The sequence below is a fragment of the Mesocricetus auratus genome, unplaced genomic scaffold (genome assembly GCF_017639785.1).
Source record: "Mesocricetus auratus isolate SY011 unplaced genomic scaffold, BCM_Maur_2.0 Super-Scaffold_100018, whole genome shotgun sequence".
Taxonomy (NCBI): Eukaryota; Metazoa; Chordata; class Mammalia; order Rodentia; family Cricetidae; genus Mesocricetus; species Mesocricetus auratus.
In genome coordinates, this window is record NW_024429199.1 from 24,831,112 (window position 1) to 24,903,200 (window position 72,089).

Genomic DNA, 72,089 nt, shown 5'->3' on the forward strand with positions numbered 1-72,089 from the left:
TCTATCCTGTCAGTAGGATAGAATGATGCATTTTTTAAAATGCACATCCATCTCCACATAAAAACCCAGGCTATGACATTTACGATACGGGGTGGTTCACCTCTAGGTGGTTCTGGGGGACTAATCCATGTTCATATATGAGATGATGAGAATTTATACTTATGCATGCATGTCACTTCACTAAGACATGAATATGAGTGCAGTAGAAGGAGCAGAGAACTGAGACAGATGGATATTCAGGAAGAAGAGGAAACAGAACAATGGCTTCCTTCATAACGTCTGTTAGCCTCAGGTCAACAACTTACTGCTTACAGACTTTTGGCCCATTTGTTTTTTTGTTTGTTTGTTTGTTTGTTTGTTTTGTTTTGTTTTTACGAGACAGGGTTTCTCTGTATTGTTTTGGAGGCTTTCGGTCCAGCCTGGCCTCGAACTCACAGAGATCCGCCTGCCTCTGCCTTCCGAGTGCTGGGATTAAAGGCGTGTGCCACCACCGCCCGGCCTTTTAGCCCATTTTTTAAAATTCCTTTTCCTCTGGCAGATATTGCCTAAAAAGGCATCCCGGTGCCCCCCAGGAGACCAACACTCACCATTTAACAGTCACTCGTGGTGATAGTGAGCATCGGAGGAAATGAGTGGGAATGGTCCTCTACCTCTGTGGTCTTCCTCCATAGACCATGCCCCACTCATTCTCAATTTAAGCAGAAAAGTTGATGTTGGGGTATATTCTTCGAGAAGAAAACTTGTCTAACAAGTACTCCTTAAGTATTCCTTTTAACCTAGGCTGTAAAACAAGAAAAGTCTGAGAACCCATCACTGTCATGAGCAGCCTGAGGAGACAACTAACTATACACACGATGTTTGGATGGATACAACTCTGAAGGAGGGGCCATCGATTTAAACATAAGGAAGTACACGTAAGGAATATACTTCTATCGATAATAAGTCATACATTTTGTGTTGTTCATTGAAACAAATATAACTATATTAAGGTATGGTGTTAATACATTAGGGGATGGAGGATATAGGGCATACAAAAACTATATTATCTTCTTACTTTTTCTGTAAATCATTACCTACTCAAAAACTAATTGCATTTAAAATCATTATGTGCTAGAGATAATTGGAAAAGGCCTTTTGTTTGTTGTTTCCCCAGGAACTTGGGATGTGGTGTTACACTGAGCTCTGGAGGCTTTCCTAGAAATCCTTGGAGTGTCTGAAGCCCTGATGTTTCTGTGAATCATCTACCTGGAGGCTCCAGGGCGAAAGCACAAAGCAGAATGGGGAGTGGGTGCTGCTCAAGGACCTTGCCATTTTATCAAGTGTGCAAAGGACCTTGCCATTTTATCAAGTGTGCAGCATTAACTGTAACAAATAAAACACTTAGTGACAAAGACCGTGAAAACTAGACTCCACTTAAAAAATAACGTGTGTACATGAAAACAAGTAGCATAAGGAGATGAAAATGGGAACTCACAACCATCTTCAGTCTCTCATCCCTTCCCTTTTATCCTGTCTTCCTTCTCACTGGCTACAGGTACGGCGCTGGAGACATTAGCCATTCTGATTTCTATATTAAAATTTTATCGCAGAAATTTCCAGGTTGCTTCCTACCATCAACTTTTCACTTGAGAAGTGGGGATAACCATACAATGAGTTGATATGCTGTAATTTAGTTGAATCCTCTAAGCTGACACCTCACTGTACCCGTTCCTCCCACAGGGGAGCCAGCTCCCTCTACCTCTTCCTGTGTTGTCCAGCTGAATGCTCACATGATGGCTCGGGTATATTTATTCCTTGGGAAAACATTCAGTGTCTGAACTGCTGACCGGAGCCTCCAGCCAGGGCTCAGGGAGGGTACACAGAGTCCATGCTCAGCAGCTCTGGGGACTGCAAAGCAGAGGCCCCACAACTCTGCAGTAACCCGGCCTCATCTTCTCCTTTCTGCTTTTCAAGATGCCTCACTCTGAGATCAAACTCGCCTGGCTTCAGGCATTCAAGACGCCTCTCATTTACTCATAAAGGGCTTGATGCTAGACCATAAACCATCCCACTATGCTGTCTTGGAAGATGGAGGAGATGTGTTGTTAGATGTCCTCACCCCAAGATCATCTCTGATGCCCTTCAACTCCTCTAAGGAGAAATTACTAGAAGCACCTACTCTCTCTCTCCTCCTCTGTCCTTGGCTCTACCCTCGTTCTCTCCGGAAAGTCCTGGATTATTAAAACAAAATCTGCTCTTCCTACCTTCACTACAAAATCATAATTTTCAGGCCTGGGTTTGGCCCAAGTAAGACACAGAAAAGAATGTAGATTTACAACTGAAGTAAATAAATAACATAAAATAAAGGGTTCTGCAATAAAAAGTACAGGAGACTGGAGGGCTTGGACTAAAATAGGAGGGAGTGCTTGGTACCAACTCATAAAATGGTCACTACACTGGCAGAGTTTATGTCAGGGGATGAAAAGCATGAGTAATGTTCTTGCCAAAAAGGACATTCTGGACCAGCCCATGCAAACAAGCAATAGGAGGCTGGAGTCTTGCCGAGCCCCATGAGTAAACAGCTGTGAGGTCAGTCCCAGAACAACAACACAAGCAGTTGGCTTTCTTCCTGGACTAGAGTCAAGGCAGAGAACCATGGCCCACCCAAACAGGGGATGGAAGGGCCTAGAATGCTGAACGATGCAGACATCACTACTTGGCTTTCCTCTGAACCGTGTCGGTGCTATGAGCCAAGGCGCCCACAATGACAAATGTGATGTGGAAGCCATCTACTGATTGTACTTTTGCTGCCTTTGGTCTGTCTGGCTTACTGACCTTGTGAAACATTTCAAGGCAAGGGGGTGTCTTAGTCCACTTTGTGTTGCTACATCAGGATACTTTGTGAGAGAAGAGGTTCCACTCAGTTCTGGAGTCACAGTGTCCAGATAGGACAATAATGTTCCTAGGGAGGGACCCTGTCCCTAACTGTGTTACAACAGAGAAAAGAAAACAAAATGTGTCTGTGCATATAAGAGATCAAGTGGTCCCATCAGCAACTCACTCTCAGCAGAGCTGCCTCAATCCTTTTCCACAGCACTGCTCCTAGACCTAGTCACCTTCCACTGAGCCCTGCCTCTTAAAGAGGCAGACTCTTACAATGGGGATTATAGGGACAAATTACTACATGACTCTTTGGGGGACACACTCAAACATATCTAAAGCATACCAGGGACCTACCTGACGGGAGGGCTTTTTATAGCTAGACAGGAAAATGTTTTGTTGTGTCTTTAAGTTAGACTAGTTTACTCTCAGTAAGGCTCCTTCACATGTCAATAGACCTTCTCTTTCTTTCGAGAAGTTAAAGTTATGGAAAACTCCATGTTTTCCTTCTCTGAATATTTTTGTTCCTGACATATTTTTCTGTAATTTCTTTAATTCATGTAGGATTTTCTACGTTTAAATGAATCAAAACCAAACAACTTCTAATTTGTTTTGTGCAGCTTAGCTGACCTTACAATGCCAAATTTTCTCTGTCTTTATGGGAAATCAATCTGGGAACTGAAGAACCTGTGTGGTTTATAGTCTACCTCAAACTCCAGGATAATCTAATAAATCAAGCTATAAATCAAAATTGCCAATGGGGGAGAGAGTAATTTCCATTCTATTTCAATTTTTAGAAGACAAACAAGCAGAACACAGTCTGGTAGTTTCCAAGGCATTAGTCTACCTTACCAGGCTTCACCATAAACCCTGGCTAAGAGCTTGGCCCTAAAAGTGGCTCATTATTAACTGTGTGTAAAAGAAACAGAGTTGGGGTCCAAATATAGATTAAAAACAGAGAAATTCAAATATTGGTTAAAAATACAAACCTAGTATGAGATTCCTGAAGGTGGATCCTCACACCGCCCCTTCTGTAGTGCTGGGCAGAAACTAGATGGGACATGGGGGGCTTGGGAACCTAGTTCTCCTAGTCCAGGCTCAATACTGACTGACTCCCTTTTCTGGATGCACGGGATGAGGGAGGGGACTGGTAAGGAGGGAAAGGCTTAGGAGGTCAGACAAGTCAAGGAGAAAACTTGTGTGACTAGATGAAGAACCCTTTGGCACAAAGCCACAAGAGTCTCAGGACATCAGCTTTTGAAAGGTGGCATGACATTGCCAGATGGGAGCAACCTTGCCCCAGGAAATGCACCTTTACTGGGAGGCTGGGGCAGGATTTCAGCCTGTCCAGTTGTCTCTGACGGTCCTTTTCACACAGAGAGCAAGGGCACAATTACACATGCAATTGATTGGTACCAGCATGTATAAGAAGGCAGGTTTCAGGCAGTGAGGGAACCAGGCTAGCAGACCTTCCGAGATTCTCATCCTGGGAACATTGCCAGTTTACCAGGTTGTTTTGGGTGTCACGTGACGAACCAGTCTATGCCAAGAGCATCTCCTAGGGAGCTGCTCCCAAAGCCTGCTAGACAGGCTTTCTAAACTACACAATGGTCCTAGGTTCAAAAGCTGGAAGCAAGTATACCAGACTCTCAGTTCTTTCTTCTGCGATGCAGATGCCTCACCTCATGTGAGCCAGGAAAGAGAATCACCAGTGTGTGTGATGTCGAATGGGAGGTCTTCCGTCTCTCCTGAAGGGCTGGGTGACTTTGTATCAGCATCTGTCACCTCTCTGAGCAGGGAGCTCTCGTTTCCCTGGGGAACTTCTCACTCTGTGAACTTTAAGTGGGAAGGCAATAGGGTTGCTCAATTACTAAGGCAGTTACTGAGTTTGTCTCAGGAGAGTGGCCATTTCTATGTCCTACTTAGTTTCTCACCCATGTCATTAGCCTCATACGTAGGTCAGTTTGTTGGGAAGTCCAAGGGCTTCTGATCATCATTCATCTTGCAGTACTATCAAGAAGCTTCATCTGAGCGAGGACTCAATGCTGAGGGAGAATCAGCTCCAAGACACACTAACACACAGCTACCAGCAGCCGCTACACCACAGGCCTCCTATCCATCATTGGTTCTCAGGCCTCGGTACTTCTGAGTTGTTTAGCAGGATCCCTTCACTGATGCATCTGTAAAAGGTCTAGACTGACACATGGATTCCTCGCTGGCTATTCAACAAGTTAGAGAAAAAAGACAGCACACAGAAATGGAAACATTGTCAGATCAAACCCCAACTCTCCTGAGTAGGTGCCACTGCTTTGGGGCTGGAGACATTGTGATTCTTTGACGTTTAACTGATTAAAAGTGAAGTGAGAAACCACCACAACATACCACCCCAGCTCCACCTTGATTTTCGTGCTATCTGCATACACATGCTGTGTGTTCCCATTGGCCAATGCACCGAAACTTATCTGTATCTGCTAAGCTTGGAACTCAAATTACCAGGCCAAAGTGGACACACTCCATCACCTGTGCAAGGTAGAGCACGTCCTTCAACACAGACCCATAATCTTTTAATCTGAAATCCAGATCTTAACTATGAAGCAGTCTTGGATTAAGACAAAGCTGCTTCACCATTTCATACCATGGACATGGTTTGCCTTTGCCTAAGGGTAGAACACTACATGTTTCAAGTGGGTGTTCATTTCTTTCACTTAGATTCTAGGTGGGCTCAGCGGCAGCACACAGTAGGTACTTCAATCTGGGGTCCTATGAAAGCAAACGGAAGCTGTCAGTCAGTCAGTGTTTGGTGGGTGCTGCTCATGCGCTTCTACTGGCTTCTCAGCAACAGAGGGCTTCTTGCTAATCTCGTCTCATCTCCTTTAACTTCCAGACCAACACTGAAAGGATAACAACAGGGGATGCTTAAATGGAGCTATTCTAAGCAACTCACAGATAATCAGTGGGTAGTGAGCGCCAGTAATATTTTTAGTACATTATTTCATAAGTGAAAAAGCTGAAGCGTCTCAGCCATTAAACAGCACGGTTGGCCAATCCTGTGAGTCTTTCTGTTTGCCATGAAGAAGCTAACTGCCTCTTTGACTCATGGGACAGCGTATTATTTCCAAGAAAAAAACTGAGGTACGGTGAACTAGATATGCTCTTTGTGGTTGCTGTGTGTGTGTATGATGTGTTTTCATGTTCTCACATGCGTATGTGCTTACCTGTGTGTGGAGGCCAGAGGTGCCTTCCTCTTCCTCCGCTGCTCCCCACTTTGGTTTTTGTTTGTTTAGAGAGATTTAACTGACATGTGCAAAGAAAGTGATCTTTAGAAAAGAAATGACTGGGTGGGTGAAAGGAGCCGGAATAAGGCCCCGTACTCTTAAGTCTGAAGACATCTTTCTATCCACCTTATTTTTTTTTGAAAGAAGGCCTCTTAACTAAACTCAGATCATATATACTCAGCTTGAATGTCTGGCCAGAAGCTTTTAGAATCATTCTGTTTCGACCTTCCCAGCACTGAGATTTTAGACACATACCACCCTGTCCAGTTGATCCAAACTCAGGCCTTCACGTAAACACTTTAGTGACTGAACCATCTCCACAGCCCTGTGGCCAAAGGCTTTATATCACCTACTCTTAGTCCTTGTAGTTTGAGGGAGCCTATAGTTTGTGTCACATCTTCCTGTCCCTCCTTTGCCTCCTTCATTTAGTCATGGATGATTAGACTAAGAATGGATAAAATGAAAATCACTTATAGGTTGGTTTCCTGGATATTTTAGGTCAGCTTGTCACAAACTAAAGTCATCTGAGAGGCGGAACTTCAATTAAGAACATGCTTCCACAGTATCCATTTTCTTGTCATTTTTTGGTATGCATTGGTATTTTGCCCGCATGTATGTCTGCGTGAGGGTACCAGATCTTGGAGTTAGACAGTTGTGTGCTGCCATGTGGGAGCTGGGAATTGAACCTGGGTCCTTTGGAAGAGCAACCAGTGCTCTTAATCTCTGAGCCATCTCTCCAGCCCTCACAGTATCCATTTTCTTAATTAGTTATTGATGTGGGAGGACCTGGGCCATTGTGGGTGGTGCTATCCCTAGGATGGTGGTCCTGGGTTCTATAAGAAAGCATACTGAGCAAGCCATGGAAAGCAAGCCAATAAGCAGCTCCCCTCCACAGCCTCTACATAAACGCTTGCCTCTATTTCCAGTCCTGTTTGAGTTCCTGTCCTGACTCCCTTTAGTGATAGATGAGGATGTGTAACTTTAAACCAAATAAACCCTTTATTCTCCAACTTGCTTTTGGTCATGGTGTTTCATCATAGCAATAGAAACTCTAAGATAGCTGGCTAGCAACTTCTGACTTAGGGAGTGGTCACAAATAAAATGACCCGAGGATGATATTAATCAACAAGAAAGTAATCAACCAGAGAAGTAATCAGAATTGGCATGGAAAATGAATAAGATTCTAGGTCCACAAACTCAATGAGTATCTAGAGTTGGCCCTAACCCAACAGAGCTCCAGAGCTAGTCTCCTCTGTGCTCAGTATCACTGTGATCCCTGCTCCTTGTTTCCCTCTAGGTTCATCTCCACATGACTCTCTACTGTTAGCTGTCTTGACTCGAGCCGGCTGCATCTTATCACCAAGAACCAGATGGTTCCACTTGTCTGAATCTGAAGTCCACAGGGTTCCATAGTCTTCAGCTGAGACTCTGCAGAGCAGAGTATCCTGGCTGGCACTGGGTATCTATATTTGACAAATACTAGGTGGAGACCTTATGCTATCTGGAACAGGAGAAATCCTCAGAGTGAAGAGTCTACTGGAAGACAACAGAATCCCTTTTGTTCTGGCTGGATGGGGTCTGATGAAGGAGTACCTGCAGGATACCTCAAGTCCTGAAAAGGGTGCAGCCAGCAAGACATCGAAGTAATGGAGATACAGTAAGCACGCAGCCTTGTCCATGGCTCTAATGCAGTAAAAACAATCTAGCATTTCTCCCTAACCTCCTATGGTTCCTGAAAATAGCATGCAGGGTTTGTACTTGCAGCGACAATGTGTGCTTGCTGAATTCTTAAATTGATCATTTTCTTTCTTGTTGGTTATTTTATTTTCCTAGATTAAAAAAAATCATTTTATATTTATAGATCACATATAATTTTACCCTACTCTTTAAGTAGGTCTTCACAGTTGCTTTTTTCTTCCAGTTTTCTTTTTGATTATTTTCTGATCATCTCCAGTTTGCTATGTTTTTCTTAACTTATGAAATGACAGGAAGGAAACATGAGTGGAAAGAGGACAGCTGTTAACACATACCTTGTCAAGTCCCATGAAGGGATCTGTCCTACCCAAATGACCCATTCCCTACTGGTCTGCTACGATTAGTCTTTAGATGAAGGGTACAGTATAACAAGATACAGGATTTGTAACCAGATGTATGAAGTGTAGCCTTCAATCCTTCTGCCTTTGTCTTGCCTGATTAGCCAGAATAGTTATAGGAAAATTACTCAAGTCACTAAAGCATTCTCAAGTTCAGAATTTCTTACCCTTTCCATACAAACCAGCACTGACCCAGGACTAATAAAAAACCATTTTTGTGCATGAGTAAACACATACATACATACACAGAGAGAGAGAGAGAGAGAGAGAGAGAGAGAGAGAGAGAGAGCAGCAGTAGCAACAACTCTCTGCTTGAAACTAGAAATAACCCATACATTCTTTATTTAGTGAATGTCACCATACTCTGACACACAGCACAATGGACTGCTGCTGAGCACGGGAAAGAAAGAATTGCTGATGTACACTATGCTGTGGGCGAAGCTCCCGGACACTCTATAGAACTGAAATAAGGCAGACTCCAGACATCCTTTATGATTTCTGTGTCATATTTGGGCCAAGAAAACTGAGCAGTGGTTGCCAGGGGCTGAGCGCCAAGGACTATGAGAACCCTTTTGGGTCTCAGAACCACCCCACATCTGGACTGTCGTGGTGAATACCCTACTGTAGCACTATCCAGAACTCACAGAGCTCTGTGTGAAGACGGTGAGTCACACGGCATGCAAATTGCACCTTGGTAGAAAGACATGTTCAGAGTGAAGGCTTGGGAATCAGGTTACATTCAAACCTTGGCTCTTTGACATTTTGGCCACAACCCCAAGATACACATTGTTTCTGAGACTTGTTTTCTTGGCTTGGAAAACAGAGCTAATAATGGTAGAGGCTGCTGGGGAAAGTGAATAAAATAATGTACCCAATTGTTTACTGTAATGCCAGGCCATTCCGGAACTCCATAAATAGTGGTTATTACTACTTCCATTCCTCATTAAAGAGTAAGGAGATGGTTAGGGGAAGAGATTTCTAAAGGTTTCTCCTTTAAATGGGAAATAAGAGTTTTATTGCAGAACTTATGAAGAATACTGGAGCCTTATAAAAATGAAGACACATCTTTTACTTCCTCAACAAAATTTATGAATTCTTCTCAGTTCTTTCTCTAAATATTGATGAATGACTCCACAGTCATTTGATTATCTTTCTGGAGTGAGTTAAGGCCATGACGAATGAACGTGAGTTCCTGAAACAGAGAGGAAAACATGAACAATGAGATAAATAGCAAACAGACACTAGGCTCCGGTTCCTACAGTAGCTTTTATTCATCTTGCCATTGAACAGCTGTTTGTACCCAGTACTGATGGTCCAAGGAGCTGGAGACTCGACTGTCACCTACAGAGGCAGGAAGATATCATCCTCGGGACTTGGGTCCCACATTCTGTGCAGATCACTGAGTCAGCTTCCTGAGCCTCCCTCCCGCAGAAATTTGAATGGATCTCTGTCTGCTCATCATATAGGAAAAATCGCTCCCACTTAGCCCCATCACATGCGCTCCCCGCCCCTGACATAGCATTTTATATCTTCTTTGCTAATAGCTATTGATTGATTGGTGTTGGTAGTACTGAGGGTTGGACCTAAGGCCTTGCATATACAAGTCAAGCCATATCCCTAGTTGCTAAATTTTTATTGTGAAATGAAGCCAGCTCCCAGGCCGGCACTCCCACTATCACGCTGTTTGTTATTGTCAAAGTCCTAATACTTAGCCAAACATGGTGGTGCATGCCCACAATCCCAACATGCAGCTGAGGTAGGAGCATGTTAGCCTAGGCTACACAGTGACACCTAGTCTGAAAAATATAAATTAAATTTCAACTTGGCATCACACCCAAATTCTGCACTTTGATTCTATATCTGGGATGTTTAGAGATCTTTAGCTGACCCCTGGTGTCATTTAACAGGTCTTTCGGCTTACAGGTCAATCAATTGCTTCTTTCCCTCATCATTCTCTATAACAGTGTCATACCTTCACATTCTTAATCTCTCTATCCAAACTGTGAACTGTACCCTGTAGACTGAGGTCTCTGTACCACCAGGTCCTGTAGCTGTTCAGTCCCAAATAAACGCACAGAGGATTATATTAATTATAAACTGTTTGGCCTATTGCTCAGGCTTATTATTAACAAGCTCTTGCCACTTAAATTAACCCATAATTTTTATCTGTGTTTAGCCACATGGTTTAGTATGTTTTCTCAGTAAGGCATTCTCATCTTGTTTCCTCTGCTCTGCATCTGGCTGGCTATTGCATCTCTGCTTTTCTCTTCCCAGAATTCTCCTAGTCTGGTAGCCCTGCCTATACTTCCTGCCTGGCCACTGGCCAATCAACATTTTATTAAACCAATATGAGTGACAACTTTTTACAGTGAACAAGAACATTATCCCACATCAGTACCCTTTTAAATAGTCAGGTCAATGCATGAGTGACCAAGCTAATACAGTAAAGGACAGTGTTTGTCTTCTACTATTCATGCCTTATGTAGCACTCTCTCTTCAACAGACTGTATAATCAACCTAGTACTCTCTAGGTACTAACAAGTGCCTCTCAAAATTAGGATATAAAAGAAATTGCAGCCTCTGCCTTGGCAAGATTACTGTCTTGGTAGGAATTAAGCTACTGGGCCATGAGATCACATAAGCCCATTTTGTATCACAACTTTGTTTATTTTAGTATTGTTTGGGGAGGGGAGTGGGGAGACAGGGTCTCACTGTGTAACTCTTGCTGACCTGGAACTCATTATGTATACCAGAGTGACTTCAAACTCACAGAAATGTGCCTGACTGACTCCTACCTGTTGAGATTAAAGGTGTTTGCCACCATGACTGGTTTCATATAAGCCACTCTGTAGAAAAGACCATCAGGGAAGAATGGGGACCTCTGTGCATGAGTACACACAAGCATACAAGCCAAGTGATGGAATCCTTGAAAGTGGAACTCAAGCAAATCCCTTTGACCTAAGCAATTTCACAAGACTCTATGATACAAACATAAACAAGTGTTCTGTGCATCCCTGTCCCAAAGGAAAAGGAAGCAGTTATAATCACTTATTATTGCTTTACTTTGCATTATTTCAAGATCACTTATAATGCAGTCACAGATATTCAATATATATTGATTGAGTAGAAGAGGACCAGAGGTCAGGTGACCAGTTGGGAGGTCACAGATAGTCAGGCAAGTGTTGACAAGGACCTGAATAGCTGTGAGGTACAGATGGATGGCAAAGAAGGCTCTAGAGATATTTAAGAGCAGAAATCTGCATGAAGTTGAGAGAATGTGGGTGTTCTAGCTTTGCTGGCTGGATGCCAAAAATTAAAATAGGAAAAGCAGGGGGATGAATACCTTGAGAGAGGATGGTGCACAGAATTATGACTCTGAACTGGAGGCACACTGAGGTTTTTAGTGTATGTACTGCTAAAGACCATCTCTGTCACCACTGGTTTTTAGTGTATGTACTGCTAAAGACCATCTCTGTCACCACTGGCACCCAGTGCCCACTTCAAGGACCTCTTACCATCCAGCTCCATGGACTATTCTTCCATATATGATGCAGCTAACTCTGTCTTACATCTGCAGAGTTTCCAGCTTCCTTCAATCAAGATTTTTCTGGTTGTCCTGGAGATCTCACATTTTCTTCTCATTATTTCAGCCTTTGCATAGCCAGTGTAGGCTCTACAGGACTCCACTTCCAACCTGCTCTGCAGCAAGGCTCCGGAGTCTAAGATTTATCTCCTCATAGTGGATGGAATGAGGCTTGATTATATTATATATTATGTTTTAACTGACATGCTGTCTTTTACAGCTATCAATTCAAATTTCCAGTTGAGAGAACTGCGCTCTAATTAATATACTTCTCATTTTCTGTGGTTGCTGTAATGCCATATGTTTGCATATAAACACAGACACACAGGCACATACAATATATACATATCTGAAACGTGGACAACTATGGGGTGTTAGGTTCTCAGGAGCCTATGGCTGCCAAGTCTTGAGTTAGTCATCAGAAATATTTGCAAATAAATATTCTCAGGACACAGCATGGAACTCAGTTTCCACACCTCTTTACTTATAAAGTGAAGTGTGGTCGATTTTCTTGCTTTTAACAACAAAATAGATGCGAAGAGACAGAACATGTGCAACTTAAGCCTGGCAGTGCTGAAAGCTAGCACAACCTTTCCAAGTTTCCTCTTCCTCCCTTTTGACTCTAGGGCCCTGAGAAACTGTGCAGAGCTGCCAATGTGCATGGGGCATGAACACAGGGGAAGAATGAGTGTTCCCCACATAAGGTCAATGAACTTGGAAAACGCATACCTCTACCAGCTTCTCCTGCTGGATACTGCTACAATAACACAATAATAATACTGCAGTTAATTAAGAGTACCTCCCCTTAAGCTTTGAGGGACGTGGTATCAAGTAAGCAATATCTGAGAGAGAATGATTTTATATACCGAGTTAAACAAGCACCCCTGGTGCTTGTGTCTTCCTGGGTTATAAATTGCAACTTGAGGAGAAGTAGCTGAGGATGTCTGTTTCTGATTTTCATTGTTTAAACGGGAGACCAACAGCTGGCTTAGAACTACATCTTCATTTTCAGTTTGAAGACTTGGACCAGATTTAGAGTAAACTTTAAACCTCTACTGGACATCCTTTAGACTGCCAGTGGGCTGTGAAATGTTCAGAGTACTATCTAACTATGAATGTTCAGGATTGCTTGAAAGATATGGTAAAGGATAGGTTTTCTTGGTGGTGGTGGTAGAATCAAAGTATGAAAAGTATACAAGAAGTGAACTTTATTTTTTATCATTCATGTTAATCATAGAATGAAGCCATAGCAGGACCTCAGGGCAGGAGCCTAAAGCAGAAACCACAGAGGAACACTTACTTACCTGCTTGTTCTCCACGGCTTCCTCACCATGCGTTTTTATACAAACCAGAACCGTCTACCCCAGCATTCCAGGGCCCACAATGGACTGGGTACTCCAATCACTGAGAAGATGTTCTATAGACATGCTTACAGGCCAGTTTGATAGAGATAGTTTGTCAACTGAGATGCCATCTTCCCAGACGACGCTAGTTGATAAAAATTTACCAGTATACTGTTGCAACAAAATAATGGCACTTAAGCAAAAGATATGCATTTCTCAAAGTTCTGTGGCTGGAAATCCAAGACCAGCATGATGGCATGGCCAGGTTCTGGTGACAGATCCCTTTCTAGCCTCTAAACAGTCTTTCTTTGATGGCTGTGTGGGGATAGAAAACCCCCTTTCTCTTTGAACCAATGGATCCAATTATGAACACAGCATCCGATGACCTAATCTAAGCCTGAGCACCTCCTAAAGGTTCCATTTCCACACACCATCACAGTGATGGCAGTGAGGCTCAAACGTATACATATGGAAGGGAACACAAATATTTAGCCTCTAACTACGGGATAACTTTTTGAAAGTCATAAATCAACAGTACTGTTAGGCAAAGAATTTAACATGTCCATAAACCAGGTTTCAATTTTTTTTTCTTGAAGGAAATAAAGTGACTAGTTTTTGACCCACGTTGTTGGTTTGCTTATAATGACACATTCTGATCAGGAACTTGGACATCTCTGTCCCGAACTTGTTAAGTATGGTGGTAAAAGGGGGCCTGGAACAATAACTTTCCAACACCAGAGATTAGATCAAATGAACTATACATGAAGGGGCCTGGGTAGGGCAATCTTACCATATACATGCCTTAATCCCAATCTCTTTTCTCACTGCATAATAAAACGTTGCCTAAAATTGTATATAACACAGATGTTGTCATCAAGTATTGTGGTGAAATGACTGGTTTTAATCTAAACAATGCACACAATTACTTGCATACTCATATATTGCTGATGTCGTGGTAATGTATCACTTTTATACCTTTTTTTTGGTGCACTATATGAGTTTCTTGATCTTCAGGTTAAGCAAGTCACTTGTTCAACAGAGAATAAAGTGATGAACACACTTCCTACCTAACGGTGGTTGCAGGCAAGGAAATACACAGTCATGGCACAGATGACAACTCCTTGGAGGAGAGCAAGTGTGTGAGCTACAGACATGTTCAGGGGCATCTGACCCTGCACAGGCATCTAAAGCCTGTGTACCCTCTGTATTTTCCATCTTAAAATACACCATTTCCATAAATAACATTATCACTGGTGTTTGGGAACTGAGAGTTATATTCTTTAGTTTCTGTTTTTGCTTAACACAGTTTCACTGAATGTTGGAGCAATTATCATTCAGCCATATCCCCACATCTTAATATAAAGCATTTGAAATTTTATTGAGTATCATCAATATCTTCATCATTGAACAATTATTTATTGAATGTCTACTACATTCCCCACTGCTCCAGTGTCCAAAAAGTGCGAAAGATGGTGCAGAGTGGAAAAAAAGATGATGTGAATTTTGTAACCTATTTTCTAAAAAGATAGAAACAAGGCAGAACCCAAAGCACATTAAAACAAAAAAAGCTCAGGACAAGTAAGTCAAATTGGAAGACACCAGAGCAAATATCAACTGAGCCAGTTGACAGGTGAACATCTCCAAGATGTCATGTGACTGGCAGGATCCCCCCACAGTGATGGTTTGCAAACCACTTCAGTTCTGGGTAATCCTTTCCAAAATCCAATTCATGCCTAATAGTGAGAAAAGACACAAGTGTAAATTGGAGATTGTGCAATGAAATAATATTCTTCAAAGCTGTTAGTTATGAAAAACAAGGAAGGACTGAAGAACTGTCTGATCACAAGTCGCCAAGGAAGCATTATAATGAAACTATGCAATGTGGTATTGTGCCCAGAGTCTGGAACCAAAAAGGGACATTGCAGGAAAATCTGGCCATATCCAAATAAAGCCTGAGGTTTAGGTGATGTACAGTAATCTAATGTGACTTTTACCAGGGGTACAGGTAGTCTTAGTCACAGAAAGGAAACATGGCCTTGACAAGAGCAATCCCCACCCCCACCCTATTTTCTAATTAATCCAATCCACTGAACTAGCAGTGAGAGTATTTAAGAGTGAGGGCTGGACATGTCTGAGACTAGAGAAGTGTGAACTATTCATCTCAGAGAGTGGGATGATGTCAGGAATTTATAGTCAGGTCAGGAGGGGCAGTTTTCTCTGACCCCATTCAGGCCTATAGGTTAAAACATCAGGTAGGTAAAGAGCTGAATATGGAGGGCTGTGACTTAACCACAACAAATCCATTTTTAAAAACCAATTTGGACGAGCAGTGGTGGCACAGGCCTTTAATCCCAGCACTCAGGAGGCAGAGGCAGGCGGATCTCTATGAGTTCAAGACCAGCCTGGTCTTCAAAGAGAATTCTAGGATAGCCTCCAAAGACACAGAGAAACCTTGTCTTGAAAAGTAAACAAAACAAATAAAAACCAATTTGAATCTCATTTGAGTAAACAGTCTTGGTAGAACATTCATAGTAGAAATTACAGAACTCTTAGTATATGTCCAATGCTGTGCTAAGTTCTCTACTCTCATTTAATCTACAACACCTACAGCAGGGATTGCATGCTATTACCATTTTATAGATTAAGTAACTGAAGCTAAGGTTAAGTGTCTTTTTGCAAACTTGTATATCTAATAACAGAAACATTTGAGAGTTGAGTCCATCATCTTCAGTCAGCATACGGTCTAGGAGAAGACTAGGTAGTTAGAATTTGGGCAAATTGTGCAGCTTATCACATGGTCTGCAGTCCTAGATAGGTGAGGAGTTACTTTTTATTTAGACTACCTGAAAAATTAACATTTGTACCCCGTATTGATAGTCTCAACGATAATGCATATTCCAGTGTATATGAATTTATCAGTCATTTATACTCTGGTTTAAATGGCTGTTACTCCACCATAGGATAACCCTGTGACCTGGGAATGGCCCAAGGTGACAATTAAGACTTCACATCCACACTGACTTAATAAACATTCCCTTTTCAAGGATATTTGGAAAGCAAGTTCTTGGACTTTGTATAACTTTTGATGTTAGGGCACATGGAGAGAAACTAAAGTGAAAGGGGGTGTTCTTATGCCAGGGTTTCCCAAATATTCATAACAGAAACAGCTGGAAGGTCTTTTTTAGGCAATGTTCCACTACTGAGCTGTTTCAACTCTAGGCTCTTAGGAGGCTTTTGTTTTGTTTTGTTTTCTTGAATTCTTTGAGAATTTTAAGCATTATAAGCCACATACTATTCTTTTGTGGTTTTCATAGTGTCTCCTAGGAAGAAATTCAAAAATGGATTCTGAGATGCTCCCCTTGGAAAAAAACTGACTACCAACCTCTGCTCAAGTGAGTCAACAGGGATCTTTATGTTATGTGTTGCCCTACTGCACGCCAGGCTTGGCTAGCCACTTTGCAAATATGATCTCATTTCATTTTCGCTACAACCTGTGAATTGGTTTTTGGATGCTTGAGCAAACTGCCCAAAGGTTCACTATCAAGACAGACACTTCAGAGCTGGGATTCAAACCCACCTCCCAGGATTAGCAAAGAAGACCTGCTTCCATGAGCTTATTTGCACTTTATCTCTCTCCCCATCCTGTGTGTGTGTGTGTGTGTGTGTGTTTATCTGTGTGTAGGTCTCTAGTCAAATCCCCTTTTACAAATGACCCAACTTTTCAACACAATAGTGTTTCAAACTTATTTTACTGGTTTTCTTCTAATCAGAAAATAAAACTTGATTGTCAGTAAGTATTCTCCTGGGCACATTGTGGGTTATAAATGAGACCAAGAACAATAATGCTGGAATTTTGCTACCCTTGGTGGACCATCTTCTCAAACAGGTATGGTAGCCCAGCATGCTGTCAGGACATGCAAAATTGGCAGGTGAGGCTAGTCATTATTTAAAGATAAAGCCTACCCTCTAAACAGCAGAGATACTAACAAATGAACCTGACTTGCTGGGGGTTGCACTATCCACATGGTCAATGAATTCCCCGAGTCCAGTTCTCCAGCCCTCTCTTGATGTCACCGCTTGTACCAGATGCTCCACATGTGTTCTTGGCAGCTGAATCTCATTGGAGGCAAGTGTCTTCAGAGGGACATGAGTGTCTCAGTGCTCTCGCTAGGACACCACAGAGATGTGAGAATTTATGCTCTTCCTTGGGAAAGGAAAGGAAAACCATGGTGCCCTGAAGATAGTAAAATATATTCTACAGAACATAGATAACACTCTGAAGTTTCTTCAGTTCAAAGCTGCTTTCCCAGAGCAGGCTTTTTGCAAGCCCGGGAATGCTCATTCTAGTTTACCTTGGGCTACTCACTGGTCAAGGAGCTCTGGCAACAACTGAGTTCTTGACCAGTTTTTGTCAAGCCTTAAGGCGCTGTGCGGGGTGCCAAGAACATGCATTCTCCTCAGTGGAGAGATCGCATCCATTAACATAACAAGATTAACCAGGAGGACAGGTAAGGTAACCTGCACCTTTGTGCCAACCTGGCAGCCTATGTTGATGCTCCCCTATTAGCATTCCCTCTTTGGCAACAGTCCTGATGCCATGTTAAACTGGCTGGGGCTGCCTGCTGCCTTCGGGGGTTTTTCAACCCTAAATGCTGATGTTCACTGTAAACCTATTCAGAAGGAACCCTGAAGTCAGTCTAGAGAGAATGGCTGTGAGCTCCTCAGTCCTTCTTTGGGGGACAAACAAGCTAACATCACATAGTATTTTAACAACCCTTTTGGAAGCCACCAAAGACCAGAGTGACCAGGTAGACCAGAGTGTAGTTTTCTGACAGATATTTCAGTATAACAGAGGGAGGCCAAAGTAATTTTTTCCACACAGTGAAAATCAAGAGGTCCCCACCAGAATTCCAAAGCTCGAAAATTTGTAGCCATCATCTTACACTCACTTTGAACATCATCCCTTCTAGAAGCTACTGGCTCCATCCCAATTCTTCCAAGAGGAAGCCTTTCCTGGCATTCATGCTTCACCCCTCACTCTGATCTTTCTTAGCAAACCCAGCTCACTGAGGGAAGCCACTAGTTAACTTTGCTTAAACAGTCTCACTAGGAAGAATCCCAAAGACTGAAGCTAATGGGCCACGATTCCAGATTCCCACATTTTAGCATTAAGGAGTGTCGGCCCTTTAAAGGTATCTTACGTTGGAAAAGGCAATGACTAGAATAAGGAAGTCTCTGGTGGATAAAATATACCTGCAGCCAATCACTTCTGTGTAATAGTCTACAACTTAACATTGCTCTTCCACCCTGGGCAATAGAAAGGAGCACACAAGGGGAACATGTATTCCATAAATACGTTACAGTGCCTGGCAGATGGACCCGGTCCAATTGCAGCCTTACTTTAGTGTAAAAAGAAACCATCTTGCCTTGGAAGACTCAAAGCTCCATGCAGAGGAGGACCAACTAAGACCACCGAACTTTGACACTCCTCAAGGGAAAAGCACTTGAGCTCTCTGTGGCTGTGCTTACAGTGCCAGCTAAATGTGTGGGAGAGATCCCTGCCCTGCTGCTAGAGTGAGGAACGTTTGTGTGTGGAAGAGATTCTTGCAGCTGCTCTGAGCAGTGTTTGCCACCTGCTCTGCATATGCCAAGAGCCAAAGTCAAGGTCACTTCAGAGCACTAAGGAGAGAATGATGAGCAAGCCATCCCCTCTGACAATGGAAACTCTTCATGAAACCTGAAGGAATTTTCCATGAGGAAACTTTGGCATGCTCTGCCCAGCGCTAGAGGAGATGAGGCTCTGCAAGGGCCCTTAAATCTAAAATGTGAGGAACTTCACAGAGCCATGGGCCTGACCCTAGGCAATTTCCGGTTTAGTTCTTTAGTTTTATGATGTCACTGAAACATTGCTGAAGACTGGCCTTTTAATAAAGCCTCAGTGGTAGCCCTATCTGTTCTATGACCTTGAACACAGCCTCTTGTTCAGAGAACAATGGACTTCCTAGCCCCTGGCTTAGCACTTGCTGTGGCTGTGTTGAACAGTTGGCATTTAAGTACCTGGATGTTGGCCACAAACCCTGGGGATCTGAGTCCTGACTTTATTACTTCACTGTTAGCGAACAAGCTGGGCCTCTGTTTCCTCAAATGAAAATCAGGTACTATAATAGTATTGACCTCAAGGGAGATTACACGAAATAAGCATTATTATCTTTGGGAAAATGGAAAGATAGATGCTTATAACCCATACACCTTCTCTAGAAAACACTATTTATCTGAAACATCTGTTGCTGAAAACAAGTGACCACAAAGACTTTATAGCTAAAATTAAATATTTAATTTAATATCTCTGACATTCTTCAGCAAACAGTTTAAAAGCACATGAAAATGAGCACTTGGCTCGGAATTTCAAGGCACATCAGTGGCTTAGGTCAGCAGGTCTTCTGTCTGCTTGCCTGTTTTTCCACTCTTCAGCTTTTCGGGCCAGTCATCATCCCCAACATCGCTCTTTACCTCTAGCTGAGTTTAGGGTACCTGAATCTAAAAGCAGACCATTCCCCCTCCAGTGTCCTTGCTACCATTATCTGTGTCACACTGGGCGATGTATTCTTCATGTGTGCTGGTAAGGATCACACATGTGAGGATTAAAATCAAGAGGGAGTGCTGTCTTTAATCTGTGCGTTCCCTTCCAGCTTTTCTATTCATTCTGTCTCAAGAGTAGCTAAAACAAAACAGGAAACCATGTGGAGTGAGCGGAATGTTTGCATGTCTTTAGGCTTTACTTCATCAAAGGTGGTTGGAGAAGTGGGGAGTAAATTGTACTGAAAGAGGTTGATAATTCTCAGCAAGGATATTTCCGGAAGTTATAAACTGGCTAATTTCACCATTCCTTCCTTTCCCTGAGGTTTCTTTCATTGGTCCTGTCTAACAACAGAATAAACAGATGCATGAAAATACAGGAGTGTGTTTCAGAGGGAAAAGATATAGATCTAACATTTAAAAAAAACTGAGCTCTCCACTTGAGCTATAGCCGTGTGATGTGGTAATAAGAAACATAGCCTCTCTAGACCAAAGGTCTAGGACTGCCACGAGTCCTACAAATGATTGTGAAACTAAATCACAAGTGTAGCGTGAGTAAATACTTGAAAAATTGAAATATTTACTGTCATGAAACTTCAGTTTGCACACTGCAAGTGCTATTGCAGACTTCAGAGCTCAAATATGAGTTTACAGTTGTGTTCCAACCACTGAATCACAGTGAGTAGCTCTGAAAATAAGCAAGTTCCAAGCTAGGCCTATTATACAGAGCTCCATGAAGGATTACTATCAGCAGGCATTGCAATGCATGAGCATGCAGTAGTAAATACAGAATGATAAAATTGAATGTTTAAGTGAATAGAATTCTCATATACAGCAATGTTACCTCTTCAGGAAGAGAGCCAATGGTTTAACTACATTGAGATGCCTTAGGAAAATAACTGACCTTTAAGGATTAGTGATTTGGCTTTTTATTTTCACTTGCCTTGTTCTCTGTGGTCAACAAGCTAGTTGAAACTAGTTTTTGAAGAGCCAATAAAATTTCATATGTCAGCATGCAAAAATTAATTACTCATAATAACTGTTCAGGTCATTGTGGTATACACCAAATGGAATGACATGTTTTCTTAGTGCAATGTCAAAGTCCTTTTATTATGATAATCTGATATCTGGACCATTTGTTTCTATATTATACAGTTAACATCTGAATATCTTGACCTGGGAAAGAAATAAAGAAGATACAAAAATCTAGAATAAAGAAATGAATTGGTGTTGTATTTAAATGTACAGGCATCATAAAGGCCAATGTACTTGTTCATTTAAAATATACAAACAAGCTTAAAACTATTTCCAATGAATATTGAGTACTTATATAAAAAATCCATCTCCACATATGTCTTCTTTAATCAGTCTTGTATAAGAAAAGCATAATATTAACTCTACATACTAAAGAGAAAATTAACATATGAGAAACCTTATTACGAAACACCTCCCTAGCATGGTGTTAAGCTTAACAAAAAGCTGTCCCTGGTTAATTTGACACAACTGGGATCATCTGACTTCCAGTACAGACAGATATTCAGCATGCTCAGTATAAACCATATTTTCATCACAACTCCAGCCATGCTGATTGTGAGGCAGATGTTGGAGCTGATCAGCAGAGTGACGATGGATGCAGTATGTTCCTTGCTCCTGATGAAGGACGAATCATGGTCTGGGATGGAAGGCTAGTACCAACCAAACACAGCAAGCCAGGAGGGAGAGGAATGAATGGTTGTAGAAAGCAAACACAACCACACTTTTCCAAATGTACCAAAATCCCTTAAAATATTCAGACATTTTACTTGGGAACCTTTTATTAATAGAAATTTATAATCAGAGTGACTCCATCTAAAAATTCACACATGGAGGTACATTTAACATTTTTTTATAGTAAGGATAAACTGCAAACAATTTGAACTTCCAACTACAGGGGAATACTAAAGACATACTACAACTTGGAAAGGAATGGTATATCATGTACAAAATTATGCTTCAGCAATTTATTAATGTGAAAAATATCTGATTTTTTAAGTAATGTGAGAGACAGCATATGCTATACAATATCAATTTTGGATATAGCTGACTATGGATATGGTAGAAAAATATCAGTCTCTGCCTTACCCACCTGAAAGGACGGGTCCCAAGGCAGAGAGTTGATCTGAATGGAAGATGACAGTAATGAGCCAATTACTAAATGGCTTTCACTGCCCTTTTCTGTGATACCTGAAAAAGAAGACAGAAAAGACTGATTTCGCCGAGCATAGTGGCGCAGTGGCCCACCTTTAAATCTTAGCACTTGGGAAGCAGAGGCAGGTAGATTTCTGTGAGTTCAAGACCAGTCTACATAATGAATTCCAGGACAGCCGGGGCTACATACTAAGACCCCAGTTTTGGGGGGAAAAAGAGAGAAAACAAAGAAAAAAAGACAGACAATTTTATAGATACCAAATGAATTTATCAATGGCACCATTTTTGGCTCCCAGAGTGCATAAATAAGTTAAAGCTGCTAAAACATTTGTAAACAGAAAGGCATAAAGGAATAGTTCTAATGTACTACTGACATCATCACCTCATTAAAATTAATTTTGTACCATAGGAACAATGTTAACTATTGTGCAGTTTAAATGAAAAAATAAACATACTATTTAAATCTGGAACACTGGTAAGGAACACAAATCAAAAGGAAAGCAGGCTAAAGGAAATGTCCGGAACTTTTCCAGCTCTTGCCAGAAAAACCTTTCACCTTCATGTACAAAACTCAAGTTCCCACAGACCTCTGAAGCAATAAAAAAAAATGTGCTGTACACCACTCGCTCGCTGACTTGCTATAAGTGCTGTGGACTGTGCAGGCGTGGAAGGCCACCTGTCCTTCATGCAAAGGACACAGACAGTGGGACTGGGACCTGAAACTAAGAAGAGGAAGAATTAAATAAGGACACTGACCCAGACAAGGGTTGGGTCAGCTGGGCCAGCCTCAGACAGCACAGCCCTTGTATTGCTTAAGTTCCAGGGTTCACTTGCTCAAAAACCAGAGGCCACAGCCAAGTAGATGGAGGCAGAGAAAGACTGTTCCGTGGGTTAAGTGATGATTAACTCTGCCTTCCAAGTCACCAAGTCTTCCGAGGAGAGAACTGAGCAGACTGTTTCTATTTCTGCACTACTGACAGGCTCAGCACAGACCTTCAGACTTTAGGGAAGACTAGCCTGGGTGCTGACCAAGTGCAGGTATCCATTGGCTCACCAATTCATGGAGCCCCTTACCCTTGCTGACTGCATCACCTGATCCACAAAGTGGTGTTAATATCTACTTGGCAGACATTTAGCGGAGTAAAAGAAACACTCGCCGTAAAATGCCTGGCATACAATAGGTGTCTAATAACACTCAGATTCTCTTCTACCTCTCCCCTTTTAGCTCCTTCTCTGGGCACTGGTTACTCATTTAAAATACTGAAGGAAGAAAAGAAGGCCAAAGAGGATTATTTTCGGGAGCGCAGACATCATAAAATCCTCCCAATAAAATGACAGATTATTGCACTCTGGAGTTTTGCCGCTCACGTCTCTCGATGCCAGTTAATGGCTTTCTCCCCTCCCCCACCCCAGTATGTGGGCCTTTTTACAAGAATTATGCGGTTAGCAGATTGTTTAACTGCAAGTTTCTCTGTGTATGTTTCATGTTGACTTTGGGGTTTGTTTTTAATCTATTAAAAGAATCAAGGAAATAAGAATTTAAGAGATTAAAGATTCCTAGGCATCTTTCAAGAGATAAGAAATGAGATCTATCTTTAGAACTTTATCATAATTGCCTGAAGAGATGGCTCGATTTCACGCAGCTAATCTGTATGAAATAAGTAGGCCAGAGGAGACTGACAAGGAGTATGTATTTGCAGTGGGATCCTGTAACAGGATATCTATGCTGCAAACTTATTCAACTAACACACACTGGCTGGGAATTTTTATGTGCCAAGACTGGATTTTAACCATGTGCCAAGATCATATGAGGGTCATGGGTTTCCCTAATAGCACATGGTGCTTAAGCAAGAGCTACAAATCCCCACAGTTACTTACTAGCTCCATTATTGTTATTTCCCAGTGAGTGTCACTATTAGGGGCCCATCTGATACTTTACAACATACAGAAGTTTCCAGAATGTAATCTTTCTGGGATTGTGATGATCAGGAACTTGAAGAATGATGGTTTAATCACATTTGCAAACAGTGGGTGCTATGGACCAAGAGGCAGTCTGACAAATGAAAGTCTGGGGTCCTAGGAAAGGCATTTAGAAGAGGAAAGTTTGCTCACCCTGCCTGAAGGATCTATGCTCTCTGGGAATATTGTCTGTCCCTAATCAAATCTTTACACAATGCACAGCTGCTCTGTTCCATCCAGAGATGGCTAAGTGAAGGAAGAGACTTCTCCATAAAACCTGCCCATTTCACAGGACAGACTTCTTTACAATGGTCAGAAATAGAACTTGTCCATGTAACAGTCAGGTAATCACAATTATCAACCCCTTAACGAGCAGGCATGATAGGGGACATTGTTTCCCAATTTGTTTGGCTTTGCTTGCTATAGCTCTGGTTTAGGGAACATGTATATTATCTATTTTTCCAAAAAAACTTTTTAAGTGGAATATTGTAAAATTATAAGTGTTTTCATAACTGCTATGATTATTCCCAGAAATTTATACTACCTGTGTGTGTGTGCGCGCACGCGTGTATGTGTGTATGTATGTGTATGTGCATGCGTGTGTGCATGCCTGTGTGTGTGTGTGTGTGTGTGTGTGTGTGTGTGTGTCAGTTTTAGGAGTCAGTTCTCTGTCCACTATGGTTGCAGAGATTGAGCTCGGTCACCTGGCTTGTAGGCTTGTGTGTCAGGTACTTCCTACCTGCTGAGCCGTTGTGCTTTGCCCCCCCTCAGTATTCCAGATAGAAAAGAAAGACATATATTAAGTACACTGCTCATGATCAAGTGGCTGAGGAAGTCACTCAGTGGTGGAGTAGCTGTTAATCCTCAATGCCAAAATAAATAAATGAATGAATTAGCTAATTAAAATAAAAATGCCCGCAGATGCAGTCACTTCCTCTAGAAACACTACTAATATCCCATATGTATCTCCTTCTGTGCATGTACAAGTTGACATTCTTTGTGAACTGAAATGGATTCACAGCCTGTCATGCTCACCAGGTCAACTCATTCTCCAATGCTTTTCTCCACCATCAGTTCTTAAGACAGAGTAGCTTCTACTGTACTGTGATGTGTTCAGCCAACCAAGGCATGGATCTGTGGAATCTCGATACAGAGCACCTTGAGAGCTTTGACTTCAGGTGATTTTTCCTTGTCCAGGTTGTCCTGGAAGTTCTACTCCCAGCTTGTGTGTGAGTCTGAGCCTCTGCTGTTGGCTCATCACTGCCAGCTCCCAGAGGTAGACTTCTGGGAGTTAATTAGGCCCTGGAGTCAAACCCTGTCCAAGTCACCTGATGTAATTTGGAAAAGGAAAACTACAGCCTAAGTTAGAACCTAACTCTCTTCTGACCAGAGAGAAGTAAAGCATGAATTTAAAAAAATTTTTTATTCAATTTAAATTAGAAACAAGTTTGCTTCACATGTCAAACCCAGCTCCCTCTCCCTCCTCTCCTCTCCCACCCCCCCCCCTTCAACCCTCCCCGAACCCTTCCTCCAATCCCCACTCCACTCTTCAAGTAGGGTGAGGCCCATCATGGGGAAAGTCTGTCATATGATCTGGGGCAGGGCCTAGGCCTAAGCCCTCACCCATGTGTCCAGGCAGAGAGAGCATCTCTCCACGTGGAATGGGCTCCCAAAGTCCATCTGGATGACAGGGCTAAATGTTGATATATTGCCTGAGGCCCCAAAGGATGCTAAGGCCTCCTCACTGACACCCACATTCAGGGGGTCTGAATCAGTCCCTTGCTGGTCTCTCAGCTATCAATCTGGGGTCTATGAGATCCTCCTTGTTCAGGTCAGCTGATTCTGTGGGTTTCACCCACCAATTCATAACCCCTTTGCTCATCACTCCTCCCTCTCTGCAACTGAGTTCCAAGAGTTCAGTTCAGTGTTTAGCTGTGAGTATCTGCCTCTGCTTCCTTCAGCCACTAGATGAAGGCTCTAGGGTGGCATACAAGGAAGTCAACAATCACATTATCAGGGAGTGGCATTTAAGGTAGCCTCTCCACTATTGGTTAGGTTGCCAGCAGGTTTCATCCTTGTAGGCCTCTGGACATCTCACTAGTACCAGACCTCTCTTCAAACCTATAATGGCTCCTTCTATCATGGTATCTCTCATTCTTCTCTCCTCTATTCTTCCCCCTACTCAACTATCCTACTCCCCCATGTCTTCCTCTTCCCTTCTCTTCACCCCCTCTCTCTCAGCTTCCTCAGCCTCCCATCCCCCCACCCCCATGCTCCCAATCCCCTCAGAAGATTCTGTCCTGTTCCCCTTCTCTGGGTTACCATGCATATCTCTCTTAGGGTCCTCTCTGTTTCCCGGACTCACTAACTGGAGATTGTAGGCTGGCACTCCCCTATTTCAGGCCTAAAATCCATATATGAGTGAGTACATACTGTGCTTGCCTTTTTGTGATTGGGTTATGTCACTCAGGAAGGTTCCTTCTAGTGCCATCCATTTGCCTTCGAATTTCAAGATTCCATTATTTTTTTCTGCTGAGTAGTACTCCATTATGTAAATGTACCATATTTTCTCTATCCACTCTTCAGTTGAGGGGCATCTAGGTTGCTTCCAGGTTCGGGCTATTACAAATAATGCTGCTATGGACACAGGTGAACAGATGTCCTTGTTGTATGAAAGTGCATCTTTTGCACTTACCCTCTCTGAGATCTCCTGGACTGGGAACTGTAGCAAGCTCGCCTCGCCTCTGGAAGACCAGGCTACCAGGAGCCTGCTGAGAGAGCCTGCCTATGCCCTTCCCCACCCAGGGCAAAGGGCAGAGGGCAGAGGGCAGAGTGCAGAGCTCCCACTCACCGGGAGAGGGAGTACCAGAGACCCATCTGCACCCACCAAGAGACCCATCAGTGATCTGGACCTCTTTGTACCCACGGAAAGAGAACCTTGGACCCGTACTCACCAGGAAAGAAAGAGACCCCATCTGTACCCACTGAAAGAAGGAATGGGAAGACGACAATACAAGAACAAATTCAATGACAGAAAAAGCAATATGACGCCACCAGAGTCTAGAGACCCTACACCAGCAATATCTGAAAATCACAACACAGATGAAACAGAAGAGGATGACCTAAAAACCAACTTCATGAAGATGATAGAAACCCTAAAGGAAGAAATGAGAAAATCTTTTAAAGAAATGGAAGAAAAGACAAACCAAAAATTACAAGAAACAGTTCAAACAGTGCAAGGCTTGAAAGCTGAAATAGAGACATTAAAAAAAAACACAGTCTGAAGGAATGCTAGAACTAGACAAGGTGAGTAAATGATCTGAAACTACAAATGCAAGCATAACCAACAGAATACAGGAGTTAGAAGAGAGAATCTCAGGAGCTGAAGATTCACTAGGAGAAATAGATTCATCGACCAAAGAAAATCTCAAGTCCAACAAATCCCTAAAACAAAATATCCAGGAAATATGGGACACAATGAAAAGACCAAATCCAAGAATAATAAGTATAAAAAAAGGTGAAGAAACTCAGCAGAAAACATATTCAACAAAATCATAGAAGAAAACTTCCCCAACCTAAAGAAAGACATGGCAATGAAAGTACAAGAAGCCTACAGAACACCTAATAGACTGAACCACAAAAGGAAGTCCCCTCACCACATAATAGTAAAAACCCCAAACATACAAAATAAAGAAAGAATATTAAGAGCAGCAAAGGAAAAAGGCCAAGTAACATACGACGGCAAACCTATCAGAAGCACACCCGACTTCTACATGGAAACTCTGAAAGCTAGAAGGTCCTGGATAGATATTATACCAACACTAAGAGACCACAAATGCCAGCCCAGACTACTATTTCAATCACTATAGATGGAGAAAACAAGATATTCCATGACAAAATCAGACTTAAACAATACATATCCACAAATCCAGCCCTACAGAAAGTACTGGAAGGAAAACTTCAGTCTAAGGAAAGTAACTACTCTCACAAAAACATACGCAATAGATAATCCAACTTTACCAAAAGACAAAAGAAAAAGGGTGGTAAATCCACAATTACACTACCAACAACAAATCAAAAACAAACAAGAATTAACACTCAATGCTCCTTAATTTGCCTCAACATTAATGGTCTTAATTTGCCTATAAAAAGACACAGGCTAACAGAATGGATACGAAGACAGAATCCATCCTTCTGCTGTATACAGGAAACACACTTCAACTTCAAAGACAGACATTATCTCAGAGTAAAGGTTTGGGATAAGATTTTCCAATGAAATGGATCCAAGAAACAAGTTGATGTAGCTATCCTAGTATCAAACAAATTAGACTTCAAACTAAAATCGACCAAAAGAGAAAAAGAAGGTCGTTTCATATTCATCACAGGAAATATCCATCAGGGTGAAGTCTCAATTCTGAACAAAAGAGATAAAGAAGGTTGTTTCATATTCATCACAGGAAAAATCCATCAGGGTGAAGTCTCAATTCTGAACATCTATGCCCCAAATACAAGGGCACCCACGTTTGTAAAAAAAACATTACTAAAACTCAAATGACAAATAAGACCTCACACAATTATAGTGGGAGATTTCAACACCCCACTCTCACCATTAGACAGGACCACGAGACAGAAACTCAATAAAGAAACAAAGGAACTAACAGAAGTTATGGCCCAGTTGGGTTTAACAGATATCTATAGAACATTCCAGCCAAACACAAGAGAATATACCTTCTTCTCAGCACCACGTGGGACCTTCTCTAAAATTGACCACATATTTTGGCAACATAGCAAACCTCAACAGGTACAAAAAAATGAAATAACCCCCTGTATCTTATCAGATCACCATGCTTTAAAGTTAGAATTCAACAACAACACAAAGTGCAGAAATCCTACAAACTCATGGAAATTGAACAACACGCAATTGCACCATCCCTGGGTCAAGAAAGAAATTAAAGACTTCCTAAAATTCATTGAAAATGAAGATACAACATGACCAAACTTATGGGACACTCTGAAGGCAGTACTAAGTGTAAAGTTCATAGTAAAGCATGAAATTTAAAAGTCCATTTTTACTAATCCAGTTGGTATTTATGCAGTCACTGGCTACATGCCAAGGACACTTTGACTCACTCAACTTGAGCCTTATGGAGCTTACACTATGACAGATTAACAACTTCAAACGGTGAAGTCAACAGAAGGCCAGGCTTGACTCATCTTGTTGTGGTAAATCGGGCATAGAAACTGTACATGACAAAGTAGTGTATTAGGAACCACCACAAAATACTTATGGATCTTTTGAGTTACCTAGTCAAATTGCAAATTCCGTTACCAAGTAAAAATTACGTATTCTCAGTAGACCAAGCATTATCCGAGAGGCAGAAGTACCCAGAAAAGACATACTCTAGCCTTAGTAATGCAATATGAGGGAATCCCTTAATATATTAACTTTAAATTATAGAAACAGTTCCCTGGAGTTTTGAAGGAATGGGTCCAGGTATTAGATGATGTTAATTTGGGCATGACCCATTTCCAGTTGTAGAAGTACGAGAGGATACCTAAGCAACCAGGCTAATGTAGGTAAATGGAAAGCTAAATGTTAGTGGAGACTGGAATACTTACTGATATGGAAATGACTGGGTCAGTTATGATATACTTGTATGCCTAGTGGAAAGAATGACTAGGCTCACACTGATTCAGGAAGGTATCTTCATATATAGTTAAATAAAATAAAAGAAAAGTCAACAAGGCTACAGAGTATTGTCTACAGAAGTTAATGTTATTATTTCTTTAAAAAATAAAAGATAATATTCTGTGTGTGTGTGTGTATACACATGCATCCATGTGCTCATGTGTATACACACACACATGTTTGAACAAATTTGTATAAATATGGAAATAGGCATGGAAGACTACTTGCCTAATAATGTCATTTTGGATGTATAAAATGGGATAAAGATATACACAGTATATCTTTTCATGATGTCCAGGCACTGACTCACTAATTTTACAAAGTAGGGATCTCTAAGAAAGTATTAAGGTGGGTCATGACTAAAAACATGTCACCAAAAGTACCTCACTGTAATATTATTTGTCATTTTGTCTATAGAACTCTTATTGATTAACAAGAATGAGAACATTAGACTTACAAAGGACCAATAATGTGAGGAGAAAAACTTAGTCACACAAAAACGTAAGAATTATCATGCCAAGAGACAGCTTCTATGCATAAATACTGGAGAATGGGTTAGGACTTAAGAGCCAGAATTTATGTGTCCTACTAGTGAGCTGTGTCTCCAGCTCTTGGTGTCTCCACACAGGGGCTTATTATGTAGCCCAGGCCGGTCTGCGACTCAGAGTCCTCTTGTCTCAGCTTTCCGAGTCCTCCGACCACAGGCTTCTCCTAGCAAATGCATTTACAGTTGTTTGTTTGTTTTATGCATTTTGTTTTTAAATCAGTAAGACAGAAGTGCTGCTGTGGTAGTGCCCAGTTCTGGCGCTCATGCCGGATTCTGCCATTTCCCTGTGGTACGAGCTTGGGTGAGCCTGTCAGCAGCTAGAACACAACCCCACAGGTTTGAAGCTCAGAGATTCAGAAAGAAAATTTTTACCTCCAAGGCAATTAGCACTGCATAAACTGCCATGAAAGGACTCTGACCCCCCATCCCCACCCCGCACCATACACACATATACCTTTGACCCTGCTTCTCTGAGACTGGGAATTTGAAGCTGTTCCTTCATGACTTATTCTTGAAAAGGAGCCCTCCAGGCCATGGTCATTAGGAGACCTCTGAGAACAAAATCAGACCCAGATCAGGACTCTTGGCTAAGCCCAGGCAATTCTCAAAATGCAAAGTCAGACAACTTCTGCTCCCAGGGCTAGTCACGAGCCATCTGTCTCTACTCAAGTGAGGGCTATTGGGAAATATCGGAACAAAATCAGGATCCCCAAATTCCAAGTCTGACTTTCAGTGTCTACGCTCCGCGCCAGAGGCAATTCTCCATAGCTGGCTTGCCAGGCCTGCCATCTGAATGCCAGCAAGCCTTGTGCGGTGGGGGAGGAAATGGGACAAGGAAAATGGGGGTAGGCAAAAAAAAAAAGTCAGTTTTTAAAAGTGCAGGGAAGAATGCAAGGGAAGCATTTGCAACAACTCGTGGCACTGACAGCATCAGCAAAAATATACCAGTTGGCTCATATCCAGGGAGTTCCCCAGCAGCTGCAGGGTGAGCGTTTCAGGTCCAAAGAGCATTGCTGCCTGTAGCGTGGACCAGCCCAGGCTCCATTACAGTAGATTCCACTGGGTTACAGGATGAGGTTCACAGATGTTTCATTTTAGAGGGGGAAAAGATATGGCATCCATTCCTTTGCTACATTTTTATATACTGCACTTAAAAAAAATGAAAACAGTACATTTCGATTCTTATACTGTCTTTGTGGGCCAGTATCATACTATTTTCCGTCATGGTGCTTTTAATTGACATAGTGCTAGGTCCTATACAAGGAAAAGGACACAGACACTGTCCTTTAAGAAGGTCTGAATATGAGACTGCAGTGGAAAAATAAGGCTTATCGAATACAAGGCTCATTGGGTGGGAGTTCTACATAGCTCTGTGGGAAGCCTGAAGCAAGCTGCCAGTCAGTGTCTCTTTAAGATGACTTAGCAGGGTAAGGAAGAGAAGAAAACGAAATCACTCAGAGAGCTGAGCAGAGGGGAAATACCTACCGCTTCTCCAGAATACATAGAGGTAGGCGTGTGAGTAGGCAGCCCACATTTCGGTCTCCCACCATCCCTTTCATACCACTTCCTCTTCTGCTAACAGCCTGCTGATTACCCATCCAGCATTAAGCTCCAAATTAGACCCTGAGATGTGATTGACTCCAGGCTCCTAGGATCTGTCTAATAGGAAAGTGACCTTATTCAAAAATGTGGACTTAAAAAAAATAAAACAATGCATGTCTTTAATCCCAGCACTCAGGAGGCAGAAGCAGGTAGATCTCAGAGTACAAGGCCAGCCTGGTCTACAGAGCGAGCTACACAGAGAAACCCTTGCCTCTAAAAACCAATAATACATAAATAAATAAGCAAAATGAAGAATCAAAATTTGATTATCTAATCAGGTCACCAGCATTCGCTGAAGGTAGTTTGTGCTTGACTTTTAAATTGCTCCCAGGGGAGGAAATAGCTTGTTGTGGAAAAGGCACCCACCTGAGAATCAGCCCTCCCCTACTCAAATCCCAATTGTAGGCCAGAAATTTTGCAACTGTAGAGGTCTCTGCCCTTACTTCCCCTCACTGGAATGAGTGAAACAGTCGCCTTTACATCCCCTTTCTAGCTGAGGGTTTTGTGTACAAAAGAACATTAGATGAGAACTCAGGCTTGGCTATGTTGGTTCCTCTGTGCCGGTCCCCATTTACTGATGTTGTGGAATGTTGTCCTATGGACACAACATGGCCATTGTCCTCTTGGACTCCCAGAACTACACAAGCTTGGGATCATTAAAGTTCCATCATAGAGGGTAAAGAGGGGCTTAAGAGGCCCTGCTCCTACCATAGGTAAAGGTAGTTAATGGCTGCTTGAAGGAAGACTTTTCTTCAATATAGGCAGTCATTCATAAGTTACCATGCTCTGCTCCTGTAAGTAGCCACTCCTCCATGCTCCTACAAGTAAGTCCAATTAAACCCATTACTTCACTAAGCTAGACTAGTGGAGCCATTTCCTTGGTCTGTTCTTGGTGCTCTATTTGGGGCAAGTATGTGGTTCATTCACATCACTCCTGGGAAAAGTTCACACAATTGAGCATCTAATTCTGTGATGGGATAGCATAAATGACAGATAGAATCCATTGTTGTACTACCAGGAGCATATGCAGGACTGAGGGGAGTCTCACCACTTCATCAACTTGCCATAGTCATATTTGTCATCAATTCACACACCGTGAGACCTCCTAGAGACAGTAACTCCAGGCAGAGATAATTTGAAAATGACAAAGACCTCTTCATTGCAGCCTGACTCACCTGCCATCTGTGTGGCTGTGGGGGGCTATGGAATGACTTTCAGTCTTAATTATCGCATCTGCGGACATATGGCAGTGAAGTCCACCTTGAATGAAACACCTTTGCTTTTAGGAGAGCAGCACAGCGTTGTGGGAATATCTAGTAGCCTTTTGGGTACAGACAGACCAGGTTCAGGGGCTTGTTTACTTGCTTCCTAGATAAGTTCCTATTTGAAAGTTGCTTAAGCCTCAGCTTCTTCGAATGGGAAATGGAAATAACATTTATACCCACGTAGTCATTGTATGTGAGAAGTTTACACAATTCACAGCACATGGTTAGGACTGGGTAGGAGTAATTACTCGGAATTACAACCGAGTGCAGAATTGGTCTCAAAGAGAGCTTACTTGTGTGCTGTCAGAAGCACTACAAATGAAAACAGGAAAATCCTAACCCACCTAGTGGATGAGCTATTGTTACAGACATGTACTGTCCTCACTTCCCATACAAGCAGCAAATACTCCAAAGGACATATCCTGGGCAGGTACAAAGTGGTCAGAATGAATGGACAGTATGGACAGACTTGTTTTCATGTCTGGTATCACTTTGCCTCCACTCCCAAGTCTATTAGATGGGGATAATAGGAGGCCCAACAGCACAGGATTGCTACGAAGTGCAAAAACAGTGATGCTTAGAAATGCCCCTCCTCCCAGTGTTAGTCCTGTTGCTACTCTATTAGACTTCTATAAGTTGCACTCTCCTTTCTTATCTTCTTGTGCTTCTTAGAATTTTCTGTAGTCATTTAATGTCTATTTTCTTATTACGTGCTTCTTATGTTCATGCATATTCACATTCCATGATCAATGTGTCTAAAGAGAGCTCATGTCTCACTTTAAACTGTGTCACTTGCTTTTAATGATGACAGTGACAAAGACAATAATAACAGTGAGACATTGCCTTAGTCATTAGTTTTAAATACTGTGTGAGACTTTAAAGGTATCTGCATAGTGGTATTTATAAATATGGCTGGTTCTCATAGTTACGACAGAGATATAGGCTTCCATTTTCTTTCTCACATCATGCTGAAGTACCCTGATGACACATAGGCCATATTGGCCACCCAAGGCTCCTAATGACAGAATGATTGGCATAGCCTTACTTCCCTAAATAGTTTGCTGATTCACTTGTTCCATTTTTAAACATCAACAGATTTGGCACTGCTGACATCTGCTAATTATTTGATTCTACTCGTGACTGGGATGGGGCTACCATCTGCAGCAATCACTATAATGTGATCAGAGTGAGGTTCGCACCACCCAGCCCATGACCAATTTGTAGTAATGAGTAGCCTTGTCTATTTTTCTGTTTCCCCAAGAGGTATCATTATTTATCATGTGTTGGAAACACAGCTTCCAGAAGTTCAGCAAAAACCTGGTGACACCACACTTCAAGTGGAAGTCGCACTGACTTCCTATTAATAGCTTTCAACTCAGATGGCATTGGTCTACCAATCACATATTTAAGTCTCTAACATCTCTCTTTGCTTCTGCTGCTCCAACCCTCATTCCTGTATGGAAGCAATCTTGGAAAGATGTTGAAGACCCTATCTGGTCCCTGAGACCAGATTTAAAGATTTTGAAAAGTCCCCAGAAATATTTTTGTTGCTATTTCTAAACCATCATCGTGAGACGCTGCAGCTTCACCAAGACTGATCAGTGGCACTTAGTTAATTCAGGGTAAATGAAATCGTACCAATAAACTCACTAAGAGACATGACATGTTTGTTTCTTTTTTGTAATGTTTGAATAAAATTAGAAAGGCAATATCCTCCAAATGTGGTACGATTTCATTTGCTAATTCCTTGCTCAATGTGAAGGTCAAAGTCGCTGTACATTTTATTTTTTCCACCATTTGGTAGTTTACCAAAAGAAATGTAGGAGAATGGTTCCTTGCCCCCTAGTGCCCACAGCCTGCTACTGCAAGCAGATGACTTGGCTGAGGGAACTTCCAGATAGAAGTGAGAGAATGATGGTCTACCATTAAGCATGGGAAAGTCCAAACTTTGAAGCGCTTGTCTTACCATCTAGCAGCTAAACTTCAAGTGATCAAGTAAATGCAGGCAGAACATTCAGGCCACAAATTCTCAGCCCTTTTGGCGAGAAAAGCAGAAAATGGGCTTTTCCTCGTCCCTCACATGGAGGTGCCCTGGAGTACAGCCTGGGCCCCTATCTCTTCAGTCTCTTGATTCACTAGACCACTTCCTACCTCAGTAGGTTGATATTTCTTGTCCTGCTGTCTAAAACTATCCCTGACCCCTTTCGCCCCCTAAAGCCTCTCTCTCCTGCAGAATTTAGCAGAAAGGGCTCAGTTCAATCTTATGGCATCACCGGGTTCTTTTTCAAGGCACTTATCAGGACTAACTGAATGATTAAACTGTTCTTCAGTGGATATGCCATGTGCAGAAATGGAAGCCCCTCAAAGGGTTTCTTTTTTGTTCTTGCCTCAAATTCCTACACATAGGAGGAATACAAAGGTGTATCTCTTAATGAATGAGTGAAGTCTAAATTGAAAATACACTAGTCTGAAAGGTGGCGATCCTGCTATCGGGTAATCCCAAACTGTGCTTGTTCTGGCATACAATTTGGAGATACGCAAAAAGGAGGAAGAAGAAGGGTAGGGTGAGTCAGGTCACCTTCTCCTTATTCCATTCACCATGGGTCATATACAAGTGCAATTAAACACCAAACAAGATTCTAGAAAAACCTCTCTAAATTTAGAAAGATTAAGAATTGTTTATGAAGTCCACTTACTTTTCCCATTGTGCTTATACTGCTGGTTTGCCTCCAAGACTATGTCTGCACTTCAGACAGAAGTTTGGAGAGTAGGACAACCCCATTGCTTTGCAGGCTGTGCATAAGGGCCTCTGTGGTTTTGTTCTCGATAATCCTATGCTGGAAGTGTGCTGTAACTGCGATTTCATTTTACAGACGGGGTCAATGAGCACACAGAGATCTGAATCCATCCATGGTCCACTGTTACACAGAGGTTAGTGGCAAGCGTGGATCTGCTCCAGAGCAGCAAGGGAGGGAAATTTGCAGAACACCAGGCCTCCTGGGAGTTTGCGACTGACCACAGGCCTGCAACTGACCACAGACCATTGGCTAATATTTTAATAACAATGAACAACCTACCTTTGTGGTGTTTAATTGGGAACAGACAGGCAAATCTCCGAAGGTTGCTTTGAACTGTTTTCTTCTTGCAAGGTACAAGTGGAATGTGAACTTGGAAGTAACTTCAAAGGTAGACCAGAGAGAGCTTTCTCTAGGAGCCAACCTTATGTTGGAAAATCTGTGGGGTCCAGACAACACAGGCTACTTATGGGAAAGCCTGAGTAAAGAAATGGGAAAAGCCACACTGGCTGGTCAGTATTGCTACGTGTCCGCCTATCTGGAAGGTATCAGGAGGGACTGGGAAGCAGAAAGCAACGCAAACTCCATTGACAGAGCAATCCCATGGCTTCTCACTAGGACCCTGTTACCAGGTATTTAAGTTGACAAGTGTACTGACTTCTGAGGCTGTGACAGAATAGAATGAAGCCCCTGGTCTTTGGAACGTTACACTTCAAAAGCAAGAGGAGAGCAGAATTTGGCAAAGACACAAACAGGCTAGCTCCAAACTCTAGTGTCATGGGAATGACGCAGTGGAGAACGGGACGGAAGCAGATGGCGGTTTTAGGTCTGTGTGGTCTCACAAAGTTGCCATTAGCCGCATGTGACTTTTGAACATTTACAAAGTTGTTAGTGGGGCTGGAGAGATGGGCCAGGGGTTAAGAGTACTTGTTGCTCTAGCAGAGGATGCAGGTTTGACTCCCGGGATCCACATGGCAGCTCACAACAGTCGGCAACTCCAGGTCCAGGGATCTGAAGTGCTTGCTCTTCTGACCTCTGTTGGCACTAGGCACATACATGGTGTACATACACACGCGCAGGCAAAACATTTTTACACATTAATAAATCTAAAAGAAATTTACATCACTAATCCAAATTGAGATGTTCTCTAAGAGATGGGCTAGATTTATTTACTATGTAAAAACAACTAATGCAAAGTGTCTCCTTATAATAATGGGCAGGGGAAATGGCTCAGTGGAAAAGCGTGTATGTTCTACAAGCACACAGACCTGAGTTTAAATCCACTGCATCCACACAAAAGCCTAACCTGGCTATGCATGCCTGTAATCCCAGTCCTGGGGAGAGGAGACAAGAAGATCCCTGTAGCTCACTTCTAGCTGACGCATCTTCAGATTCAGTGACAGACCTAGTCTCAAAAAGTAAGGTGGTAGAAGAAGACATATGATGTCCTCTTCTGGCATCCACATGAATGCAAATGAACACAATGTACAAATATCACACACATGCAATTTTATACTCAATCCTTGAAACAATACTATTTTAGATATATTGCACTGAACCAAAATATTACTGACCTTTAAGTTAACTTAATTTTTGCTACTAGAAAATGCAGCTCATATTTATGTCTCATTTTATGCATTGGATGATAGCATATCCAGGGTAGGCCACATGTGGAAGTGACAACATATGTAGGAGAGAATGGCAATTTGAAGGTCAGGAGACTTCACAGAGAACAGCATTTGCAAAGCACCTGAAGTAGAAATGTCTTGAGGAGAGATACAAAGAGTTAAGTGCCTGGAAAGATGGAGCAGGGGCAGATAGAAGTGTGTGTGTGTGGGAGGGGGGTGAATTAGGCCTTGCTTCACTAATGTAAGGCTTTGAAGGAACTTAGGCTCTTATGTAAATAAAGACACGACTATAGTTTTTTAGCAGATTTGCTTCTGTGCAATTTCTCAGACACTGTTCTAGAATATCAGTACTTAACATAAAATCTCTTATGAAACATTGCAGCAGAACGCGCCTAGAATACTCCATGCTAATGAAGCTTTACACTGGAACAGGCATCATTATTCCCACCACCAAAGACAAGCATCTCCATGTTGGCCGTATCTCCGAAGCCTCTCCAGGTAGTTTAAGTGAGATGTCTCTCATAATCTCAGGAATTCGAATACTTGGTCCCCAGCTGATGACAGCTGTTTTGGAGGTTTATGAAGTGTGGCCATTCTGGAGAGTTTCGTCACTGGGGCAGAGGGCCTTGAGGTTGAAGAGCCTCTTACCATGCCCAGTTCGCTCTCTCTGCTTGTTTGTGACTCCAGAGGTGAGCTCTCAGCTGCTGCTCCAGCCATGGCTGCCTGCTGCCGCATTCCCCCACCCTGATAAGGTTATCTCTGGAACCATAGCCCCATGACCCAACCATTCCTTCTTTAAGCTGCCTTGGTCAGGGCGTTTTATCACAGTGACAGAAAAGTAAGCGATACTGAAGGCAAGTCCAAGTCCACCCATAATTTGTGCTATCTGGTCAAGGAGATAAATATTAAAGTCAGCAAGCACTTTTTACATGTGAGTGTATCTACTGTGCATAGATTTTCTCTTGGGTTACTTCCAGAAGGAGGAGGAGAAACTGAATATAGGTTTTCTCAATGGAGTATTAAAATTGTATCGAACCACTTAGTGGCCAAAAAAGACAAATATAACTTGTTCTCTCCCATATGCAGATCTTGGCTTCTAATTTTATGTAGGTGTTGTCATACGGGAATGAGTGTGGATGCAGCTCATGATAACACAAAGTGGGTTTTGGTCGTGGAGACGTTTTAAGGAAAGGGGTGGCGAGAGTGACAGAACCCATGTGACATGAATATGGGAAGAATAATACCAGAGATGTAAGGATACAATCAGGGAGGAAGATGGTGCTGATGGTGGTGTGTGTGTGTATACTTAAAGTTGTATATGAAAATTCAATAAGAAAATCTATTACTTTTGTGTCTTAATTTTTTAAATACTTTGCCAACGTATTTAAAATTATCCAGGGACACTGTCAAGATTAGTGCTTAGTCAAACTAATTCTAACCCAGTCAGTCACTGAGATCAAGAACATCACAAACAAGGCAGAAATCTTATTGAGCTGGATCACTGGAAACCAGTGTGTGGATGAGATGGCTGGGTTACAGGGCCCAAGTGGAGCCAAGGAGAGTTAGCCAGGTACAGCCTTTTCCTTTAAGGTTTCTTAATCTCTGATGTCACAGAGGGACAGGCTCACAGTGCTTTACCTTAGTGTGATGCTTACACTGCTGTACAGCAGCATGCAGACATGCCTAGAAGGTACAGCTAGTTTCATTGAGAATCTAGTAGGTGCAAACTTCTAGATGGTGATACATCCCCTCTCTCTCTCTCTCCCTCTCCCTCTCCCTCTCTCTCTCTCTCTCTCTCTCTCTCTCTCTCTCTCTCTCTCTCTCTCTCTCTCTCTCTCTCTCTCTCTCTCTCTCTCTCTCTCTCTCTCTCTCTCTCTCTCTCTCTCTCTCTCTCTCTCTCTCTCTCTCTCTCTCTCTCTCTTCTCCAAATGTATACAGATATATTCCAAACACATCAGCATCTTGCTTTCTTAAAATAAAGTCTCTACTTGAATACTTGAACAAAACAGAAAAGATCAGTGGCAATCTAAACTAGTGTGTGGCACATGGTAGGCACTTGATAAATATGTTTTTAATATTAGAATGTACAAACATTAAAGTTCTAGGTAATCTTATTGTGAGATCAGTCAACACTACAAGGAAGGCTCAAATCCTATTCTGGTGTAATTAATTCCTCCCAGTAAGTTTCTTGGGGGAGTTATACATAGAAGGAACAAGTACAAGCAACAAACTAAAAATACATACTCATTCTGGTACCCCATTAGTGAGCTCTCTTGTAGGCTGAACCTGATCTCTTACTGTAGGCTCCTTGCTGCCATGGGGCTCACTGTACCTGGAGGCCATCTTTCCAATACACTAGTTACAGAGCCTGAAAAGATGGACTCCAGGTCTCTGACATTGGGTTCTCCCAGAAAGAGGGAAAGCAGTATGGCTGAGTCTACACTTTTGAAGTAATGACCCCGCCCCACCCCGCCCCACCCTGCCCCACCTCGCCCCACCCCGCCCCACCCCTTCACACGCAATATTAGATCTTTGAGCTCAAGCAACACACTAATAGCTTCTTTCTTTCTGAGACCCCACGGTTTTCAAGGTAGCAGTGATTGATAGGGGAGAAACTAAAGTGGAATTCAAGAGCTGATTCTCATAATCCACAACTTACTGGCAGTTGGAGGACTCGGGGAACAAAAGGGAATGTAATTTTGAGGATCTGGGTGTGTACAAGAATGAGGATTGCGAAGCAGAAGCTGCACAGAGTCAGTTCATGAAACCTACTTAAAATGTAATCAAAGTGAGGTTTGCAGTAATTAAGTCACGTGCCAAATACCAACCGGGTGGAGGAGCAGCTATATGAGCTTAAGAGTCTGCTCCTTCTCCCCCACACTTCACCAAGTCATAACACTTTGTCAACAACAGTATTGGGAAAGCCTCAATGCAATTTCCCAAACACAGTATCATTTATCACATTATGCATTCTCCTTTACTGCTATTGATATAAACGGCATTAATTATACTTATGAACACCTAAATAATTAACAGGGGAAGACACAGTAAGGAACAAGCATTCACAGTATGAGAACACTCCTCCACAAGAAAGTCGTTTACTGGCCGCCTTTTTCTTTTTGTGTGTGGTGTATAGGCACACGCATGTGAAGTCAGAGGACATCAGTGTCCTGTTCTGTCATTCTCTGTTGTATTGTATTCCTTCTAGACAGGATCTATTGCCCACATGGAGCTAAGAGAGTATCCAGTAAGCTCCCATGATTATCCTGTCTCCACCCTCCCCAGTGCTGGGGTTACAGGTATACATGGCCCTACCTAGTTTTGTTTCTATTTTTTTATTTAAATTAGAAACAAGCTTGTTTCACCCATCAATCCAAGTTCCCTCTCCCTCCCCTCCTCCCCTGCCCCCCACTAGCCCCCTATTCCACCCCCTTTCTGTTCCCCAGGGAGGGTGAAGCCTTCCATGGGGGAATCTTCAGTCTGTCCTATCACTTGGATCAGGGCCTAGGCCTCCCCAACCCCCCCCCCCCCCCCGCACTCCCTGTGTGTCTAGACTGAGAGAGTATCCCTCTACGTGGAATGGGCTCCCAAAGTCCATTCATATGTTAGTGATAAATACTGATCTACTACCAGAGGCCCCATAGATTGCCGAGGCCTCCTCACTGACCCCCACGTTCAGGGGGTTTTGATCAGTCCTATGCTGGTTTCCCAGCTATCAGTCTGGAGTCCATGAACTTCCCCTTGTTCAGGTCAGCTGTTTCTGTGGATTTCACAAGTCTGGTCTTGACCCCTTTGCTCATCACTCCTCCCTCTCTGTAACTGGATTCCAGGAGTTCAGTTCAGTGCTTCCATCAGCTGCTGGATGAAGGCTCTAGGATAGCACACAAGGTAGTCGTCAATCTCATTATTAGGGAAGGGCATTTAAGGCAACCTTTCCACTATTGCTTAGTTAGTTGATTTCATCCTTGTTGATCTCTGGACATTTCCCTAGTGCCAGATTTCTCTATTATAGTATCTCCTATCTTGCTCTCCTCTATTCTTCCCCCAATTCAACCTTCCTGTCCCTCATGTACTCCTCTCCCCTCCTCTTCTCCCCTTCTCTTTCTCCTAGCTCCCTCTCCCCTCCCCCAAAATTCCCAATTTTCTCAAGAGACCGTGTCCCTTTCCCCTTCTCCAGGGGACCATGTATGTCTTAGAGTCCTCCTTGTTTCCTAGCTTCTCTGGCGGTGTGGATTGTAGGCTGGCACTCCCCAGATCTATGTCTAAAATTCATATATGAGTGAGTACATACCATGTTTGTCTTTTTGTGACTGGGTTACCTAACTCAGGATGGTTTCATCTAGTGCCATCCATTAGCCTGCAAATTTCAAGATTCCATTGTTTTTTTTTCCACTGAAAAGTATTCCATTGTGTAAATGTACCACATTTTCTCCATCCATTCATCAGTTGAGGGGCATCTAGGTTGCTTCCAGGTTCTGGCTATTACAAATAATGCTGCTATGAACATGATTGAACAGATGTCCTTATTGTATGAATGTGTGTCTTTTGGGTATATGCTTAAGAGTGGAATTGCTGGATCTTGTGGTAGACTGATTCCCATTTTCCTGAGGAATCTCCATACTGATTTCCAAAGTGGTCCATACCTTGATTTTTACAGGGCTGCTAGAGAATTAAACTCAGGTCCTCATGCTTTTTTGTAAATCACTCTCACCCACTGAAACATCCCTCCAGTCCCTGGCCTCAATTCTTAAAGCACGCCAACTCTAAACTTTGTAGACATTTTCACATGCTCAAAACAAATGCATGTATTCTGGCTAACTTACAACCAAATTCTAACTAAGAAGTCAACTTCCTTACCAAATGCTCTCACCGCTTGTACTTTACGTTCTGTTTTTTTTTGTTTGTTTGTTTGTTTTTGTTTTTTTTTTACCTCTTCATCTCAAGGAAACCAAAGAGTCCTAGAACCTCAGATTTTTTTCCCCCTTACCACTGGTATTCAGCTAACTATGTGATCTCACCAATTCTACCTCAGTCAATCTGGGTCTGGATCTGATATTTGTTCACCACTCTCCTTCAGTTTCAGATCTAATTCAGAATCTTATTACTTCTTGCTTTAATATGGCTTATTTCATGACACCAGTATTAGAAAATTCTAACTCATGTTGACATTAACAATAGGAATATTTCTCATATAACAAGTGTGTGACAGGAAGCATTCCCAGGGTTTTTTGTTTTTTCGAGACAGGGTTTCTCTCTATCGTTTTGGATGCTGTCCTGGAACTCGCTCTGTAGACCAGGCTGGCCTCGAACTCACAGAGATCCGCCTGCCTCTGCCTCTGCCTCTGCCTCTGCCTCTGCCTCTGCCTCTGCCTCTGCCTCTGGGATTAAAGGTGTGTGCCGCCAACACCCGGCCCCAGGATTTCTGAAATCGGACACTAAGTCACCACTAAGGCATCAGGCTCTTGGATAGCAGCTTTGCCCACAGACTATCTCCTCTACAGTGGTAATATGATGGTACAAAGATGTCAAGTGTCACCCGGAGACCACCAACTTACGGCAGAAACAAGACCACCTCTCTTAAAGTTTCTCCTTTTCAAATGGAGAGAACATTTCCTAAAGGGTCCCAAAAAGGCTGTCATTGTATGTCACTGGTAGAAACGGGCTATGGACCCACCATAAAGTGGATCCCTTCTCAAAGTGGACAGAGTCTCCTTTTTTGTAGACCATGCCCAGCAGGAGGGGCAAGGAGGACTCACCCAGGAATAATAGCATAATGGGGGTGATGATATGCCCATTACCTGAATTGTAGTAATAGCATAAAATGTGTATACTTGTTAAATCTTTGTGGCGGTTTGAGCAAGAATAACCCCCAAAGGCTATATATTTGAATGCTTAGCATCAGAAAGTGACACTGTATGAAAGGGTTAAGAGGTCTGGCTTTGTTGGAGGAAGTGTGTCACTGGATGTAGACTTTTGAGGTTTCAAAAGGTCATGCCAAGCCCCATTCTCCCTGTTTTCAGGCTGCAGATCAGGATGTAGCTCTCAGTTACTGCTCCCTTGTCAAGCTTGCTGTCGTGATGTCAATGGACTAAACCTCTAAAACTACAAGCAAGGCCCCAATTAAATCCTTTCTTTTGTAAGAGTTGACTTGGTTATGGTGTCTGTTCATAGCAATAGTCATAGAACAATGACTAAGACATGTTTTTCAAGACTTTTTTCAAGTTGTATAATTCAAAAGTATACAGCACCCCATTTTTACCCACAATTGTTGAGATAAAATTGTTTACATAAAATATGACTTACAGTTTGGAAAACCAACCAACCATATATTAACTGTCCTCTACTACTAAATATTGAGAAGATCAGCTATGGTTCCAAGGTAGTAAACGTAGGAAAGCAAAGAAGGTCATGCTCACTTACACACTGGCTGAATAACTAAAGATCCAGTGCGGAGTCGATTTTATTCTGTTCTAGGATTTCTGCCTCTGCAGTGGCAAGTACAGTGTCAACAGCTCTGACAGTGACCACAGTGGTATGTCGCATACCACTACCTTCTATGCATAGTACTTCTACACTATATTTCTCTCTACATTTTTGTTTTTTAATACTGATGATTGAATGCAGAGTCATGTATGCATATGAAACAAGCAATCTACTACTGAGCTATACTCCCTTCAACCTTTTATGAAAATCTGGGTGGGTTTTTTTTGTTTGTTTGTTTTCTTTTTTGGTTTTTCGAGACAGGGTTTCTCTGTATTGTTTTTGGAGCCTGTCCTGGAACTCCCTCGGTAGACCAGACTTGGTCTCAAACTCACAGAGATCCACCTGCCTCTGCCTCCCGAGTACTGGGATTAAAGGCTTGCGCCACCACCGCCCGGCAAAAATCTCAGTATTTTTTTAGTTACATTTTTGAAAGCTTTTTCCCCTAAAGATATAGCCAATTCTAGTTTAGAATTTCCAAGTAAAACATTTCCCAGAGTTAGCCAATATTAGGTGTTATGACTTGATTTTTAAAAGGGTTTATTTTACTGTGAACATAAGTGTCTCTGTGTGGCAATGTGAACTTAAGTGTGGTGCTCAAGGGATTCCAAATTGGGATAAATATCCTTTAGCTGAAGCTATAGCCTGTTGTGAGTCATCCAACATGAATGTTGGGAACTGAACTTTAAACTTCTGCCCACTCTTAGCCACTGAGCAATCTCTCCAGTCTCTAGGCTTAAACTTCTTAAAGGAAAAAAAGTAGAATTTTGTTTTGTTTTTTGTTTTTACAAGACAGGGTTTCTCTATATTGTTTTGGAGGCTATCTGTCCAGCCTGGCCTCAAACTCACAGAGATCTGCCTGCCTCTGCCTCCCGAGTGCTGGGATTAAAGGCGTGCGCCACCACTGCCCGGCAAAAATAGAATTTTTAATTTTTCTTAAAAAACTGTAAAAATGACAAAATTCTATATTTCAAAAAGGACTATGTGAATTAAATTTCCCACATAAGCACTGTAGGGTTTAGGCATCAGTTTTGGGATGTCGGAACTCATGAATTCTGGACAGGTTTAAGACTACTTTTCAAGTGTTGAGGAAATGTGTGATTTGAATAGGAATGGCCCCATAGGCTGATGTGTTTGAATACTTGGTCATTAGGGAGTGGCGCTACTTGAGAGGGATTGGGAGGTATGGCCTTGCTGGAGTAGGTGTGGTCTACTAGGGGAAGTATGTCACTGAGGGTGAGCTTTGGGGTTTCAAACGCTCAAGTCATACCCAGTGTCTCTCTTCTTGCTACCCAATGATTGAGATGTAGAAGTCTCAGCTACCTCTTCACTACTATGTCTGACCACATGCTGTCATGCTTTTTGCCATAATAATGGACTAAACATCTGAATGTAAGCAAGTTTCAATTAAATGCTTTCCGTTATAAGAGTTGCCATGATCGTGGTGTCTCTTCACATGAGCAGAACACTAAGACAGGGAACGTTCAATAGTCCCTAAATAAAGGGACTAAAGGTTTAGATATTGCTATACTAACTATCTCCTCTTAGACTGAACTCAGAAGAGCTTATGGAGAGTCTGAATGCCAGCAGCCAGGTCACAAGATTAGTCTTACCAATTCCCACAACTTTTCCCTAAGAAGGCTTAGGCAACATTGCCAATCAGGCCAAATTAGATGTTCTACTATTGTCTGCCACCTTGCTGTTCTAAGATGTATAAAGTTTGAGGTCCCCACAAAAGGAGTCCCTTCCTGCATGGTGGAAAAGATTAATTCCTTTCCTAAGTCAATCTCAAATACTGAAAAGAACACTATTAGGCAGGAAACATATAATTGTATTAAGTCACTGCATCAACCAGATCAAAGAAGGTCAGGAAGTTCCAAGGCTGGATGGTTTGGAGCCTGAAGAAATCCATCCCAGCACACACAAAGTCAAGAAACCACGAAGATGAAAACCTCTAGAAATGTGCAGGAGATCCCAGATCAAAGATATCTTTCAGAAGCTGTGTCACATATATATCAAAGCCTTCAGAAGGAGGGAATGAGGACCTGCAGTGAATTGAGATCACCCAATTTCTTCCAGGGCATCAGGAGGAAGCATAAATCTCTCTTCCCTAGGTACTTTGGGGTGATTGATGTAAACTGTGGAATTGATTGCTGGTAGAAGTCAAATAGTTTCTGAAAAAGAGGAAACAGTAAGTGGCGACAAAATGACATGTCCTGGGGGGACACTAGAGCCCCCTGAAAGCATTGTACATACATACACTACTCAAGTAGGACATCTCCCCTAAGCACATGACCAAGCATACAGAGTTCAACTTCTGGCTCCTGGCTCAGGATAGCTATTACTACTACTAACACTTCTCTTGTGATTCATGACACGTCAAAGTATATACTTTCCAAACTCTAAATCTCTCTCTCCACTGTAAAATCTCTGGTATTAAATAGGTTTGAGAGACTAAACTCAAAGGTTACCAGAAGTCCTACACTCATGAGGTATTTATTCCATTCAAGTTTCACATGGTAAGCACATTAGAAACATCTCTTGGGGCAAACCCATTCCAGGGCATGAAACATCTTGTCCAGACTTTTTGACATTTGTGAAATATGTAAGTCCTTACTGCTCTGTGGTATCTCTGATGTAGGAGTCTGTGAAATGACCACTGAAGTATTTTCCAGTCATGTAATTCAGAATTCACCATATAACCTTTCTTGTTTTAAGTGAGGTGGGGTTACTGATGCAGGTTTTCTTTCATTTACCACACAGAAGGCTTTGCTCTGCCATGAAACATTTACATGCATTTCTGTAATGTGGTTTTCTTTTCTCATATTTCACAATCGAAGTTTTAGAGGTAAAACTTTTACTAGGATTTTTGCAAACCTGAGAACTTCCTCCACTGTGAAGTCAGAGGAGCCCAGCAGTTATGTATTAGCCACAGAAAGGTTTCCTATATCCATCATAGTGACAAGGGATACAAAAAGGCTGGAGGTGTGCCCAAATAATTTCTTGTACCATACACATGCATGGGCTTTTTTTGTTGTTGTTGTGGAACTGCTCATGCTGAATAAATCTATTTTTGTGAATGAATATTACTCCACATGTGTAAAAGGTCTCTCACACGTAGGACTTCTGGACGGTTTCATTATGGTGGACAAGTACGGGACTGGCCAAGAAGTCTTTCCAGAACTCCTCTAACGCATGAAACTACATCTTTCCACAAATGGAAGGCTGGTCCTTTCCCCTCTAAAGGATGTCTTACTATTCTACGGCAAACCTAATAAGTGTCTCCCACATATTAGACATTTTATATGGTCATTGCCCAGTGGGTTCTCCTGGCTGTATAACTGGTTGCAAATTTTATTTTATCGCTAGCAATTTTACAGAGGTAGGCTTCTGGGCGTAAGGATCTGTTTAAGAGTCTACTATGATACTGTCACAGAAACGTCCTGCTTACAAAGCCCGTCTACATCCTCCGCACTAACATCCAGGAGCAAGCTCAAGCCTCCATAACCACCCCCTTTGCTAAAGCCTTGTTTAACCAGAAATCCCTACTAGCATCTGTCACTGAGGTACCTGAGAAGGGCTTGGAAATGGGAAGTCCCAGTGAGAGTACAATCGAGAAGTTCTCCAGCATCACGTTGTGGTACAGGAGCTTCTGAGCGTCGCTGAGGAGATCCCACTCCTCCTCGGTGAAATACAGGCACACATCTTCCAAGCTCACACAGCTCTGGGCCTGGTTCACTGGTTCCTCCTCCATGGGGGATCTGCGGGTCGTGGCCGGTCAGCACAGGCTTGGAGGCCTAAAATCTCCCAGGGCCTCAACCGCTGTTTGGAAAAAAACAGGCAAAGACAAGGCTCTGGATAACCATGGCACTACTTCTCAGGGAGGCACAATGAACATCACTGAAGGCCTTCACTGAGGCCACAATGTACACTCGTAGGACCCACCTGGGAGACAGACTGAGTCGGGTCACGACCACACACTGCGGGGACGTCACCCACCGAACGACCTCTGCCCACACTTCCGGAATGCTGGCAAAGTCCTCATGTTAACGGACATCCTGTGTCTGCCGGAAACCCCGCCCCATTCCCGCCATAGCGTTCTAAACGCAGGAGGGGCAGAAGCCTTTGCAATGCAGAGGTTTTGGTCCGGAAGGTCGATTGGAGATTGGAGCAGTTACAAAACCCAGAAGTCTCAGCTTCATTCCTGTCCAATCAGATATCCCCGTTCAGAACCAGTGTCCTGATTGTTGTTACCATGGCTGAATTGCTGCCTTCATTCTAATTCTTGATTATCTGAGATGGTTGATAAGCATAGTCAGACCTTTTTGCAAGTACTATTCCATACGTTGCAAATACACACTCAACTTTTTTCTTAACCCTCACTTAATTGCAGTGACTAAAACCTTTGGGATACTGTTCATTAGTATGGAGAATCTGGGGTATTTTCTATTTCTACTTTTTACTCTCATTGATTGTATGTATAAGTTAATGGGACTAAATGCGGTCTTTCTGTACATACAGGGGCATTTAAAACTTCCTGCATTATTCTACAATTTTGTATATATGTTTACTATAGGTATTGTTATACTTATGAAAATTAAATTTGGGTAGATTTATTACTTCTAAGAAAGGTATCAGTCTGTTGCCCAAGTTAGCCTCTAACTCATAGAACTCCTTCTGCCTCAGCCTCGTAAGAGCAGATTAATGTCATGAGACAATCACACCATAATGGGAAGACTTTTTAAAATGGAAATTAGTTGCCTGATACTCTTGAACAGTATGTTGGCATCATTTCAGTTGATTATATTTTTCTCATTTAAGGTGTTAGTTTAGTTAAATGCATGCAATAACCCTCTCTGAAGATGAAGTTTGACTGTAGTCTTTTGAAATACAATGAGTAACACAATGAATTTTTTCTCCAGTGCTGACTTGCTACTCAGAAGAGTCATTGTTGGACGTAGTTCTTGCAGTAGACACAAGTCTTGAGAGAACTGTGTTTCTATAGCTGAATAGTAATTCTGTTCTAATAAGGCCTGCCTGGCTTGGCTTATGTTGTGACTTCAGCTTCTCTACCCCTGAATTGAGGGTTGGTGTTTTGGAGTCATTTTGTTTTCCCCACATTTTTGTTTCTCCATGTGTTTGAACTGTTCTGTCACCTGTTTTCTTTTTCCTTTCAATCTAGATGTGTAATATGTTAATATTACAACAAGGTATGAGGCATATCACAAAATGGCATGGATACCCAATCATGACATTTATGAACAACAACAACAATAAAAAAGAATCTATCACTATTCTTGAGTAATAATATTACTCCTCTTTCCTCTGGATATGGCTTTTCTTTCTATTGTTGTCATTACTCTTCCCAGTTATGGGATAAGAAAAGGAAATTTTCTGCCATCTTAGCTCAGAAGTCTTCATTTATTTTTAATCCCTGCTAGTATATCCCACCTAAAATTGGCCATTATCATCACTGATACAATCCTACATTGGCAAATACAACAATCATCCAATCAGTCAAATGGTGGACTAAAATTGAACATTTAAAACCAGTATTCTGATTTATAAGCATGCACATTACAGTATGCTGCTAAAGACAATAATTAATTTTAAAGAACTTATAATAATTGACTAGGTGGCAATATTCAGAAGCTAAGATGAATCCTGTTTTACGGAAAAATAAGTTACACTTACATAAAACTTCCAGATGGAGAACAATGAAGACTGTAGGTGCACTGAAATTTTCTTCCTATTTCAATTTAGACCTTGTCAGTATTTCTCTTATGACTGGGCTCTTAATGGCTCACAAATTAGAAGGCTTACTTTTGAAGGTTAAGTACAAAAGAGTAAATGATGCTTTTTAATCTCATCTAAAAATCCATAAAATTTCAAAAACTTTTACTTGAAGCTACCTTTTAAAAATGAGTTCTCATATGTCAGGCTTTATAAAGAGAAGCCTTCCCGCCAGCCTGGTTCCAGAGCCGCATCAGTCCCAAATGAACACACAGGAGTCGATATTAATTATGAAGTTGTTGGCCTTGCTTGTTTCTTACTGTCTAGCTCTGACTTAAGTATTTATCCGATAATTGTTAATCTAAGTATTTCTCTTACCAGAGAACTTTCTTATCCCTATGGCAGTTACATATTGACTCTTTGTGTTTCTCCTACCCAGAGTCCTCCTCGACTCCTAGTCCCACCTATCTTGCTTCCCTATTGGCCAATAGTGCTTTATTGACACATACACAGGACTTCCCCCATCAAGGCTTTGTTTAATCACTCTGAGATTTTTTATTCAAAAATGGATGTAAAAATGTTTTAAGGAGATACTGTGAATACAGACATTACCAGAAGTTTCACTCAACATCCCAGTGGACTGGAAGAATGCTTCTTCATTGTTAAGAAAGCCTGGAAGTAGCTTACCTGGCAGAGGCAGACACTGGGGCATGAAGTGGGTTATTATGGAAGAAGTGGGTTATCACGGAAGAGGTGGGTTATCAAGGTACAGTCTTGGGCATAAAACAATACAGAGATTTCCATAAAAGATAAAATAACAGAGCTTGCACCTTAAATATATGTGTGTGTATGTGTGCATGTACATACACACATGCATGCACTCATATGTAAGAACTGAACAGGATAAGCAGATGGTTTAGCCAATTTCAATTGTGAATGAATGGAAAAGAGTAGTAAAATGAAGTCATTTCCCAAATGATATAAATTTATAAGGGTTAGGTTTAGTTGTTTCTTTTGTTTTGTCTAGTTGTATGCTTATTTCACATTGGAAACTTTCTTGGGATGTCTGGTGAGTATCTGTTGTCAATTAATGTTTAACACACAGCCTGTGCAGAAGCACCATGATTGTCTGCAGATGACTCTTACTATACAATCATCAGGACTGAAGTCAGTTACTTTGGGTGAGATTGCTAAACAGCAAGAAATGAAAATTCTTAGGTATCATTCATTTTTGTCACAAATGGTGATGAAGACAAAATTCCCGTCTGTCCATGTTTAACACAGTACCACCCTATCTTCTTGAAACCTACCTACTTAATGCTTCCCCATTCAATACGACTTAAAAGCAAACCTTATTTATCTGCCTTTGGTGAGATGCATAGTAATCACAGATTTTATGTGGAACCAAAATAAATGTTCAGAGACTTATTTAAATAGCTATTCTGCAATTTATAGAAAGGTCATAATTCCTTCTTATTTACTGTATCCCCATAATTCTTCCCCACTGTGTGACAAAGAATGAGACAGAAACCATTGCTACTCTACAGAGTAGAATCTAATGGAGAGGAGGACGAATCAATAAAGGTCACACATTTGAACAATAATTATATACAGAAATAAAAATTAAATATTGGAGATTGTTGACAAGGACATAGTAAAACATGTTCAACAAGATTAATATTAACAGTTACTGTTGTAATTTTACCAAGCGCTTATTGTATATTAAGTCAGCTAACAGGTATTAAAATGATTGCTCCTCATGCCTGTAAACAGTTTTTAAGTTCTTAAAATGTGCTTAATCCTGAATCTCAGAGAATAGAAGGAATTATCAAGACAGTAAAAAAGAAAGATTGTAACCTTGCTATAAATTGTAGCATAAAACATATCTCTATGCAAGGTGATTGGGGAAATTATAAGACATAGAAGCAGAGCATAATTCAATATTTCTTCACAAATATACTGGTAATGGCCGGCATTTTTCAACTCAATTTCCCCTTTCCCTTATTAATGTTGTCCAAATCTTTATAAATTACTTTTCTGTAGAGGTGGAACCTATTTTTTGTTTCTATTTTAGTATCACTAATCAGAAATGCTTTCTTATATAATAATAGGGAATCATCTTATTTTCTCTTCTCATTTCATTTGTAGCTAAGAATAATTTGTAAAGCCTTTCTTTCTCTTCTAAACAGTCTATTTATTCTCTTGCATTGCTTTCCAGCTTTATATCAGTATGCCTTTGCTATTTCTTAGTTATCCTCACTTTCCTTATTAGTTTAAAAATCACTGTCATCTTTATATTAGCCTGAAGCTTTTCTTTCAGTTAAAGTACAAAATTAGATTGAGTTTTTTCCCAAGAACCTTTTAAAATGCTAATAACAGTAGTATAAATCCTACATACTAGCTTTAAAATGATTAAAGCTTTATAAAGCAACTACAACTATTAGTGCTATGTGGTATACAAAGAATTATAAACTATTGCTACTCTGAAGAGTAGAATTTAGTGGGTGTGGTGGTTTAAAAGAAAATAGCCCCCCAAAAAGTGGCACTATTTTGAGGTGTGGCTTTTTTGGAGGAAATGTGTCACTGTGGGGGCAGTCTCATTTGCTCAAGCTTCCCTCAGTGTGATAGTCTACTTACTGTTACCTGTAAGATGTAGCACTATTTCCAGCACCACATCTGCCTGCATACCACCATGCTCCCTGTCATGATGATAATGGACTGAAGCTCTGAAACTACAAGCAAACCACTCTAATTAAATGTTTTCCTTGTAAATGTTGCCTTGGTCAAGGTATCTCTTCACACTAATAAAAACACTGACAAGACAGTGGGAGAGGATCAACAAATAAAAGCCATGTATTTGATCAGTTGTATTAAAAACAACGTGGTATAGATAGACAAACTGTAATGTCCACATTAATGAAGAGAAAGTGCTCAGGAATAGCTTATTTGAAAACATACATGTATGCCTAACACATATCCCTGTTGGATATCATTATAAACTAGATATAATGGTGTTTCTTCTTTCTCTTTAACTTCACCTTGACTATAACATTTCCTTTACTTCTCTGAATTCTTTCCCAATGGTGTTTTCTCATGTTCTTCTCTTTTGTTCAATGTCTTCACCATTCAATGAAGAAGAACCCTTCATGCCCTTCATTTCTCTCTTCAGATGGTCTTTTCCTACTGAAGAGCCTTCTCTGCTGGTAGGTACCCCTGCGAATACTTCTGCTGAGTCCCAGACCCCATTGACAGCAGCTCTTGCTTTCTTTAAAGAGCACTAATTCCTCATGAAAATACTAAACACTGGCATCATGGTGCATTTGCAAGAAAACTGGTAGACAATAGTATATTAGCCAGCTCTGTTACTGTGGCTTCAGACTCAGCTAACACAAACACTTCTATGTAAAATGTAGAAATCTGTGCATGTTAAATAATACCACCACAAAATAAGTCTGCTTTCTAACCCCATAACCTATGAATATTATATTATATTTATTATATTATTTTATATGGCAGAAAGAACTTCACAAATATATTTAGGTTAAGAAAATTGACTTGAGAAAATATTCTAGATTAATGGAGAAGATCAGTGTAGTCATACATACTCAAGAGCTGAAAAAGGCAAGGATTCTCCCATCAGATCCTCCAGAAAGAACCAGTCTAGTGGACAACTTGATTTCATCCCAGTAAAATGCTCCTGGACATGTGACCTGCAGAACTGTAAGAGTGTATTCTAGCAGTTTTAAGACATTAAGTAGCTTATTATATCAGCAACAAGAAACTAATACAAAGTTGAATTAGGCAGCTTCCGTGATTCCAACTCTATGTTTCCAACTTTAATTGCTAGTTTATAGTGAGGACCTATTTCTACATGGCCTAGACTACAATAATTGGGTGAGTTAAAGGATTGTCTTAAAAGAGAACACCTGATAAGACAGCTACTCAAGCATTGTAAAGATCTAAAGGAAAGAAACAGGAGAATGGCCCGTGGTTTCGAAAGATGTCTTTTTCTAAGGTCCATCAGTAGTAAGAAGAGAGCATCACCTTCCTCTATACACTGCCCTCAAAACTCCCTCCAACCTCCTCTCTTTGTCTCCTCATCTGTACACCATTTGCCTTCTCATTGCTTCCCAGGCTATTGCTTCTGCCTAGATTCCCTCCTTAATAGTCCCCCAAAACTGGTTTCTTAAATGTGTCCTAAGTCCAATACAAGCTTTCGTGAGGCTCCTCTAACCTCCCTGGTCATCTTAGGTCATTTGTCCTGCTTCCACCCAGACTCCTCCCTCTTCCTGTTTATTGTTTACACATCTGTTTCCTCCACCCACCTTCTGCTTAGTGTCTACACGTCTGTCTCCTCCCGGAATGCTGCACTTGTGACTTATGCATTGTGATAGTTTATATTTGATATTTCTTGACTTAAAATCACAGAAGACTAGAACCAAGAAACCAGACCTCTCTTCATAGAGAAAGCAGTAAAAGAGCATGATTTTACGTGCCTCAGCCACTCTCGCTTCTTTTCCAGGAATTTTACAATACTGTAAATTTCCTCAGCTTACCCTTTCCCTGACATACCATGGACAAATAGGAAAAATTAAATACATCTTACTTTTACAATTTTTCCAGTAAGATCAAAAGTTAATTTATGAGCCTAAAGAGATTTGTGTAAACGCCGTATGTTGCAATTTATAGGAAGACCATAATCCCTTCTGAGTATCTGGCTCCCCACAATGCTTTCTCTTCTTTGAAATTCAGGATTAGGCACATTTTAAGAACATAAAAGCTGTCCGAGAGTGTCAAGAGCAATCATTGATAAAACCTCTGTACTCTCTTGATCCAAACCAAATCCTAATTAGTGAAAGCGCCTCAGTGTCTGGACAAAGACGGTTTATCCTACCTGACTATATTAAACAATTTTCCATTTTGGATTTAATGCAGAAATGAGAGGTAAAATGAGTTCACTCCAGAAATATCTTCCAGCAGTACAATGCCTGGCCCTTTATTCATTTCCTTAATCACGAGGCCCGCTTATGCCAAACCTTTCATTTGGAAAGCTGAGGGAACTTTGAAAACAAGTAGGCAATACAAAAGTGCCTGTGAGTGTGGTTTTCTCAGATAGATTAATATGCTGAATTCTTGTAATATGTCTGTGGAAGAAACACAAAGAGAAAGAAACCAGTGATGTCCAGTTTTCTATTGTCACCATTCACACAATCTACCCAATTCAGTGGAAGACCTTTGCCTTGTCTGGACAGAGGTATATGACCCTGTGAACAAATATTGGCAATGATGATTGGGTGGGGGAGAAGGCTTGCATAGTAGCTGTTTAGATGGAGCAGCAAGCAGATGCTGATCACATTAGAAGAAAGTCTTGCCATTTGCCTGTGAAAGAGCATGTATGGTATGCTACTTCATGAAAGTAAATAAACCTCACAGACTGATTCCAGGTCACCCACACACGCTGACATTGCCTTTGGCTGCTAATCCCCAGGAGACAGTCCATAGGCAACAGTGTTTTCTAGAACCTTCTCCATGTTTGGGGCATGAGTCAGGGCAGCACAACCTCAAAGCCAAGAGTTGCAATTAGTATGTTTATATTTCTGCTCCCAGCTCCCATTCAACAAATCACATTGGCATTGCTGTTTGAATATTTTTGGAAAAGGCCTAGGAAAGAGGCCATTGCTCCAAAATGAATTGGTGGCTAAAACAGAATAAGGACTGTCTAGTTCATTAAAAAAAAAATCCCAGTCCATTCGGTGCATTCTGTGTAAAATGAAGTGTGTGTATTGTATGCCAACAACAAATGTAGTAATTTTAATATCTATATATATAGATATAGATATTAAAATTCTGAATTATTCTACCACACTTTGATGCCTTAAAAGGGAAATTTAAAGCAAGTGTTTGATCAGTATGTTTTAAAGACCCAGAATGGAATAGGAAACTTCCAGGCTAGATTTTGTTCTTGGCAGAATTTCATCTGGCTATTGGCTGCTTTTCTAAAATTAAGTGTTCCTTGCTTCTATCCTTAATTATTGGGATGAATCAAATTCTAAAGAAAACAAGTTTGCCATCTGAGCCTTCGTCATTCCAGGTGTCGCGAGACATGTAATTTACAGCCGGAAGACCATCTTGACTTTCAGGTGGTGCACTCCCTGTAGCCGGGCCAAAGTCTGAGCAAGTTCTAGTGCCATCATTTGTTGAGTAGGCACAGGGAAAGCAGGTTAAGCTTTCTGAGTCTCAGTCTCTTCATCCACCAGTATGGAAATAACAGTGCTTACTGGCAATGCCAAAGAAGATGAAATGTGTCATCAGTCCCACCATCTGTAGACACTCCAAAAGTAGTAGCTACCACACAGAAAAAAAGTGTCCTTATTTACGCAGAGGATATATAAAATATCCCATAGAGTATTAGAAAGTCCTTGAGAGTGGGTTCCGTTATACATCATGTATATCCCTTTTGGAGGTTGGCAGTAGACACTAAGTTGATACTTGTTCATTTGGCTCAAACATAGACTTTCTCCAGAACAACGTTGTGCTACTTTCCCCCAACTTCCATTCCCTATGCTTTGTTAAATAATTTTCAGCGTACCCCCTTGCATTAATTTCCCAGTTAATTGCAGACAGATGAACAAGGACAGGGTGAATATCAAAGGAGAAAAACTTGGTGGTGCAGGTTTGTAATATATACTTGGGAAGCTGGGGCAGGTGGACCACCAGCCTGGGCTTGCTTTAAGAGACCCTATCTTAAACAATAAAATCGGGTGGGAGATATAGCCCAATGGTAAAGAGTTTGCCTACTATGTCCAAGAACACAGGTTCAACACACAGTACCAGACAGCAGGGAGGAACAAATAAAAAGGAGAGATAGGGGAAAAATTAAAAAGCAAGCAAGTCTTTATCAAGAAGGCAGTCATAATTTCCTTATATCCATTTTCAAGATAAGAACAAAAACCTCTTGAGAAGCCAAGCACATTGGACAATGATGTAGGATTTATGACTGCAGGAATGGTACCCAAGCTCACATCTCACAAGAAGCTATTTGAGAAGGTTAGCACTAAAATCACAAGTACATAATACAGAAAAAAAATGTTGCAAAGGAATGAAACAGAAAGGTGAGAAGAAATAGCAAAGATGGAAATAAAAGGCTAAGGACAAGACATTCTTGGACAGACTCCCAAACACTAGGTTTTTTTTAAGAGCAAGAGATGATTGGGAAGAGGACACAAAATGAACAGAAGAGAACCAACTGAATGGCGTCTCCCTGTTTTCTTTCTGTCTTTGAGAGAGTGCATCTTTAAATGACAAATTATAACACACAAAAAAATGAGGCTCTGGGTTCCAAATAATAGAAGAAATACTGAGCATAATTGCATCTGCCTTATTTATTGAAGGTCAAAGTTATAAAACTTTATAAAAATTCAGATAACCACAAGGTTACAAAAGGTCCACATTTTGATCCAGAGGCTAATTTTACTAATTTCTTCATTTATAGACATAGAAGAAATGTCGTGTGTTCATATCTCTCCCACAAGTTGGGAAAGTTTTAGCCGTTATTTCTTTATGCTGTCTTCTTATATCACTCTTGTCCTTCTGGGACTCCTCTATTTGTTCTCTACAGATCCATAAGTCTCTCGAACTTTCTTTTCTTCTTTTTTCCTTTTTTTTTTCCTTTTTGTTTATTTATTTTTATATATTTTATTTAACTTTTTTTTCTTTTTTTTAAAATTTAGATAAGAAACAAGGTTGCTTCACAAGTCAGTTCCAGGTCCCTCTCCCTTTCCCTCCCCTCCTCCCGTGCCCTCCCCCCATCCCCCCCCCCGTTATCCCCTCGTTTCCCCAGGGAGGGTGAGGCCCTCCATGGGGGTGTCCATAGTCTGTCATTTCATATAGGGCAGGGCCTAGACCCTTCCCCAAGAGTTCAGGGTAAGAGTGCACCTCACATTGTTCTATGGGAGTCCAAAGTCCGTGTGTATACTTGGGATGGGTACTGATCTGCTGCCCAAGGCTCAATAGATTACCTAGGCCTCCTCACTGACACCCAGATTCAGGGGGTCTTGATCAGTCCCATGCTGGATTCCCAGGCTGATGCCTGGGATTCAAGAGTTAACCTTTGTCTGGTCAGCTGTTTCTGGGGGTTAAACCAGCCCAGTCTTAATCCCTTTGATCATCAGTCCTCCCTCTCTGATACTGGCTTTCTTGAGTTCAGCTCAGTACTTAACCAGCCACTAAATGTAGTTTCTGTTTCCCAGACTGTCTGGCCATAGGATTGTAGGCTGGCACTCCCCAGATCTATGTCTAAAATCCATATATGAGAGAGTACATGCCATGTTTCTCTTTTTGTGACTGGGTTACCTCACTCAGGATAGTTTCTTCTAGTGTCATCCATTTGCCTGCGAATCTCATGATTCCATTATTTTTTTCTGCTGAATAGTACTCCATTGTGTAGATGTACCACCTTTTCTCTATCCACTCTTCGGGTGAGGGACATCTAGGTTGCTTCCAAGTTCTGGCTATTACAAATAAAGCTGCTATGAACATAGTGGAACAGACATCTTTGTTGTATGAATGGGCATCTTTTGGGTATATGCCTAAGAGTGGAGTTGCTGGGTCTTGTGGTAGGTTTATTCCCATTTTTCTGAGGAATCTCCATACTGCTTTCCTCTTTTTTCCTTTTATTCCTAAAAATGCCTTATTCAGATGACCATGTTTTCCTTCTTCATAAGCAAAGGAATGAGGCAATTGAGGCAAGCTTGAGAAAACGGAATATCAGCAGATAGAAATGGGATGGCAGTGGTTGGAAATGTTTAAAATTAAGGAAAAACAACCCCTATATAAAGACCTAAAGTGCATCCCGGTGACCTGTTGTGTGACAAAACTTTTCCTGGGGAGGAAATACACCCATGTCTACTCATCCCAGATAGGTTGTGCTGCTAGCAGATCAGAACAATACAGCAAAGCATTACAACAAAAGACAAAAATACAAACCTATGTTTTGAAGGGGAGGAGAAGGGGAGTTGTTTATTAGCTTGCTATGCAATTAGGAAATAAATTATAATTTATTTTTTAGTTATGAAAAGTTATATAAAGACAATACTCCAAACCAAAAAAAAAAAAGTCTAACCTTTGACTAACAACACACTTGAGGGGGCCTCATTGGAATTCCAACAGAGCTACAACAACCCTTTCAATACACAATGCCAACAATGATATCATGAGCTCACACTAAACCTTTTCTTTTAACACAGTCTCAGTGGGGACCAAGCTTCCAACACATGATCCCTCAAGGGGAGAAACCAAATGCAAATGATAGCATTGGACCACTTGGTACACATCAGCCAACTCGCCCCTCTGTCTAAGCAGGAAGCACTGGAAGGAGAGGTCGAGTCCCTTTCTACAACTCCAGTTGCTCCTTCTGCTACAGTCCCCTTAGAGCAGCTATTCTTAACCCGTGGGCCTGGAGTCCTTGGTGGGGGTCAAATGACCCTTTCTCAGGGGTTGCCTACGACCATCAGAAAACACAGATATTTACGTTACAATTTAAAGCAGCAACAAAAACACAATTATGAAGTAGCAATGAAATAATTTTATGGTTGGGGTCACCACAACATGAGAAACTGTACTAAAGGGTCACAGCATTAGGAAGGTTGAGACCACTGCCTTAGAGTTTTATGATTGTTGCTGTTGTTGTATTATTTTGAGGAGTTAGATTTCCCCAGATAGAGAGTCTTGTTCTTTTATTCTTTACTGTGCCTCCCTTGAACACATCCCAAGTCATGTGCACAAAGGTTGGCTGTCACACCAGAGCACCATACAGAGGCAGGCTAGTTATGCTGAAAATTGACCACTGTATTTGTTACCAATCAGATTTCCACAATGCACCATGTTTTAAAAACATAGCATTTCTTCTAAGTATTCCCTGCATCAGCACTATTTCCCTGGCTCCTGCTAAGGGAAAGGTTTGTCTTGTGGATAAGCTTCCAGATTTGAGAAACTCATCTCTGAAACAAATGAGACATGTTCTGTGTGGATTTAGACGCCTGCTATATATTCTTGCTTTCTCAGTGAATATATCTATGTTTTGTCCAAATATGGTTTCTTTCTCTCTATGTGTATATAATACACAATCAGCTTACCTGCATGATCTGTAAAATGCTCACCATTGAAAGTTTTCTGAGTAACTAGAACACTATAAGAAGTTTGTGTGTGCTTAGAAAGAATTTCTGTTCTCTAGTGGTTGGGTACTCTATTATATAATTTCATTACTTCAAGTTTGTAAATTTTGTTATTCAGATATTGCATATATTTGATTCATTGCTTAATAAGTTGGTAGCTACTATCAAATCCTTCCACTATCATAATAAATTTGACTCTTTTATATTGCAGTTTCATCAACTTTTGCTTCTTATGTGTTGGCATTACATTTAAATTTATAATTTATAGTACTGGAGGTTTACTTTAGTTGGCAACAGCAGCTATCAGGTTTATAAAACACTGGTGTAATATTGATGAGGATTCAATCCATGCATTCCTGTGTGGCCTGATTCAATGAAAACATTGTAAAGATTTCATTTCACGTCTACATCTCCATCTTCTTCTTCCTTTGAAATAGTGAGCCAATACTGGAGATGAGAGTATTTTCGTCTACAGGCAGGACTTTAGACTAGATTCTTCTCAGCTATAAGGAAAGCAAACCAAGTTGAACTGGTTGCCAAAACATCCAGATTCCAGCATTGAAAGCTATCAAGTTTTACAGTAAGATAAAACCTAGGTTTCTCTGTGGTCCGTGTGCTGGCTTTTGCTTTGTTTTCTTTGTGGCACCAGAATAAATTAGTGGATGACAATTCAGTTTGGAGCATATCATTAGTACTTGAGCCAAGGAATTGAGGGGAACTATGAAGCAGTTCAATGTAGCTGAGGTTAGAGAGCAATACAGATGAATTATGAGGCTCAAAAGCCTAACATGTCCTTCTGTAGCAACCATTAGTGACCACAGTCAGAATAGGGACTTGGAAAATGATCTGAGCATAGCCAGGTTTGGGTTCTAACAAGAGTAATTCCAGCCTCATCATGAAAGATGTCTGGAATATGAAATAAAGTGAGAGTACCAGGTTACTAATGACATCCATCTGGAATTGAACAGAACTCAGAAAATGGCACAAGAAGTGATGGAAGGTGCCTTCTTGAAGGCATTTTAAGACGGATTTCCAGTTTGGGCAATGGAAATGCTGGGCTAAAAAGTGAGGGAAAGAAAAGACTGAAGACTCCTCTAAGCTTTCTAATTTTCAAGAGAAAGTGGACTGACACCATTATCCAGTCAGGTATATACTGAGATTTGCTTTTGTTCTTTCTTCTTTCCAAAAACACTTGTTTCTTGTTTAGTTTTGAGGTACTTAAATTCCTAGTCTACAAGTAGTAGTGGTTGAAGACCATTTAATAAATCATGTCTCAGACTGAGAGTAGTTCACTATCAACTAGTGATCCTGTAATCTAACTCCCTGCATCACCCATTGTCTCATTAATCTTTACAACACTCTGCTACAAATCTCTGCTTTCCCAGGGAGAAGAGAGTATAGATTAGCAGGCTCAACTCTGTTTTAGCCTGTCCATCTCCATTCCAGTCCTCTTGTAGCAGATTTTGAGGTGGCTGAAAACATGAAGACCTTATGTCATTTCTCAGATCCTACAACACTATTTCCTTCTAAGGCCTAGCTTCTACCAAGTAGACGTAGCACATGAGATTTGGAAGGCAGAAGTTAAAGAGCATAACCAAGGCTTTTCTGCCACTTAGAGTAGCATCTTTACAGTAATAGTACTTGTGGAGTGCTATTTCTATGAATTTGTATGTGTGTGTGTGTGTGTGTGTGTGTGTGTGTGTGTGTGTGTGTGTTGTATAAGCTTTCTGCAACAATGGTTGCAAGGGTCATGGTAAAATTGTTTCCCACTTCCTCTTAAAAATTGAAGGCCTCACCTTATTTAGAAATGCTGACCATATAAGATAGTCACATTAAGTCATTAGATGGAGCATAATTTAGTATGACTTATGTTCTTATGAAAAGGAGAATTTAAGCACAGAAATAGACAGATACACATATATGTACATACATACATACAAACATACATGCATGCATACATACATACACGCTCAAACAGAGAAACAGACACAGATAAATTCAAGGATGATTGATTTCTGAAATAGGTCCTCTTTTGGATTTCAGATGGCAGATGGCAGATTTCTGTTTGGGTTCATCAAATAGAGGGAGGACAATGTCACAGGAGCATGAAGTAGAGATTAGGATTGACTCATCCAAGAAAACTACAAAATATCATCAAAGCACCCAAAGTAGCTGGGATGTGAGAGCAGAGTCAGTTTCATGGCCCTCAGAAGATAACTTTGCCTTTATTCCAGGCCCTCTAGCTTCCAGAACTGGGGAAGCTAGAGATTAGAACAAAGCACAGCAGAGTTGGCATTGGGATGTTGGTTGGGCATTCTTGGCACATTTCTATAACATCCCTAGAAAAAAAAGCAGGGCAGGCCTCATTGTATGGTCCTCAACCTTGTAGGTGTTGAGAAACAAAGGAGGGAAGAGAGAAAACTACAGTATCATGGAGTGTCCTGGAACCAGAAGCCATGGGTTTTATTTTATTATTTCCCAGCATTCTTATCATTTGAAAGGCAGAACTAGCAAGGTATGGAAGTTCAGTGGAAGTTGATCAAAATTCAACCATAGAACCTATCCCTTCTCTAATGAAGTGTCCATCACAGTATCTGCAAATGTGTAGTGCATCTTCACTATAGGGCTCGATGATGTTCCAAAAACGCATCCTTCATTCTTGCCCATATAAAATGAATCTGTTTGGCTTCCTTTCACTTGAGCAATACAGTGTGTATCACAAACACAAACAAATCAAAACAGCAGTTAGATCATGGAGCTAGTAGAAATTAAGTCACAAATCTCTACAAACATTCTATTTCTCTGTTGAAGTCTGCCTTATAAGAAGTCTGCCTTTTTACAGTAGTGGATTATTTGTTTCTCCCAGGTAGGTGAGATGTGGGACAGTAGACAAACATGATGGGTGGGGAGATAAGGATGGAATTTGTAACTATTCAAGTGGGCATTGCAAGTTTTCTTGGCCACATTGGATTCTCAATAGTCCTAGTTTTGGGAAGTGCCTCTCAAGTCTATACACTATAAAATCTCAGAGGAAAGCAGTCCCTATATCAGGCACAAGTCTCACATGATTTGTAGTCAGCTCTGTTTAAACAAATGTGAATGAGCTGTATTGCTACCCACAGTGATTTGGAGTGCTTTTTGCTATTGAAGGCCACGGTGCTTACTGAGTTGAGACCTTATCTTTTCCCTCTAAGCAGATAAACTGAGTCACAGAAAGGTTAAGTGACTTTTTCAAAGTCATTTGTAGTCTGGTTGTCTGAAAGACAAATATCCTTGTAAGGAAAATTTCTTTTCTTCTGCATCTTCGGGAAAGTGTGTCTAAAGAGCCAGTTGTACATTGGACTAAGGTAGATCTGTCCAGAGAAACGTGAACCAAGTCCTACTGATGCTGGTAGCACCGGCTCTGACGAACAAAGAACACTGTACATGGGGGCTAGCTGAGCCTTCCTATTCTCATTCCAGTGACACCTCTGCGATGCACTGTTCTAATCTCGCAGGGTTTACACCTACTTTTGAATGTCCAAGTACTCTGTTCACTTCTGAGTTAGACAGTTGTTGCCTGTTTGCTCAGCAAGTCCTTATGTACCACTTACCTAGCAACTACAGTCCCTCTTCTAGACCCTTTGCTCAAAATAATCTCATGTGATAGGCACTGTTAATACAAATGCAGACCCAAGTGGCTGATGGTGGTGGTTACTCTGCTAGTTTGAAGCAGGAAGCAGGAATCAAGCCAAGGGAGTGTTAAGCCATTACACACCTCCACCCCTGGTCCCACATTTGTAACCACATCAGAGCTGCAGACACATGGAGTCATCTCTGCCATGCACACTTCTGAGAGCAGAGTTCATTCTGATCCCTGTCGGCAGCCATGTTGCATTTAAAGTAGGTCAAGGACAGACTGAGGAACTGAGTGATTTACTAAATGAATTACATAAAGACAGCAGGGGCTCATCTGTGGGAAGCACGGGTTGTGGATGGCAAACCATCATCCTTTCTCTCAGTCGCTTCATTCCAAGCTCTCTCTGCATGCTATTTCTCAGAGGCCTCCAATGGGAGGACTGTAGGAAACAAGGTTCAGGGAGGTCACTGTTGGGCTCTAAAAAGAGACCAGTTCAGCCAACGCGTTGGAACAATTATGTTAAGGAACATATTCAATCAGACACATGATTCAGTCGCTCAGTGTTCCCTGTAGTTTAGATTTGTACATTTGATCTACCCTCCCTTCGTAGCCGTCATAAAATCGCACTAATGTGTGACTCACTTTCTTCCATTACTTACATTTCAGTGGCATTAATTAACCTTGGCTAATAGCTCTCTTCACACGACTAACTCAGGGATTGCTAACAGCAACAGGCTACCGAAATAAGTGGTGGGAGATAGAAACAGAATGCAATTCAGCTCACACGGTCTGGGATTGGTTCTCCATACCCTCATAGTCATTCGAGCTCACTACTGGGAGGCATCTCACCAAAGGTGGGACATCTGGAGTAAAGGTCCCAATCTCATTCAGTCTCAAAGGAGCAGCAGGGCCCTAGTTAGCAGAAGGAAGAGAAAGGCGAGGAAAGTAGTGTCTCCTTTCTCTTATTGGGCTCTACAATAATCTGTATTACCTGTTTGACTTTAAACTGTGTGTCTTTTCCTTCAAAATGTTAAATATAGAATTACCATGACTCCACAATTTGATCCCTGGGTATCTACTCCAAAGAAACTAACAGCAGGTTTTGAAACAAATATATATATATATATATATATATATATAGTACCTTTAATAGGAGGATGAGTAGATAAACTATGGCATATGCATGTAGTGAAAACATACCCAGTTGCGACAAGAAATGAATACTAAAATATGCTACAACATTGAGAAAGTTAGAAAATAGTATGCTAAGTGAAAGGAGCCAGGTGCACAGGGTGAAGGGAGTATTGATAAGAATGAAATACTCAGAACAAGTGAATCTAGAGAGACAGCTTCTGTCCTTTCACTGGGCACTGTGCATTACCATCCAGAACTGCTCGAATTCAATTAGTTTTTATTTCACCTGCTTAGGAAGAGTTTCTGGTAAGACCCAATTGGGAATGCTTCTTCAGTTTACAAAGTATTTTCATATGAAAGTTATTCTTCATTTGAATGTTAGTGATGACTTAGATTCACACCTTGCTCCTCTGCAGAAATGGAAGGTGATCAGAGAGAAAGGAGACCCCAGCGATGGAGACTGCATGCCAGTAAGGACAGCGCCTGCTTCTCCAGGTCTCCTGACACCAAGAAGGCTTCTTCCCATTGTGTTGGCTGTCACACTTCAGCAGTAAGTTCCAGTGACATGTCCTCATGGAGACTTGGTTCATGCCCACTCACTTGCTCCCACTCATCGCCTGCTCTGCAACTCTGTTAGAGCGTTCTAACATTGTCGCATCTATAGTTTCTTTGTTGGTTCATTTGCTGTCAATCCAGCCAGAATGCTAGCACTATGACAGCAGGAGCATCCCTGTCTGTTCTCAGCTATTTGTGTTCTCAGTATAGCCCAGTGCACACAGTAGGCACTCAACACGCTATCTCTTGAACAAATGAAGAAATGAGTGAGTGTGGTTTTTTTCTAGAGAGCTTGAGAACATTGTTTTCTCCACTGAATAAAGTGCTGGGGTGTCCTTTGGCCACATGGCCAATGGGCGGATTTTGCTGGAATGCATTGGTTTACAAATGTTTAACTATCAACTTACTTATCTGCCTACTCTAAAAATGAGATTCTGCATGATTAAAAAAAAACCAGCTTTGGAATCTGTACTAAGCCAACTTTGTACAGGGTACAGAATGTTCTCAGAAGCAGCAGGACTCATGAATAATAAAGCAGGGACACTTCCTGGACTCGGTCTGTGTTCTCCTACCCACAAACCTTTTGCCTGCTGACCTGGATCTGGGTTCTCTCCTCCCCCAAGTGAGATACCAGATCAACTTGAAGGGAGCCACATTTACCCTGGATCTTGGCTGCCACTTGGCATCAACTCTTTCTATGCAGCCACACATTTAATGCACTGATAGTGTATAAAGAGAACAGAATAACACAATGAACACCACACACCATAGGCTGCTGCCAGCAGAGACCCTGACCAAAGCATCAGTATTCCATTCCAACTGTTAGTGCTGGGCAACTCCTGATGATCAATCTGAATCAACACAACCCACAGGAAGATTGGGTCTACTTCCCAGCAGGTAGGAATGTGCCATTGTAGCACAAATGGAAAACTGTTTTGACCTTCCACTAATTGTTTGCCATACTGACTAAAAGCAGCATCTATGATGAAGCTATTTGTTTATATACTAAAAAACAGTGACTGACACATTCATGAATAGAACTGTGTGAACCAGAATCACCCACATGCTGCCTGAATACATGTTCTGTATAAGAAGTTTGAGCCATGTAAAAGTATATAGTAGCATTAAAGTGGATGAATAGATAGATGGAGGATGGATGGATGGATGGGATGGGTGGATGGATGGGTGGGTAGGTAGATAGATGATGGATGAATGGGTGTGGCTCCTTTATCTGTCCTATCTCATCCCCTTCTCATAGTACAGGACTTTATACTTTTTAAAGTTTTTTAAACCTCTCTCCCCCCATCTCCACATTGAGAAAGTATCATCCCTCTATGTAACACAGACTGACCTGCAATGTGACCTCTCAATAGTACCTCAACCACCTGAGTGCCAGGATTATAGATGTGTAACATTTAAAAATAACATAAAAGCACCCGTATAATGTTTGCTTCACTTAAAATAAGTAAGCTTTCATATGTTAATATTTCAGGAGTTGGGTTGCCTTCCATTTGGTATCTTTCTAAATTCAATGGAAAACCACGTTTCGTTTACTTCTTAAGTAAATGACTCTTACTCTGAATACTGTTCTAAAACTCATCCACCCTGAAATAGCCTAAATAAAATTGAGCATGATGATTAATATGCTCACCATATTCACAGTAGCATCACTGTGATATCCTTCCATAAAATGGTTAGAGCTCACACATCTTCAAACTGTTTCTCTATTTATTCCTGACCTCTCACACTGGACCATGAACATGAAGATGCAAGTCCTCTGTGAGAGCTTTTTTCTTTTCCTGATTAGATAAAGAATTTGGATCAGATTCTCGGGAAGATTCCTATAATTTGTAGCTGCTATGCATGAAGATACAGACATTCCTTCTGATGCCGAGGACAATAGGCATGTCACTTGGTTGAATTACGTTTTCTTTGATGCTGTGCAATTGAGACAGTTCTATTATGTCTCTGACACACCCATATGAGAATTGTGTGTCTTTGTGACACTTGTCCTGATAGGAAGTGGAGAATGAGGCTCTCTGTACCTTGACCACAGTTCTCTTAGCCTTCCCTTATTCTCCACCTTTACCCCTTCCACATGGTATATGTTCTAGATTTTCTGAAGAAGACGCTGGCCATGCAGAAGCAGCGTGGAGCGAGGACTCTGACCTGCACTCAGGTTGGCTCTGGTTCAGACCATGCCTCTGAGAAGAAAGTCAGCTTGGAGCAGTGAGTACAGGCAAGGTCAAGGCTTCTCCATCACCACATGAAAGTAACTATCCACGAATGCCCTCCCGAGACTGAGGAAGCCTAGTCTCACACGGGCAGAAAGAGTCTGCTGAGCCCCAGGTGTTCCCAGAACGTGGCACTCAGCAGTGGAGAATCTATTCCTGAACAGAAACGCTGTCTTACCCCTGGTAGAAGAAAGGCATCTGCGGCAGCCAGAGGTAGTGACTGTTCTAACGGGGCAAAGGACAAATGGGAACAGTGTTGGAGCCTGTATGACTGTGTCAGCATTCTTCTCGTTCACCCTCTCAGAAATAAACAATTGAAAGCACAGGTCAAGTTCTTCTGATTTTTTAAATCAGTTTTCATTGCTGCTATTTTCTGAGGATTGTGTACCTTTCACATAATTTCTAAATTAATTCCCGCAGTGTTTTCTCCCCACTGTCTAATCTCATAAGGTGGATGTGTGATAATGTTCCCCTTCTTTGTATTGTTAGTGTTGTTTTTTGTTTCTTATTTTTCTTGGTAAATTTTGAGAGAAATGTGACATTTTGTCACTTTCAGAAACAAACTCTTCCTGATATGCTATCTTGTATCTTTGATTTTTACTTACCTAATTTGTCTCCTTAACATTTGGGGAACTGTTTTGTTAATTTCTTCTATCCATTACTTTTGAGCTTGAATATTTTGTGCCTTCTCATCCTTTTTAAAAATTTTAAATTGTGTGCATATGTGACTGTGTATATGTGGTATTTGTGTTTATGTGTGAGCGTGTGTGTGTGTATGTGTGTGTGTGTATGTGTGTGTGTTTATGTGCATATGTGTATGTGTTTATGTGCATATGTGTGTGTGTGGCGTTTGTATTTGTATGCGTGTGTGATGTTTATGTGTGTGTGTGTATGTGTGTGGTGTTTTTGTGTTTGTGTGTGTATGTATATGTGCTGTTTGTGTGTGTTCATGGATACATTGTGACTGTGTGTAGGCCAGAAGTTGATAGTGTTTTTCTTGATTGCTCTTAATCCTGCTTTTTGAAACAACGTCTCTCACTGAATCTGGAATCAATGACTTGTGAGACTGGCTGGCCAGAGATCTCTAGGGCTTCATCTGTCTCCATCCCTTATCATTAGGATTACAAGTGGCTGTTGCCACATCCAGATTTCCTGTGAGTGCTGGGATTCAAACTCAGGTCCTCATGCTTGCACAGCAGGCACTTTCCCAACTGAGGCCCATCCCCAGCCTCCTTTCTCTTTTAGCGTGAGAATGTAAGGCCACGGATTGGACTTTCAACACAATCTTAGTTTCAACATGGCATTTTCCCCACCACTCATTTCAAGAAAATTCCTAATTTCTATTCGTTTTTCTTTGATTTAGGAAGATTTTACTCTGAATGCCTAGATTATTTTCAGCTATTTAATTGGAGTGCATTTTAGTAAAGACGTAATAGTACATTGCTGATTTTTCAAAAATGTCCCACTGTGTTTCAAAACCCAGGGTTTACATCAAAATGCAATAAAAGTTCATCTCATATTTTCCTGGCATTCAAGGGTATTTTTCCAGTAATACCTGCTTATCACCTTGGGCATATACCCAAAGGATGTTCCATCCTTCTACAGATACACTTGCTTAATCATGTTCATTGCTGCTCTATTCTTAATAACCAAGAACTGGCAACAGCCTAGATGTCAATTAATTGCTTTTAAAAAGTCGCACATTGACACAATTACTCATCCATTAAAAATGCTCAGATAGATGGGTGGGGCTGCAGTCCAACAATGACTAGAAGGATCAAATGGGAAGGTGAGAAGCATGGAGCAACAGAGGAAATATGGGGAGAAACAGCTAAAACTAAGGACAATTTGAGGGGCCTTATGGAAAATTAATACAGTAGAAGCTTCTTAAAATGTATGAAGGTGATCTAAATAAAAATGCCAAATAACGGCCAAGATAGAACTCATCTCTTGTCACCAAGTAAAGCTTCCAGTGCCAGGAATGATTTACATCTAATCAAATGTGTCCCATGGGAAGCCCCCCCACACACACAAATAACTCAGGATATTGCCAAGGCTCTCGGATGCTCTCCACAAACTGATGCTAAGGCCCTCTTATTGAAGACAACACCTACACAACTCATTAAACAAAGAGAAGTTGAGCTGATGCTTACCTATAGCCTTTGTCCCAATAGACTACTGTTCATGGTACTGAAAGGTACTCTGCATGCTACCAAAAGAGAAAGGTAAACACCAACCCAACTACAAATTCTTCAACCTACAATGATGGGCTGGCTGCGAGATATGATAGCAATAATGACTCGAAGCGTATAGGAATAACCAACCAGTTTCATATTGAATTTAAGGCCCTGTGATGGCTGTTCCGGGTTGTCAACGTGGCTGTATCTGGTGTGAACTACAATCCAGAAATGCAGGGCACACTTGTGGTCCGGATCTTGAAGCAGGAAGACAATGTGACTTCATTCTAGACTTTGAGGCTGAAAAACATATGACTTTATTCCATACCTTGAGGATAGAAGGCTGTGTCAGATGAGGTCTAGTGCTCAGAGTAGAAGTGGACATCAGTCTCCATCCCCAACACAGATTCTATTTCTGATTGACAGCCACTTGCAAATGAAAAACTATTGCTCCCCAACTGATTCTCACTAAGGATACAACTAGATCAGGCCCTATGCCCATCAGTAGATGGCCAACGCAAAATGAACTCAATGGCATCTGTAGAGGTTCTTTTTATCATATTTTGCCAGGGCATTTTATTTTCATTCTTATTTTATTTTTTACCTTATCGGTCCTTTGTGTATACATTATGGGTTCCAATTTTGTGTTTTTGTGTGATTTCTGTGTGTGAATTTGTCTGTCTGCATCTATATGTATTTCTCATGGTTTTTCTTTGTCTTTTTTTCTTCTGCTTATGGGTTGGTTTTGTGCTATTCCGGTTTGTTTTTGTTGAATATCCTTTTATTTTATTATTATTTAGATGCCTGCTTGTTTTCTAATGAGAGACAGAAAGGGTGTGGGGAGGATCTCAAAGAAATTGAGGGAGGGGAAGCCATAATCAGAATATAGTGAATAAAAAAATCTGCTTTCAGTAAAAAAAGATCTACATTTAAAATTTTTTTCTTTTCTTTTTCTTCTCTCTTTCCCTTATTTTTAAATATTTGTATCAAGCATATTATATGTTCTAAACTAGGAATTAATCTTATTTTGGAAAGTAGAAATCCATAAAAAATTTAAATTAATTTTTATTTAAATTAAAAGCAATTTTATTTTACATACTAATCCCAGTTCCCAAACCCTCCCATTCCCCTCACAGACCCCCATCCCATCCCCCATCTACTCCTCAGGAAGGGTGAGGCCTCTCATGGAGGATCATCAAAGTCTATCACATCATTTGGGGCAGGACCTAGGCCCTCCCCTGTGTATCTGGGCTGAGAGAGTATCCCTCCATGTGGAATGGGCTCCCAAAGCTCATTCCTGCACTAGGGATAAATACTGGTTCCACTGCCAGAGACCCCATAGACTTCCCAGGCCCCCCAACTGACACCCACGTTTAGAGGGCCTGGTTTGGTCCTATGCTGGTTCCCCAGCTATCAGACTAGGATTCATGAACTCCCACTTGCTCAGGTCAGCTGTTTCTGTGGGTTTTCCCAGCCTGGTCTTGACCCCTTTGCTCATCACTCCTCCCTCTCTACAACTGGATTCCAGGAGTTCAGCTCGGTGTTTAGCTGTGAATCTCTGCCTCTGCTTCCATCAGCTACTGGATGAAGACTCTATGAAGGCATTTAAGGTAGTCATCAATCTCATTATAGGGGAAGGGCAGCCATAAAAATTTAAGATACATTGTTTTCTCTTTCCTTTGTGCAGTTTTGCTTCTATTGTATTTCTGTATTTTAAGTGGTGTTTAGAAGCCTGTAGCCTATTTTTTGATGCTACACATCTTGTCATCCTCATTTCCTCACCTCTGTAGAAAATATTTTATTTACCTTAAGGAAATGAGAGGCCTCAATGGAAACCCAACTAATGGGTAAGTTTGTCAAGGCCATGCAATTTTCATTGACCTCAGTATGATATCTATGAACACAAAGCCCCAGAGAAGTCGCTTTTCACTCTGCTTAGAGGACATGTATATTATAGACTCTAAAGAATATGTATGAGTCACATTGAAACATCATTTAATCCTGTGGCTTAAGGGCTATCAAAAAATGAGTCCCAACCATTTCCTGGAAAAATTTTAACTGAGTACAGTGTTAAATTCTTGGTGCCTCTCCAGGTACTTTTGTCTGAGCACATTAAATAGCTGCTTTTGGTATCTGCGGGTACAGTTACAAAAATCGACAAAAAAGAACTAAACGTCTAATGCTTAGCCATCTCTGTGGGAATACAGAATTTATGAATTTCCCCTCTGTGAGTCAGCCCATATGTGTCAGAATCCAAGATAATGTGATTCCTGCTACATGTTTCTGAGAGGTGCCCCAATTCAGTGAGACAGTACTCCAGTCACAGTAGGAACCATCACTCTCTTTCTCCAGAAATGGTTTAGTTCTTTTAACTGACTCCAAGAAATGGAAGCTTGGTGACCCTTCTTCTATTCTTATAAATAAGCTTAGCAGAAGCGAGTCTTCAGCCATGCAGGACTAAGAGTCAAACTTTGAAAAAGCATTCTCATCTTTTCAATAACTATTAAGCTCTTACTCTGCATGTCCTGTTGTGTGTCCTCATGCAGTCATTGATCTGTCTCTTCATCATCTTGCTTGAGTTTCC

At 41.3% G+C, this 72,089-nt stretch overlaps 4 long non-coding RNA genes and 1 other non-coding gene across 6 annotated transcripts; 2 read left to right on the plus strand and 3 right to left on the minus strand.

The window, feature by feature from the left end:
- The first annotated feature begins 5,885 nt into the window (after positions 1 to 5,885).
- LOC121132860 lies at positions 5,886 to 9,255 on the plus strand. Its single transcript, XR_005869545.1, has 3 exons — positions 5,886 to 5,991; positions 7,432 to 7,791; positions 8,576 to 9,255. It is a non-coding gene; the product is annotated as an uncharacterized LOC121132860 (long non-coding RNA).
- Positions 9,256 to 9,288: 33 nt separating this feature from the next.
- On the minus strand, positions 9,289 to 30,750 carry LOC110339788. 2 transcript variants are annotated; one of them, XR_002381774.2, is made up of 3 exons: positions 30,566 to 30,750; positions 21,855 to 21,952; positions 9,289 to 9,419 (listed from the first exon to the last, which is right to left on the minus strand). It is a non-coding gene; the product is annotated as an uncharacterized LOC110339788 (long non-coding RNA). The 2 variants fall into 2 exon arrangements; XR_002381773.2 differs by lacking the exon at positions 9,289 to 9,419 and adding an exon at positions 14,507 to 14,886.
- A 14,941-nt stretch (positions 30,751 to 45,691) lies between these two features.
- LOC121132920 lies at positions 45,692 to 47,934 on the minus strand. Its single transcript, XR_005869631.1, has 3 exons — positions 47,827 to 47,934; positions 47,452 to 47,703; positions 45,692 to 46,055 (listed from the first exon to the last, which is right to left on the minus strand). It is a non-coding gene; the product is annotated as an uncharacterized LOC121132920 (long non-coding RNA).
- A 1,122-nt stretch (positions 47,935 to 49,056) lies between these two features.
- Positions 49,057 to 49,156, minus strand: LOC121132964. The gene has a single exon (XR_005869677.1). It is a non-coding gene; the product is annotated as a small nucleolar RNA U13 (small nucleolar RNA).
- Positions 49,157 to 65,782: 16,626 nt separating this feature from the next.
- LOC121132839 lies at positions 65,783 to 67,653 on the plus strand. Its single transcript, XR_005869493.1, has 2 exons — positions 65,783 to 65,991; positions 67,209 to 67,653. It is a non-coding gene; the product is annotated as an uncharacterized LOC121132839 (long non-coding RNA).
- The last annotated feature ends 4,436 nt before the right edge of the window (positions 67,654 to 72,089 follow it).